Source organism: Sturnira hondurensis, unplaced genomic scaffold (assembly GCF_014824575.4).
Source record: "Sturnira hondurensis isolate 20B ecotype Veracruz unplaced genomic scaffold, ASM1482457v3 Scaffold0010803, whole genome shotgun sequence".
NCBI classification, from domain to species: Eukaryota; Metazoa; Chordata; class Mammalia; order Chiroptera; family Phyllostomidae; genus Sturnira; species Sturnira hondurensis.
Window position 1 is genome coordinate 869,869 of NW_028083434.1, and position 56,061 is coordinate 925,929.

At 48.7% G+C, this 56,061-nt stretch overlaps 1 protein-coding gene across 3 annotated transcripts; it reads right to left on the reverse strand.

Moving 5' to 3' along the window:
- Positions 1-1,396: 1,396 nt before the first annotated feature.
- On the reverse strand, positions 1,397-42,469 carry ELF4 (E74 like ETS transcription factor 4). 3 transcript variants are annotated; one of them, XM_037059317.1, is made up of 10 exons: positions 42,163-42,469; positions 41,821-41,866; positions 13,536-13,813; positions 9,762-9,933; positions 9,242-9,334; positions 7,459-7,650; positions 6,549-6,632; positions 6,274-6,466; positions 5,328-5,693; positions 1,397-4,007 (listed from the first exon to the last, which is right to left on the reverse strand). In XM_037059317.1, exons 3-10 carry the CDS (start codon positions 13,605-13,607, stop codon positions 3,203-3,205), a joined length of 1,977 nt encoding a protein of 658 aa, XP_036915212.1. In that variant the 5' UTR covers positions 13,608-13,813; positions 41,821-41,866; positions 42,163-42,469; the 3' UTR covers positions 1,397-3,202. The 3 variants fall into 3 exon arrangements, with proteins under 3 accessions (XP_036915212.1, XP_036915210.1, XP_036915211.1); XM_037059315.1 differs by lacking the exon at positions 41,821-41,866; XM_037059316.1 differs by lacking the exons at positions 41,821-41,866; positions 42,163-42,469 and adding an exon at positions 41,867-42,113.
- Between the last annotated feature and the right edge of the window lie 13,592 nt (positions 42,470-56,061).

Consider the following 56,061-nt stretch of genomic DNA (forward strand, 5'->3'; position numbering starts at 1 on the left):
CCTTGGAAAGTAACACACTAACTGGGAGAGACTAAGTAAGTCCAGGTCATTGAAGATTTAGCTAATAATTTGTGACTATAACAGAGGAGATGTCACAGGCTGTTTGTGCTCATTTGCCAAAAGTGGCGATAGCTCTAAGTTTCAATAAAGAACTCTGAGAAAGGCAGCTAGCTTCCACCAATGGAGTGTTGAAGGATGGATAGTGTTCAGTTGGTACTAGTGGGGTGGGAGGAACATTCTAGTTGAGCAGAACCAAGTAAAGCAAGAACGCAGAAGTGGGAGACTTAAACAGAGGCTTGTCCAAAGGCTAGTGAGTGCTTTGGCTGGAGCAATACATTGTGGGTGGGGAAGCAATGTGAGAGATGACTGGGGAAGTCCAGTGTGACCCGATGGCAAAGGACCTTGCTGGAAGGTCAAGGACTTGGGAACTAGTCTGAAGACAGGGCTGAGGCTAATCTCAACATACTTTTGGAACTACTGCCATGAATCCTAAAGTGGCCCCCTCACCCCTCCTGCAGGACTCCTGGACTGCCTCATGATAAATGGTTGGTGCCCAGCTGCCTGGAGATTATTTTGAGTATCATCTCTACCTAAGCAATGAGGAGCCTCTGAAGGCTTTTTAGCAGACCAAAACTGGTGCCCTGGCAGAGGGAGTAAGACAGGTCACAGGGGGCCTCTGGATGTGCGTGGGAGCAGGATAAGCTCTGGGTAGTTTGAGGCTCTGGGAATGTGGAAGGGAAGCTAGATTTGAGAGACACAGCAAACGGCACTGGGCTTCAGGAGATGGGTCAAGTGAAGACAGCCATCAGATGGTTCTGAAATATTGAGCTTAGGTCAGGAAAATGGTGGCACCATTAATAAAAATCGGCAAGTCATGACAGCTTTTTTTTTTTACCGTGGAAAGGTTGTGTGTGTGTGTGTGTGTGTACACACTTTCAAAATCAACTTTTGGAAGAGGAGGCCGTCATTGAGGGCCTGGCAGGCATCGAGGTGGAAATGTCCAGCAGACCCCTGGGCATGGGACCCTGGAGCTGAGGAGAAAACTGGGGGCTGCAGCCCTAGATGTCAGACTCATCCCCAAAGAGCTGAGCCAGACCCAAGAGGATGGATGAGACCCTTGGGTGATACCTGCACTGAACGTGGTAGATCCAGGGCCAGCATGGCACAGAGAACAGGCGACGAAAGGTGCAGTTAAGCCCAGCTAGTGCAGGAGGTGTTGGGAAGTAGTGTCACATGCTGTGAGGGTTCACAGGAGCCAAGAACTTTCAAGGCATTTGGTGTTACCATGAAGATATCAGTAACCTTCAGGCGATGAGTTATTTGGAGTTGGGGTGAGGGGGACAGGGCCACCCCTAACCCATGCAGCATCTTTATGCAAAAAAAAAAAAATCAGAGGTGGCTTTCTCAAGATGCTTTACTTTCTACTATCAGGATAATTGTCTTAATAAACTGATTTATTAGAAAAAGACACTTTAATGCCAAGTGCTGGAGACATGTAATAAATACACCTGCACAACTGTATATGCCCCCCGCCCCCCCGCAAGGGAAAAACAAGAAGAGAGTGGGAGAGGATGATAGTAGGCTCGGCAGTAACTGAAAGAAAAGAAAAGCAACCTGGGGAGGTAGATCAAGTGGATGGTTTTTCACCACGGACATAGCAAAGGTCCTGAGGCACTGATTCACATTAACCAAATTCACCAGATACCGTAACTGTTTCCAAGGCTGACATGTTTTAGCTCTTAGCTTTGCCCCCTACAGTTGGCAAGAGAGGAGCAAGCTTATTTCAAACACGGGAGAGGGGAGAAGATCCAGGCCCTAGATGGAGGAGTTGACTTTAAGAGAGAATCAGTTGGCCCTTCCTTAGAAAGAGGGAAGAGGGGAGCAAGAAGCCGTGTAGACAGAAGTGCCATGGGAGCTCTCATCTGCTGGCTCCTGTCTCCTTGGTGAAAAAGGAATCAGGGTCACGTGCGAAGGTTGAAGAGGGGTAACAGTCTACGGGAACGTCTGCTGTAGCCATGGAAGGGGCGAGTGGGTTGGCAAACTTATGAGGTAAGTAAAAGGCTGGCTGAGCGGCAGGCACACATGAGCAGTAATGGAGGCAGATCCGATTTACATTGCTAATCAACCATCCCCAGCAATTCCTGACTGCAGGAAACTATCAGGAGCAACATTAAACAAGAGAGAACCCAGGAGTCAGGGTGTAGGCCAGGCACAAACACTGGTCTCACAGCCCCAAGCCCTCAGTGCAAACATTCAACAAACTCAGCCCTGCCTGAGGACTTGGTGGCCAGGTCTACCCTTGGAGGGACACTCGGCCCCTATCTAACTCTTCAAGAACAGCCTTCTGCGGTGGTCAAGGTTCCAAACATGCTGTCCAGTGACTGGCAGGCACTGAAGCTAATACCAGAAAGGAGGCCTTAGTCTAGGCTGGAGGGCTGCTCCCTAGGGCTCAGTTCCCTCTCCTCTCTTCATGCTTTTATCCCACTTGGCTTTCTCCTGTCCCTTAGAACTGTAGTTGCTTCAACACACACACACACACACACACCAATTGAAGCTCTTCTACCCAGAACCTGCTCCAGCTCTGACATCTCTACAGATCTGGGGATCCAACCTGCACTCCAGAGTCTCAGAACAACTGAATCTTGGTTTGGAAAAGAGAACACTTTTCCTTAAAACAAATCCTCATCTCTGTGGCTGACCCACAGAGAGACACATGTTCTTAGAAACCTTACAGTGTCCCTTTGTCCTCTGCAAAGAAATGAAGATACAGACCCATGAGTACACACAAATACATACCGAAATATTCACATGTGAGATAGTTAACTTCCCTGCTGAGGGAACATATAGTGAAATACACCCAGGCAAAAATGGCTCTTCCCACAAAGCCCCTGCACCTGCCCTGGCCACCAACTTCTCAGGAGCTTATCCCTTCATCGCCACATCAGCCCATTGCCCTGACAAGAGCATACCCCCTAGTGCTCTTGAAGGCCATGGTCTGATGTCAGGGATGCTCAGACTGGGCAAGGCTTGATTGACCATGGTGATGTCAGGCAGGGGTGGGGGATGGGGGAGTTTGGTGTATTGACATTCCACTAAAATGTAAGGGCTGGTGAGCTACTTAAGTCAGACTCTGCTAGAGTCAGTCCACATGAAAATGATACTCAGCTTTGCCTGGTAGGTCACACTTCCCTGAGCCCTCTATCTATATGTTATGGGGCTCCATCTTAATGAGGGAAGTGGGGTTGAATGGAGAGAAGGAAGCTGGAGTTGAGGATCTAGTCAGTAGGCTTCCAGATGTGGTCACACTAGGTTCAGTCATAATCAGGGACCCTGAGCCTGAGGAGAGCTCAAGTTCAGCCACTGGGGTCAGCCCAACAGTGGGGCAGCTGGGAGGAGAGAGGGTCTGGTTTCCCAGAAGACTCGGGTTGTGGGAGCCCCTTGAAACCACGTGGGTTGGAAGTGGCTGAAGGTGAGCTTGATCTCTCAGAAGCTCCCTCAGGGTCTCTTCAGGAACCAGTAGCCTCTCCATGGGAGCCCCAGTCACCACACCCTGCACATAAGAGGAGGGTCTCAGTGGCCCATCCTTGACCCCAGGGGCTGCTGTAGCACCGGAAGTCCTGATGAAGGCAGCAATGACAGTCCCAGGGGGCTGAGAGCTGGGCCCCGCCGCTCCAGCCCCTGTGACGGAGGATGTGGTTGGATTGGTTGAACGGTTGGCCCCAGTCAGAAGCTGGGGGAGGCCACTGAGAATCAGTGGAGTTCCTGGTGCTGCCACCTGGCTCTCTTGGAAACTGGTATTCAGGGGGAAGGAGGCCTGCAAAGTGAAGGTGTCCTTGAAGGTCGAAGCCGGCGGAACACTCTGGAGAACGAGCTGAGTTGAAGCAGTAGTACTAGCAGGAGGGCCGTTGGTTAGCACTGTGGTCAGAGGGATTGTCTGAAGGGTCAAGGCAGAGGCTGACCCCACAGGGGCCACTCCTAGATGGATGTTGCTGGGCACTGAAGACGCACTGAGAAGAAACAGAAAACAGATTTGGTTAAGGCAGGAGGCATCTCCCAACCAGCTAGAAAGGAGGGCAAGGGAGGTAAGGAGCTGAAGGTGTTTTGTTTCTTTGTTTTTGTTTTGGCTAACATTTATTGACTTATAGGTCAGAGACACTTGAAATAATTGACATGCAGTATTTTCCTCAATCTTCAAAATAGCCAACACGAAGTTGAATAAGATTCATAATCTGGTTGTACAGCTTGAGGAAACTGAGGCATAGAGAAGTTACGTCACTTGCCCTGGATCACACAGCTAGTAGCACAGACTCACATCTAGGCTTTCTGACTCCACAGCTTATGTTCATCACTGCTCCAGCCTACTGCCTTCTCTCCTTAGAAGAGCATCTCGGTGACCCACGCCAGTATAGTGAGAGCTATACACACACAACCCAAACAAAACACAACCTTTCCAGGGAAAATTGGAAGCATTTAGCATGGACAAGAAGTATCAGAAGCCCTGGCTGGTGTGGCTCAGTGGATTGAGCGCCGGCCTGCGAATCAAATGGTTGCTGGATGGATTCCCAGTCAGGGCACATGTCTGGGTTGTGGGCCAGGTCCCCTATCCCCAGTAGGGGGCGTGCAAGGCAACCAGACATTGATGTTTCTCTCTCTCTTTTTCCCTCCCTTCCCCTCTCTCTAAAAATAAATAAATAAAATATTAAAACAGACAAAAAAGAAGTATCAAGAGCTTTCTGGGAGGGCCTGGAGGGCCTGAAGAAAGCAGGTCGGGTGTCCCTGTAACATACTCTGTTGCCTCTCTCTCTCTTTTTTTTAAATCCTCACCTGACAATATGTTTTTCTATTGATTTTAGAGAGAGAGGAATGGAGAGAGAGAAAAAGGATCAATGTAAGAGAAAAACATATATTGGTTGCCTCCCATATGTGCCCCACTGGGGATTGATCCCACAACCTAGGTATGTGCCCTGACTGAGGATTGAACCTACAACCTTTTGGCGTATAGGGACAACACTCCAACTTACTGAGCACCTGGTCCATGGCTGTTGCCTCTTTTTCAGAGTTGGGGAAGCTTAGAGAAGGAGGACCTTGGTGGCTGCTTGGGGAGCCCTCTGAGGTAAAAGGAACAGCCCCAGGACTGTTGCCTTCACTTTGGTGTGTGACCACGGGCAAGCAGCTTTTTCCCTTTTGACCAAGTGTGCTACTGGCTTCCCAGGGATTTGTGAGGATCTCATGAGACTGGACATACAGCAGAGCTTTGCAAGAAGCTGAAAACTGGCCCCCAAACCTAAGTACTATGGGAAGACTCATAATGACCCGAGTGCCCTTACCTTGCAGCTTTGGTGAGTTTGGCCTGGCCCTCCGCTGGAGAGACAAGCACAGTGGAGGTAGTGGGGATCTCCTCATCTAAAGACAGTCCCAGTTCCAGACTTGCTGATGGCTGTAGACCGACCTGCTGAACCTTTGGCTTTTCCCAGGGAGGGCTGCCCTTACTCTGGGGAGTGGCTCTGGATGAGACCCTGGAGCTGGCTCGCCGGGCAGTGCTGGAGGAGGTAGAGGCCTTAGGGGATGCCTCTGCGACTTCGCTTTTCTCATCCTCGTCTTCGATCACCACTAGGTCCTTGGGCATCTCTTTAAACTGGTATACCAGCCTCTGCCCTTCCACTTTGGCAAGGATGCCCCTTTGGTAGTAATATCTGTGGGGAAAGGGGTGAGGAGTTAGTCAGGGACACACTGCCCTCCCGTGCAGGGCGAGCATGAGGTGGAGGCTGGCCAGACACCCGCTGGGAGCTCAGGGGCAAGGGCACTGGTTAAGACCAACTGTTAAGAGTTGGAAGGCTTTTATGAAACATCTGAGACCTCCCCCAGATGACTCAAAGGGTCCGTGAGAAGGTGTTTAAAATGCCAACGCCCACCTTGCTTTGGGCTGGAAGGTAAGTAACGGATGAGAGAAGATGTATGGAGAGTGGGAGCTTCAGCCTGAGACACCATCTGTGGGTCACTCAAGCCCGTCTCCCTAGGTCTCTGGCTTGAAGAATGTGAACAAAGACCTTCTTGGGGATGGAAGGCCCCAAAATGCTCTCCTTGTGTCAAAAGAGAAAAACCTAGGACAGAGCTGCAAGAGGGAGGGAATTGTTCCTTCCAGAGAGGGCCTGGGGAGTGGGCTTAGGGCCAAGCAAATGGGAACATTAGCGGGCCCTACAGCAGGAAGGCCTCCTTGCACATAACAAAGAGCTTGGTGACTCGCCCAGGGCAGGGACCCCCAGAAGCTCCTACCTTAGCGCCCTTCCCATAGTCTCATAGTTCATGTCAGGCTTGTTTTTCTGCTTCCCCCACAGCTTGGACACAGCTTTGGAGTCCACCAGCTTGAAGATGCCTTTCTCTCGCTGGGTCCACTTGATGTACTTGGGGCAGGTGTTTCTGTCTTGCAGAAGTGCCAGGAGGAACTCCCACAGATAGATGGTGTTGCCTGAAGAGGGGCAGGTGGTGAGGGGCAGTGCAGGTACCCTGACCCTGGCTCCCTTCCCACCTCAACTGACTCCCAGCCATACCTTTCCCATCCTTAGATTTCTTCCGTATGGGGACACTGGGGTCAGTGACAGGTGAGGTACTGCGGTTGCCCTTTGTCTTCCGGACTGTGAGGAAAAGGTGAGAGAAGGATGAGGCTGAGACCATGGCAGGCGCTGCAAGCCAGGCTCCCAAGAGGGAGGGCCTGAGGCTTACAAGTTGGGTGCAACAAAGCAGACAAGCAAGACCCTAGGATCCTCCTCCTTGGCCACAGCCCTCAGGTACATACACCTGCCCAGTCAGTGGTCTGCCCTCATTTTCAGGCCCCAAAGATACCCCTGAACACCACCACCACGTGGGGCAATGTGGTGCTTGCACGTGAGTCACCCATAGGTCAGAATCTGCCTAACCTAATTTTTGAAATGAAAAGGTGTGACTGTTGTGTGGGTCAGTGGGGTTCTGCCTGCCATGCTGACAAGGCAGTATCAACCAGACATCGCCCAAGTAAATTAGTAACAGTGGGGCTTGGGAAAGCCCAAAGTCCTTTCCCATATATGGCCTCGGCTCCATGGGTTCCCAGAAGGAAGATAAGCACACATAACACAGAGCAGAGGCCCCCAGGGGGCCAGGGACTGGCCAGGGGGCCAAGCCCGGCATCTGAATACCCAGCCTAGGATTCAACCCACTGGGATCATCGACAGTTCTGGAAGAGTTTCCATCTATGCTGGGCAGATAGCAGTGACCTGGGAAATGTCGGGCTGTAGGCAAGCTAACTGACAAGACCTGGTTTTACAAAAGGGAGACTTTTTCCTCCACCTTTGCCACACCAGAAAGCTGTCCTCTTAATGTGTCTGTGAGTCTCCACCCACTCATCTCAATGGCCTCCCTTACTGCCCCTCTCCTACCACCCACCCCCTAGCAGACACACACACACACACTTTCTCTTTCTCTTACTTCTCTTCTTCGATTTTCCAGTCTTCTTGGCACTTTCCTCTCCGGGGACCTTGTCCTCCAGAGAATGCCCCTCCTGGTCACCAGTGTCATCAGCCCTGTTCAGGGCATTGGGCTCAGAGACAGGAAACAGGTAGTTGGGCAGATTGGTAGCTGAAGCAGTGTCTGCATCTGGAAGAATCTCGGAGGTGCTGACTACAAAAGAAAGGCCTGAGGTGGCTGGGGCCCAGTGCAGGGTAGGGGTGTGGTCTCCCAGTGCTCCAGAGGATGGCAAGCTCCCGGGGAGGGCAGAAGCGCTGTTCCCCCCCAGCCCCAAACACAGCATACACCTGAAAATGCCTCATGTGTCTTGCACCAAGGGAAGAGGAAACATCTGCAGAGCTGTGGGCATGAGCTGGCCCCAATAACTGCTGCCACATTTTGAGGCCACTGCTGGTAATGGGGAAGTTCCAGGTGATGCTCAAGGTAAAAGGCCACCTTGATTTAGTTATTCACTCATTGCTACAACTGGAAGGGGCCTTAGAACATTTTTAGCCCAATTCCTCTGCTATCCTGATGAGGAAACAGAAACCTAGGGATGGCCGGTAATGTGCCCATAGTCACACAGCAAGTTGGTGTTTGGCACATGGAGACACCAGTAAATATCTGTTGAACTTGAATAAATATTAGTGATGGAGTTAGGATTAGAAATGCTAGGACTCTTAACTTACAGCTTCAGGACTTTCATTCCTGCATAGCATCCCAGCACCCCTTTGGGAGGGACAATTGGGGCCAGGAGTTCTCCTGTGGAGTCAGAACAAATATCTGAGGGGCTCTAGATGAGAAGCCTGCCTTGAGGGCCTTCTGGGAAGGGAGGGGCAACCTCCAAGAACAACAAAGGGATGAGGAGGTGCCAAGCCTGGTATATTTTAAAACAAGCCACATCCTGCATAGTCCTGTTGGGAGTCCAGGACTTTCTAGGCCCTGGGAGAGAGGTCTAAAAAGTCACCCTGGCCAGTAGTATTCAACCTTAAACAGGAAGTAGATTCTGACACATGGTACAACATGGACGGACCTTGAGGGCATTATGCTCAGTGAAATAAAGTGGTCTCCAAAAGACAAGCATTGTATTATTCCACTTATATGCAGTAGTCAAATCCATAGACACAAAGTAGAATGGGGTTGCCAGGAGCTGAAGGGAGGGGGAAACAGGAACTTGGTGAGTAGAAAGTTTCAGTTTTGCAAGATGAAAAGCATTCTGGAGAGGAATGGTGGTGGCGGCTGCACAACAATACAAATGAACTTAACACCACTGAGCTGTGCACTGAAAATGGTTAAGGTGGTCAATTTTATGTGTACTTTGACACAGTTTAAAAATTGAAGCCCTGGCCAGGGAGCTCAGTTGGTTAGAGCATTGTCCCAATACTCTAAGGTTTTGAGTTCGATCCTAGTCAGGGTACATACAAGAACCAAGCAATGAATGCATTAATAAGTGGGACAAGCTGATATCTCTCTCTCTCTCTCTCTCTCTCTCTCTCTTTTTCTCCCTTCCTCCCCCTCTCTAAAATCAATTTTTTAAATTTGAAATAAAAAGTCACCCTGGCCACCTTTTCCTTGTTTTTGGGAAAGGGGCTCTCTAGCCCCTTCCCATTTCAGTCACAGCTCAAAAGCATGTTTACGTGTATGTCAGTGAGTGCGGGTAGAGATGCCTGCGTGCACAAGTGCCCGAGAATGCAATACATGGATGTGATGTTTTTAAATGGTATTTTGTGGTGCCTCGAGTTAAGGCACTGGGTTTCACACTTACAGATCTGCTTCTCATCCAGGATGTTGTTGGGAGACTCAACATTGAGCAAGACTTCAGTGGTTGACATGGTTTGTGAGGTTGCTTCATTTTCATCTGGTTCCAGTTCCATGGTAGAGGGGAGGAAAAAAGTTCTCTTAGGGTAGGCACAGCATAGGGGGTACAGCCATGACCAGGGCCAGCCCAGAGAATAGTGCTAAGGAGCCAAAGGATAGCGGGAAGGGGCCAGTGGACCTCCTACCTTCTCCATACACCCACCCAAAGTTATCTTCGCTCCTCATTGTCCCCCTCCATCTCAAAACATCATGAATCCATTTAGATGGCTTCCCACACTACCCATTTAGATGGGTAGTATGAAGCGATGCTACCTCTTGTTTGTCCCGCCCGCCGCATCTAAGTTCCAACTGTTGGGGATCTTGCCTTCGCTGCATGTGTCACTATAAGCCATTGTGTGTGGGCTACTGTTCCCAGAAGATAGACCTCTTTCTCCTCCACACCTTCCCTGCCCAGGAAGGGCACAGACCTGCCAGCATAAAACTACCCTCCAGGACCTGATCCTCTGTCATGCACAAGGTCCTGTCCGTTATGATGCCATTGTGAACGTCGTCCAGCTCCAGGCCTGAATACAGGTGCAGTAATTCAGGGTAGGGTACCTGCTCCACGATCACAGCTGGGAATACTGAGGGGTCTTCCAGCTGTGAAGAGAGGGATCTGATTGAAGACCCACCTGCTTCTTCCAGAAAGCCCTCCCTACTACAATCTGGCCCTTCTTGCAATTCCTCATTATTAGAACCCTCAGAAGCTGTCCTTTGTATAAGATGACATTGCTCTGGTTCCCACCTCATTAGGTGATTCTTTGAGTGAATTTTTAATTCATAGAGATGGCACCCAGTCACTTGCCTGGATGGGAAAGAGTGATCCATTCCAATTTCCAGTTTGATTCAATGGGTACATGGGGACACTATTCATGTTAAGGGGGAATCCAAGAGGAGGAGGAGAAACAAGTTTTTGGAGAAAGGTAAGAGGAACAGTGTCTGGATATGGTGAGTTTCAGGTACCATAAAGATACTTAAGATGAATATACCTCTCAGGAAGTCAAAAATTGTGTCTAAGAGCTCAACAAGGTGGTCGCTAAATCCCTTGGAGTGGAAAAAATGATCAGGATAAGAAATGACCCCTGGAGGACATGGTTGCTCTAAAACCAAGCAAAGCTACATAAAAAAGGAGAGCGATCACAACTGTTTTTGTTTTTAAATTATGTATAGCCCTGACACCAGTGTCACTCAGTTAGCTGGGTGTCATCCCATAAACCAAAAGGTCACCAGTTTGATTTCTGGTCAGAGCAATTGCCTAGGTTTCAGGTTCGGTCCCCTGTCAGGGCACATTCTCACATCAGTGTTTCTCTTCCTCTGCTTCTCCCTCCCTTCCACCCTCTCTAAAAATAAATAAATAAAACTTAAAAACAAATATTGTGTCTAGAAGGAAATACACTGGAATGTTCATAATGATTTTATTTAAGTTATGGGACTTTGGGAGACTTTTCCACTCTCTTTCTAGTTTTCTGTGTTTTTCAAATTTTCTTTCATGGGACTGTTGGTTCTTTCTTCGTGGAAAAAGAATGAGAATGCTCAGTTCTGCCTAATATTCCTGAAGGATCCAGAAGAGTAAATATTAATAAAATGCCTTTGGGTTTGGCCAGTGGGCAGTCACCCTGACTAGACCAGTTTCAGCGGAGTGCCAGAGTCCTGAGGTGCATTGAAATGGACTGCAGATGGGATGGACTGAGGCAGCCTGTTGGGTGTAGTGATGAAGGCCATCAAGTTAAGAGCTGCCTGTCCACTATGGTAGTCACTAGCCATAGGTGACTATTTAAATACAAATATATTTTGTTTTAAGATTAAAAATCAGTTCTTCATTTGTGCTAGCCATAGTGCAAGCGCTCCACAGCCACATGAGACTGGCAGCCCCATACCGGATAAGACGAATATAGAACACTTCCGGCATCTCAGGATGCTCCACCGGACTGTGCTGCTATAGAACCAGAGTGCCTGGGTTTGCAACCAAGCTCTGGTACTTACTGGCAGTGTGACCCTGGGCAAGTTACCTAGCCTTTTTATACACTGGTTTCTTCACTTATAAAATTGGGGTGGTCATATTACTGTTCCTACAGGGTTGTTTAATTGGATCAATATGTATAAAGCAATTAGAACGGGGCCTGGCACAGGGTAGGTTCTTGTTGTTTTAGGTTTCATGGTCTTCTAGGGAGCCTGGTAACATTTTGTTTGTTAAGCTGGGTGGTGAGCTCATGAGTGTTCTTTTTTTTTTTCAATCCTCACCCAAGGACATTTTTTTTTCATTGCTTTTAGAGAGAGAGGGAGACAGAGAGAGAGAGAGAGAAACATCGGTGAGAGAGAGAGAAGCATTGATTGGTTGCCGCTCATATGCACTGGGACTGGGAATCTAACCTACCTGGACTGGGCATCATATGCACCTGGAAAGAGGATCAAACCCACAACTGGCTGGGACCATGGGTGTTCATTTTATAGTTATTCTTTAAATAGATATCTATACACATATATGTGTGATTTATGCACTCTTTTGTATTCATGATACAATTTTTTTGCAAGAAAAACTGTTTCTTAAAAAGAATGAGAGAATGGAGGTGAGAAAGTAAAGAGAGAGTGGAGCCTAGGCTAGAGAGAAGAAAGGCACTAAGAAGGTGGTAGTTTGAAGGAGGTGGGCGGAATAGAGGGAAGGTTTTCTTTTATGGTTGTCTGGGAGGTCTGAAAGATACAAAAGAAAGAGAAGAGGTGATTCATGGTTTGAGGTCTTCAAGTAGGCAGAAGAGAAGAGATTAGGTACAGGGGCAGGAGTCACCCTTGGAAGGAACAGGGATACTTCGTTTTCCCAGGCAGCGGGAAGAAAATAAGAACAGTCATGTTATCAATAAGAGGGAGGAGGGAGAGAAACTGAGGGTGTCCTTGGCTTTGAGCTTCTCTGTGGATTGGAGGAGAGGCTGTCTGCTGAGGGTGAAGGGGCAGGTGTGGGTTTGGAAGGCATGGGGGTTGGGAGCTTCTATGAACAGCCTCTATGAAGAACAGAAACAATTGCTGAGCAGACTAGAAACAAGTAGAAAATGACTAGTAGCATTTAGAACCCAGGTAAGTTTAGATTTTTCTTGCTTTGTCCTCCCATAATGCTTTCCATAAAGTTAGGCACCCCAGAGGTGTTCAATAAAACTGAATAACTTTAAGTAAGACCCAGCTGCACGGAAAGCACATGTGCTCAAAGTCCACTAGGGGGCAGCCTTTCGTAGTCCACTATGGATTGGACAAAGTTTTCCATCTTCACAAAGATTTAAGATAGACAGCATCAAAATTAGACTGAGGTACCCTTACAGATAATCCAGCTGGATCTCCTCTTGGTGAAGATGGGGAGATGGTAGCCAGATGGGGTAGGGGGCAGAACTTGCCTAGGTGACACAGTGGCCAAACTGGGATCACACCCCAGGACTGTTGACTCTTAAATCTTCCATTCCTTCTACTGTACCTGGCTGCCTCTTTTTCATTTTGTGGAAAGAAGGGAGTGGAGGGTGATGATACCTGTGCCAGGATACTATCCTAAGATAGTGCGTGAAAAAACGTTCTCTCTTAGCCCCAGTGCAGGGCAAGGTATGGAGTGGTGGGGACCCGAGGGCCAGAAGTCTGTCCTATTTTCCAACTTCCTCCCACTAGACTACATTTCCAGTTTACCCTGAATTTCAGATCAAGGTGGTTTTGGAGGGGCTCATCAACCACGCTAGGGACATGAGTCTGAAGATGCCAGGGGTTAGACTCTGCCCTGTGGTTCCAATTGGCAGTGTGCACTATTGCTACATGGTTGGCCCAGCAACTTTCTCACGGTGACACAAAGGGGTGAAGGGAAGTGGCTGAAAACGCATAGGAAGGTCAGTGCACAACTGTGTATTCAGCCCACATTGCTGCCTGGCCAACAGCTCAGCTGGTCTATTTAGCAGCTGCTTGGCTGACTTAGTGACTGCACGTGCCCTGTAATTGCACGTGGGCGACTGGCTCACTAAATGACCGCCTGATGATTACTGACTGGCTGCATGAGTGACTAGTTGGCACACAGTCTGGCTGGCAAGCAAGCCCAGTGCCCTGAACCTAGTAGGTGCTTGATCAATATTTGCTGACTGGCTAGCCAGCCAGCCGGCTGGCTTACTGGCTGTCTGCCTGACTGTCTGTGTCTATCTGGTCGTCTGCGCTGGCTGACTGGGCTCTGTTCTGTGGGGCTGTACCTGGTGTATATCATCCATCCCGTTGCTTGCGAACTCAAAGATCAGGTCACTGGGCTGGAGGGTAATAGCCATGCTGTCCTCTCGGAGCTGACAGCAGGATTCACAGGGCCCTCCGGAGCTGTGGGGTTTTCTTGATGAAGAGATGCTGTTCAGGAACCTCGAAGATAGAGCCTACGCCCCCAGCCACAGGAGAATAGGGGATGTAGAGAGCTGGAGTAGGTGGTGGTCTAAGCCAGGTTCAAGGCTGCATGCTGAGCTGGGCCAACCGCAGGAATGACCTAGAAAGAAGGGAGAGGTGGGGGCAGTGAGTAAATTACTTTCTTTGAGCTCCCTTCCCAGGACAGCTGGTGAACCAAAGGGACCCTGCCACAGCAGGGCAGACTGCCAGGAGAGGGATGGCTAAAAGCGGAGAGCAGTGAGAGAAGAACGGGGAAGAAGAAAGGAGCCAGGTAAAGAAAGAGGGGTAAAGGATGTTAACTGAGTCATCTCCAGTGCAAAGGGGCCAAGCCTCAGTGCCAGTCTAAGTCACCAGCATTTGCACCTGAGCTGGCCCTGAAGATATGTGACTCTCTACCTTCCCCTCCCCCACTCCTCTGGAGAAGGTGACAGAGAGACTTTGGTCTCTCTCCACCCAGAACATTAGTCTTCAGGGTGTGGCCACAGGGAAAATCAGGGCCTCATGGATGGGGCAATAGCATGAAAAAGCCCTAAAATTCCCCTGGCTTGAGGAAGAATCTTGTTGAGGGGTGTGGGTAGGGGACACATTGGTGTAAAGGGTGCTCTTTTAGACTCTGCTTGGCTCCGTCGACCTTGGGAGTGGGAGCCACTTAGCTCTGAAGGGCAGAGTTACAGAGGAAGAAATGTCTTGCTGTGAGGCTTGTGTTGTTAGCCTGACCCTGCTCGTGGGGATGGGACTCTCAGACGCGGCCACGCCTTCAAAGAGCCTGGAGACAGGGCCAGGTGGGTCACAAGCTGTGTGCACTCATCACCACCCTGCCACCACGGCCGCTGGCTGGAGAGGATGGCCTCCCTGCCGGTTGTGGGTTTGTGTTGTTGGTTCAGCTTTGCTTTCGGTTTCAAGACTGAACTGTCACCCTGGGAACTCATGAGGAGAGCCCCAACTGGGGGAGGGGCCCAAGGAACCTTGCCCATCCTCCAGGGCTGGTTCAGGGGCCCTCCTTTTCCAGGAAATCTGTCTGCTCTAACCCACATGTCTCTCCTCTCCCTGAATGTCTCTCATGCTCATAGTCTGTACGTCAGGCATTCACATGGCACCCGGGCCTCCAATTGTTTCCTGTGCTTGCTATGCTTGTACGTGATGTCTGCGGTCCCACCCATGCCTGCCTCCCCAAACCCTAACTCCTGCTCCCTCATCCCTACAGCCGATCTACTCTGCTCCTCCAGCCCTGACAGTTGGGCTTCTCCACTTCCACGTGCCACGTCTTAGTGTTCTGTTTTTAGTTATATATTGTGTGTGTGTGCTGGGTCTACAGACAGCCTGCTTCAGCCATCAGCATCTGAAGAACTAGGGCCAAGCACCGTAGGGGGAACAACACAATTGACCCCTACCTCCTTGGCACTCCTTTGACAGTGCCAAGGGTGGCAAAACCTTCTCCTGGCCAGAAAGAAATGAGGAACTTCAGAGAGGGGCAAAGGGGAGGAAAGGGAGGGGGACCATGGGTGACCTCTCTGATGACCGCTCTCCCCCACAGGAGACACCCAGGCCTCTCCTACTTCCTTTCCGTTAGCCCACAGGGCTGGCTCCACCCTCTCCCCACCCCCATTCTCATCCCCACGCTTTTCCACCCCCCCCAAAAAAAACTTTGAGAAGTCACTCAACTCATCCTCTGAGGTTTGAGTGTCCCTTCGGGTGAATGGGAGACTGATACCTGCTGGGACAGAGAGGAAGCACTGGCAAAACTGTGGTCCTCGCTTGAGCTCCACCGCACCCCACCCCCACCTTACCCTGCAAGTGACCTGGTCTCCTGTGGCCTGAGATTCCTCCAAAGGCCATTTATTCTTGGAAGGTCTGTCTCCCCCAGCCAAAGTGCCCAAGGCCCACATTCCACAGCTCCAGCCCTCCCACAGGCCCACAGGCAGGCTGTCTGCCCCCAGGAAGCATTCTCTAACTAATCAAACAAAAGGCTATCACTTTCACCTAAATCCCACTTTGTCTAAACATGAAACTTCTGATACTCCTGTGTCTGCTACCTCCCCCACCCAAGGCCCTCAGGCCTTCCTGCCCTGTGCCTTCCCTTCAGGTTTGCTCATCTCTTTGGCTTCCCTTCACAGATCAGTATGTCATGATTGTGAGTTCACTGCCCATGATCTCAGCCTGTGGAACTTTTCACCTTCCTTATCTTCTCCATCAGACAGTGGCTTCCTTGAGGACAGGGATGGCTGTGATGGTCATTGATGAAACTTTAGCACTTTGCACAATGCTTGGCATGTAGCAGACAGTCAGTTTGTGTTTGCGGAATGAACGAATGAACGAACGAACGAATGAATGAATGATACTAGTCATTCAGTAAAAGTGAGGTGTTTTCCAGGCACTAAGTATATTCATATGTACAGTGGGTGTGGGGTGGGTGTCCTGTACTCTGCCTTATACGAGAATGAGAGGAATGTGTGCACTCTATGTGTGTTACATCTGTATATTTGTGTAATGTCACAGTCGGAATTTGCGGGGTGTGTACAAAGACATTGCAGATATATATGTGTGCAGGGCATGCCAATGTACCGCAAGGGTGGGAACGTGTGTGTGAAAGCCTCTGCGGATCAAAGAGCTGCCCTGGTCTGGCCATCGGGCCAGCAAGCTCAGTCACAAGTCTCCCCCCAACTGCTGCCAGCTCAAAGAAGCTGTGGTGAAGATGGGAGTGGGGCTGCCACCATCACTGCCCCCCTCACAAATTCAAAGATCTATGCTCCCCAGGGAGAGAATGCCTGCAGCATATGTATGTGGCCCATAGGTCTTTGAGGCGAACCCCTCAAGGTCCACTGTGCTAGGGAGGTGGTGGGAGAGGGAGGAAGAAGGCACTACATTGACTGGAAGAGTTGGCTATCAACACAAGGAGGAGAGGTTTGAAATAAAAGAAAAAGACTAATCTAATTGCATTCTTAAGTGTCTACATGTCTAAGTCTGTAAATTAAGGACTTGGTTGGTACAAGCCTCACTGGTCCAGCATGGAGTACTGGGAGGCTGTACCCAGCAGCCACAGCTGATCCTGGTGTCTTATTCTGCCTGAGTTTGAGCCTGAAGCTGAGGTGAAGGGGTACGAGGAGCAAGTAGATGTCCCATTTGTCCTATCCTGTTGGCTGAGGCTAAGATAACTCTCCCCCAACCATACCATGGAAACTTCCAGCCCAGAAAAGTTGCGTCCCTCCCCCATCAGATGTTTGAGGATTTGAAAGTGAGAGGTGGAGAAGAGGCTCATTTGCATGCTAACCCACTCTCCCCAGCAGAGGAGTGAACAACCTCCCCAAGTCCCTCAAAATAACCTCCCTCTCCAAGGAACCTGAAACCAAAGAAGCCACCACCACAGATGGCCCACCCTGCTGGAGGCCAGAGGCCTACACCAGGGGCTACCCTCCGCAGTGTCCTCAGAGATGCACTGGGGCGCAGATTCCATGGCCTAGAGCCCTGGACACCATCTTGCCAGCGAGTAGAGGTCTAGGAGGTGTATTTGGCTCAAGGAACTGAGGTGCCTGAGAACCTTTAGTAACTGGTGGTGAATTCCAGCCTCCCTTCCCTTGCCCCATCACTGCACCAGCCAAAGTCTGCCCCCTTCACTCCCTTGGAGGCCACTGAAGGATCCCTGGCTCCCAGGGCCTATCCTACTTGGGCTGAAAGCAAAGTCTCTGTGAGAGCATATGGCCCCTGGACACTGTATGTGCGCATGCATGTGCCACAGGAGGGAGCAAGCAAGTGAAGGCGCCTAAGTCTCAGGCCTGCAAATGCACACCTCCGGCTCGCTGTGGTTCTGACTGCATTTCAAAACCAAAATAGCAAAATAGAAGTGGTTTGGGCTGTTCCTGCGTCACCACAGCTGGGTGGCGGTGCAGACGTAAAGACCCTATCTAGGGCTGTCACTGGAACACGTCAAGCAGTGTTCAGCACCCACCCATCTGGGCCTCCTCTACAGGAAACAGCCCCTATGCGAAAGCCACGTCCACAGCTCTGTGGTGTGAGTTTAAATCTACACCCGTTCCGCCGAGCCAATGGCTCTCACCGAATTGCTAGTAACACACGTGGCATTTTTACGCATGCCAGGAAACATGGGGGCCAGATGGTCAGCTGGGCCACAAAGCAGAGTTCTCCAGTTCCTTGTCCCCTCTGAGCCAGCTCTTACTCCTAAAATACCCAGTCCCCCATGAAACCTTTCTGGAATTCTCTGGAAAGGAAGTGACAATTTCCTTCATGCCATTTCCCACTCCCTCAACACTCCTCCCCCATAACCACAAACAAAATGGAAACTACCCCAGGAACAGCTGTACCCTCCAGTGAAAAACAGCCCCTCCTCCAGCTAATAGTCATCCAGCAACGAATCTGCATGCTGCACCACGTGACCATTAACATGTACTTAAGAGACAGAGGGTCAGAGTTGGGGATCCAATCTCCAGCCATGGATGAAGCAGAGGTAACCCATCCGTAGGATTTCCACACAACCTTGCACTCTCCTCCTTGAGCAAATGCCCAGCAAAGGGGTCTCACTCACAGCTATTTTGTCAGCTCCTTTTCCTCTATTCCTTTCTTTCCACCACTCCCTCCATTTGACATGAAATCGGGAAAAGGGAGGGAAAAAACAAATGTTTTGCAAGCTCTGTTGGTTGGGGTTTCTCTGTGCTTATTTACAAGAAACCCAGTTTCCTTTCTTGATCCTCAGGCGCTGCCTGATTCCCTTGTAGAGCTCGTCACACCTCTGGTGGTGAGGCTGGCCCACAGCTCTTTTCCAGCTGCTCCCAGCCCTTTCTCAGCTCCAGTTTTGTCCCTGCCTTCCCAGGCCCTAAGCTGTCCCAGTGGAGATAGCACACCACAAACAGAGAGATGTCCTCTCATCTTTCTCCAGGAGACTCACCAGCCCACCCACACTGTGTGATATAGTCTGCCCAGGTTGAGAGAAGAGAGGGAAGCCCTTTCCTGGCTGCATTCCAACAAAATGTGTCACCCTGGAAAAGTCATCCATCTCCTGGGCTGTGGTATCCATCATCCTTAAAGTGGGTGAGGACTAAGGGTAACTCAGGCTTAGCAGATGCTCATTAGGAAGTCTCGGGTGAATGAAGATGAGGGTGGGAAAGCACTTTGACAATTAAAAAGCACTCATCCAGATGATAAGTTTCAGGTGACGTCCAGAGAGCAAGGGGGTTTGGGGAGCAATGACGCCCCCGAGAAGTACCCACATTGGTTTCAGAACATAGACAGGATGGGGCTGGAGATTTCTACTTATTGGCTTGAAAGGGGCTGGCTCCTCGCCTGGGTTGGGGGGGCTTCACAGGGAGGGGCAGGCTGCTATGGTTGGAGGAATGCTCCCTGTCCCCTGTCTTTACCACCTTCACCCCACCCCAGCCCTTTGGGTTGTGGTTATGTGGCAAGAAGTGTACTACAGAAGCCCAACAGGAGAGGAGGGGTGGTGGAGAGTGACTGACAAAAAGAACCCATTTCCCCAGCTTCCCTCTCAGGGGCCTTGCCTGAGCAAACCCAAAGAGCACCCCCTGGAGGTGCCTGTGGCCACCACATCCTCCTCTCCAGGGCTCCAGAGATAGAGAGGGGGTAGAGGGGCACTAGACTTTTCTCTGAAGTGAAGGACAAGCTAATGATGAGGAGAAAACACTGCAGGAAAAGAGGCAAAACCAAGTCTGGGGCAACTACTGAACCCCAGTATGGTAGGCTGCCAGCTAGATCCTAGGGGAGACCCCACAAGTCCCAGCAGAAAGTAAAGGCTTAGGGATTCTGACAAAAAGATCCAGCTTTGCCTTGCAGTTTAGACAGGCCCCCTTTCTTCTCTGTGAAATGGGGACACCTGGCGTAGCTCATGGGATAGACATGAAAGGCCAGTGAGTTAATGTAGGTAAAAACTCTGTTATGTCCCAAACATATTTTTCCATTTCCAAGTCTGATTTGTGTCTTTTTGACCATGGCCACTCATTAAGTAGCCAGCATATCTTTACCTAGATGAACAGGAAGAAAGGGAAGTGGAGACAGTGGGATGAAATGAAAACAGAGGGAAGACATAACCAACAACCATAAAAATTATGGCAGAGAGCCCTGGCTGGTGTAGCTCAGTGGATTGAGTGTGGGCCTGCGAACCACACGGTCGCGGTTCGATTCCCAGTCAGGGCACATGCCTGGGTTGCAGGCCAGTTCCCAGTAGGGGACTCACAAGAGGCAACCATACACTGATATTTCTCTCCCTCTCTCCTTCCCTTCCCCTCTCAAGATAAATACATAATTTATTTTAAAAAATTATGGCAGAGAGAGGAAACCAGCTTGACTATGGGGAGTAAGGGTTGACTATGGAAGTCAGGGAAATGAGTTGAATAAATGCATAGGCCTGAGATCCAAAGGGCAGCAGAATTTGAAAATATGAAAAGCAACTGGGAGTTACTGTGGATACCTGAGCAAGGGAGGGGCACGGGGCAAGCAGTTCTTCAGGAAGAGTGGTTTGGTCTGACATATGAGTGGAGGAGACAGAAGGTGATCAGGTGGGGCATCTGGGATCCAGGAGGTGAATCTCAGAGCCCCTCAGAAGGAGAAAGATGACAGAGTATGGGGTAATACAGTAGTTGAAGACACACCAGCTGGATAAGCTGTTTTCGCACTAAGAATGTTAAGAGATATGAAGTGATTGAGCCAGAAAATAGGGCAAGAAGATGAGTTCAGCTTGGATGTTTTGAAGTTGAGATTATCTCAAACTGAATACCCAGGATTAATGGTGGAAAAAACAGATCCGGAGAGTTATTTTATAAACACACACACCCACACACGCCAGCAACAGGGGCCTCAACAGGCCTTCAGTGGCCAAAGGAGCAGGCCTGGCCTGGTGAGGTGGACAACCTGAACACCATACTGTAGGAGAAAGGTGCATGTGCTAAATGAAAGGTGACTTTGAATGGAACACACACCAGCCCCATCCCCAGGAAGGCTGGCTTGCTTCCTTGGGAGCCTGGGTGGGGAAGGAGGGAGAGAACCCCAGAAACACTAACCAGGGACTCTAATTAAATCCATTAGTGGGTCTTTTAGAAACTGGGGTAATCTGTGACGCTGCACCAACAGAACATTGTCAGATAACTTTTTCTGAAGGGATGGTGTTCTTTGTCAAGGCCCTTGTTGGTTCATATCCTAGAAACTGAGGCGCAGGCTCCTTGGTCAGACCTGGGACTCCCCCAGGCATGAGGGGCCCTTCTGGATTCACTGCTGGGCTCTGGGGCCCATCCACATTTCTCCTCTACACCTGGCCACATCCAGGGGAGAGTCCAAAAGGATGAGATGGAAAGATGGCCTATTTCACAGGGAAGGGTGACATGGAAGGGCATACTCAGATCTGATCTCACCATGAACTCCTAGGGAGTCTCCTTATCCCTCACCCACGCTGCCAAAAGCCTCTTCTTGACTCAGAGTCCCACGCTATGAAAGTTACAAGAGACCTGAAAGATCATGGTGTCCATCCCTCCTATCATTTGGCTGCAGACACCATGTTCTTGAGGGAGAAGTGACTTGCTCAAGGTCACACAGCTAGTTCCTGTGACTTCCTTCCTCTCCTCCTCATTGTCTCTTGGCATACTCAACCAAACCAACCATTTCCTCTGGTGAGAACGAAGAGCAGCCAGTGACCCAGAGCTGGCAAATAACAATGAGGCCACACATGTGCTGAACACACTGAACTTTCACAGTGACTTCCCTGCCCCCGTGCCTTTGTTCACATTGTCCCCAAGGCCTGATAAGTCCTTCCCCAATTTCTGTGGCTCCAACCCCCACGTGGTGTTCAACATCTGAAGAAAATGCCTTCCTTCCTTCCTCCCCCTCCTGGTATATTCTCTCCCACTCCCTCTCCTCCTAACACCTTAGCTTGATTTCTTAGACAAAAGCAGGGATCAAAAACTACAGTCCACCTGCCAAACCCAGGGTGCTGTCTGTTTTTGTATGGCCCATTAGCTAAGAGTGATTTTTCACAGTTTTTAACATTGGGGAGAAAATCAAAAGAATAATACTTCATGCCACATGGGAATCATACAAAGTTCAAATTCCAGTGTCCGTAAATAAAGTTTTATTGGAACACAGCTATGCTCATTTATTTACCCATTGTCTGTGGCTGCTTTTGCATTATAAGTTGATTTGTTGTGACAGAGCTCATCATCGGCTGCAAAGCCTAAAATGTTTACTATCTGGTCCTTTGCAGGAAAAGTTTGCTGACTCCTGGACTAAAGGTTTCACTCCCTTTCAGTGTGAACAGATTAATCTTCCAAGTTCACTTCTGAGAAGAATGTCATAGAGCACTCAGAAGTGCCTAGAGGGAGGTGTGGAAGACCAAATACAAACTTGGCAGCTTCTCATCAGAAAGAAAAGCACTAGCCCTAGCTCTGCCCATGGTGTGACCTTGAGCAAGTCACTTCTGTTTTTGGGTCTCTTGTTTCCTCAGCTGCACAATTAGGGGATTGGACTGGATGGTCTAAAGTCCTTGCTAGCCCTATCATTTAGAGAGCCCTATCATTTAGGGAGTTGGCAATATGTTGCATTTCCAACTCACACAGTTTCGAGCAGGCACAGTCCTGATCATTTTCTCTCCCAAGAGCTTACAGAAGGTTCCCCTGCCCAACTGTGGTTTTCCGCTGACACTGTGGGCCCCCTGGCTCCATACTCACCTGCCCTGCCCCACCCTTCCTTTCTGCTGACCTGTCTGCCCTTCTCTCAGAATTCCTTTCCCTGCAAAATGAATATGGCCTCCTCTGAGGGAGTACCCTTCCAATCTGATGGGCCAAGAGCCTCCATTTTTTGTAGGGGTGGAGGCAGGAAAAGAAGGGCTTTCAGCTCTCCCCAGCCTCCCAGGGCCTACAGCCTACAGGCAGGAGGTAAGGCCAGCTTTCACCGCACCCCTGCTCTGCCGGAGGAAACAGCCCCTCTGCCACTTCCTGTCCCAGGGGTTTCAGCAGTTTCCCCTTCAGGGCCTTCAGGGCCTGCTGGCCCTCCCAGCCCCGCCCTTGCCCTACACAGGTCAGAAAGTACTGGGAGGGGAGGGGCCTTAGGGGCGGTGGGGAGGATCCTTCACCGCAGGGCTGAGCAGACAGCCGTCTACACTAGAGGACGCCCCAGCAGCTCCTGTGGCTGGAGAAGCAGGGACCTCTCCTGTTAGCGGGCAAGTAGAGGTCAGTTTATCACCTTATCTACCTATCACATTAATGATGGAGTGAGCCTGGCCTTAGAAGATTGGTTGAGAAACTGGACAATAACTGCTGAGGTCAACGTCCATCTGGACGGAGGACCAGCCCTGGGTGACTTCAAGTGGAAGGGCAGGTTGAAGCAAGAGTGGGGGGAAAGTGGCCAAAAATGCGGGTTAATTTGGAGGAGCAAGTGACACTGAAATCAATGTGACTTCATAAATTTGCACAATTTTGTCCCTAGCACCAACGGGCAGAGGCAACAATGGAGAACAGAGTATTATATGTGGGTCAAGACCAGTGGCATTTTCTGGGTGATGGAACAGGAAGCTGTCATGTTCCATAGCTAAGGCTGATTTGGTGTGGCTACTTCCACTTATAAATCCCTCCTAGATGCCCTTGTAAGGTGGGGCTCCTACCAGCGGGGCTGCATGCCTATGAGGTGAGCAGGTCTGCCAGGCCTTCCTAAGGTAAAGGAGCACAGTAGGAGCTCGAGGCCCTGGATCTCTGCCGAGTCCTCCTGAGGACAGGTTCGAAATTCATGACGATGGCTCTAGAAGACCACATGCCTGGCAGAGGGCCTAGTTAGCGGGTAGACACCATCCCCTTGGTCTCCCTGTGGCAATACTGTTCCATGAGGTTCAAGTGATAATAGTGAAAGAAGCTTCCTAGAATGGTTCTGGGTGGGTCAACAAAAAAGAAATGGATCTTTTTCTCCTGTGCCTTTAGCCAAGACCCCTGCCCAGCCAGGCCTCCTGTCAAAAGAACAGAACCCCACTTTCCCTCTCCCTAATCCCTCCACACACCCCCAGGGCAAATAAAATCCAGTGCCCCAGTAATAGGGCCTTATCGGCCCTAAGGGGAGTGCCTGCTCCACACAAGCCTGTTTCTCCACCCCTGCAAGTTATAGTATGCGGGGTGCCAAGGAAGCCTTGGAGACAACATCTGGATGTGCGCCTTCGCTCCTGCCAGCCCATCTCAGCATCTTCAAGGCAAACCAAAGGCCACAGTTTGGTTACAAGCCCAACTCAAAGTTGGTGGCACGTGTTTGGAGAGCATATCTAGATGAGGAGGAGTGGGTGGAAGCGCATGAGATCAGTGCCAGCTGAGGGCAAGTGCTTTCGGGATTGGCACACATCTGAGCTAGAGCTGGGCCAAGGATGGCAGGTGTGGTCACTGTGGCTTCAGTCATGGGCCTGTTAGGGAAGGGACAGAGGGGTGTGAGTACTTTTCTAAACGTGAACAAGAGTTTCTTCTGCACCCTGTGGTATCACTTCAAGTTGTTCCCTCTGCTTCTGGGGAAGGGGGCCAAATAGTAGAAATTACGGGGTGACAGGGTGGAGCACAGGGAAGGCTGTAGGGACTTACATTTACTGGGGCTGTGGGGCTGGTGTTGCACCAGGCACTTTACTAAGGGCTTTCTCCTTCAATTCTTACAACAAAGTAGTTGGTCAGTGGCAGAGCCGGGGTTTGAACCCCGGTTTATTTCCAAATATTTTGCTCTTTGAACTTTGTTTTCAATGAAATCTCCTTTGGTAATAATCCTGCCTTAATAGTTCCACTTCAGAAACAGAAGTGAGGCTCAGAATAAATTAGGTAACATGATCAAGGTCGCACTGTTTGTCAAGAATGGTGGCAGAACTCAAGCCCAGGGCTGTGTGAACTTGATCTCAAACTTCACGCTTTTCCCATGGCCCTTTGCTGGTAAGCATCTGCTCAGATCCCAAGTTCAAGGCTTTGCTCACAACACCCAACTTTGAAGGCTCAGAACCTCTATGATGCCCCTTCAACAAAAGTTTCCCAAGCCGGTGTCCCACCCCCTTGGGGCCTCAACCTCAAGCAAAGCTCCATATTATAAGTGAACTCTAACTTCCTGGGCCAAGTCTGTAACAAAATTGTGACAAGTTGAGCCCCTGTGGCCATCTGTGGAGGAGGGGTATTGTGGAGCAAGAGGCTTCCAGCTCTGGTATGAAGGAGGCTGATGCTATTCCTGCGCCCGAGGGCCTACTGTTCCAGAGAGTTCCTGGCTCCAGACCTGGAGTGGTCATGGCATGGTCCCTGCCCCATATATATACACTTGCTCTCAGCTTACACATATGTAAGTCTGAGTTCTTATCTTGGGGTGTTGATTCACATGTTTATTCAAATATTTATGGAAAGTCAGCCCTGAGCACCTCAAGGGCTTTCTGCCAGGTCCACCCTATTCTTCTCTGTGGTAGGGTCTCTTCGTATCTAAGTTCTCAGTAACCTGGGTTAGCCCACTTGCCTGAACAATATTGCTTCATTCCCACGCACCCCCCTCCGCAAAAAAAAATACACAACACTTCTGTAGAAAATGTCTTTTCAAAACTGAGGCCCAGAGGTTGCAGGGGAATGGGGAGTGAGTGCTAGTGGGCATGGAGTTGCTTTATGGGTTGATGAAAATATTCTAAAATGGATTGTGGTGATGAATATACAACTGTGAGTACACTAAAAGCCACTAAATTGTGTACTTTAATTGGGTGAACTATATGCTATTGAATTGTATCCAATAAACCTATAATTTTAAAAAAAAACAAGACTCAGAAAGGGGTAGCAGCTCACTCAAGACCACACACAAGTTCATGGAGACACTCAGGCCAGACTCCAGGTCTTGTGCTTGTAACTCTAGGGCTCTCTCCCCCTATCAGCCTCCTCATAACCCTAAGCAAGGATAACTAACAAGGTTCAGCGATTGTGCAAGAAAGGGCCAGCCCTATGCGTGAAGGTTGGCAGCTGGACCTAAAGCAACAGGTTAGGCAGTGGAAAGCGCTCTAGGGCAGAGGCTTTAACTAAGGTACCATGAGTATAGCCAAGCCCCTTTCTGAATTGCAGTGTCCCCATGTGTAAAGTAAGGCTGATGAGTTTGGTGATTGCTTGCAAAAGGCCCCACCAGTTCTGAGATTCTAATTACAAAGCACTGCAAGATGGAACAGAATGGCATGTCAGCTGTACACTTCTCCCAGCGCTGCAGGAGGCCTTGGACACAATTAGGTGTTCTCACTGATGCTCTTCACTGCTAGTGATGACCAGGACTTTCCCATGAGAGTCAAATTCTCTCAGACAATTCTACTGCTGCTTTTCTCCATGGGGCAGGTAACTTGGTCCTGATTTCCCGGCCAGCAGTGCTAAGTGGGAGAATAACCTATAATAGAGACCCATTGATTACGTCCTTTAGAGACCTTAGGAACCAAGTTCTTGGCCTGGCGCCCAGGCAGCTCCACCTTGTGCTGAGCTTGTCTCTGCGGTGGAGGGAGTGATTGCTGATGGCCACTGGTCTAAGCCCCCACTGGACAGGATGTTTCCACATCAAGGCCCACTTCCTGCAGCTACGCCTGGCCTCCGGTTCCCCCCTTCTCCTACCATCTGGTCGCTTGCCCTCTGCCCCCTCCCCTTGCTGGGTGTTTACAGGCTGCCTTATCAGCCTGGGGATCTGGGCCTCACCCAGCCGGCTGCCCCGCCCCGCCAGCTTGCCCAGGGCCCTACCTGCTGTGGTTTCGTCACTACAGGCACTCATACTCTGGAGAGGCCCCCTCCTGTGCAGGTGAGGGGTGGGGCGGTATGGATGAAGGCTCACTGGCGAAACCTATCATAGCTTTATCCACTTTGCCCAAGGTGGGGGACAACATTCTGTTATTTCTACATAGTCGTGTCTCTGTCTGCAGGCTATTGGGACAGTGGCTCTTTGGCCTAGAATGCCCCCTGGGCTCTTCTGTTCTCAGCCACTAAGAGATGATTACAGCAGCACTAGGCTGGAAGGCTCTGAGAGGACAGGCAGGCTTTTTTTTTTTTTTAACAGCAGAGTACTGTAGCCACTCCAGGCTAAAGGTGGGGTGGAATGAGGGGCTGCAGGCTGAGTGTGCTAGCGGAAGGAAAGCTGGGTTATCCATGAGCCTGGCCTCAACCACCTCATGCCCAGACTTCAGAATCTCATGGGCCCCATGCTGTTTGCATCCCAGCCTGGGATCTGCTCATCCACCCAAAGACTGAGGCCAGAGCTAAGTAAGCACTGAGCAAGTCTGACAACTCTCTGCCAGAATACAGTACAAGGCTTAGATTTGAACCAAGGAGGAGGAGGGGGGATGCAGACAGTAGACAAATGAACAAGCTGTGGGTGGTGGATCTCCCTTCCAGCATTTGGGCTTAGATTCTGAAATTTCAAGTTCTGGCCGGTCCATAGGCACGTCCCACAAGGACTGGGCCTGCTTGCTGAAGCTGACAAAGCCCCAGAGCAGAAATCAAAGCCACTGTCCAAACCTCATCTTCCAGGGGCTTCCGTTTTGTTCACTGATAAATCAATTAAATGTATTTAGGCAGTAGATTACAACATTCGCACTTAAGATAAAATGCCATACTCCAGAGAACTTTTACGCGACTATGCCCTTCTGGGTATAGAGCATACATTTCAACAGTTTGGGACACTTGGATGGGAAAGTTTGGAAAATCTGCTCAGACAATTTTGCCATTAATGGGCTATGTAACCACAGGCATGCCATGTCACATGGCTCTCACAGCCTTTTGCCTTCCCTCCCCACTTTCCACTATAGATCTCATGCTATCCAGAGCTCCTCTCAAGCTTATTGACCCTAGTAGCAGTAAGGGCTTCCCCAGCACAGACCGCCATCCCATCTCCCCATGAATGACTTTCTCACCATTCAAATACGTAAACCACTTAATGTTCATGTGTTAATGGATGACATTGGGTTAATGCATCACCTCTGTGCTTAATACATTTTCCTCTTAAAAGGTCATCTAGAGCTGCCTTGCTTTAGCCTAAGGAGTGGCCCTGGGGCAACAGTGCATCAGAGCTGTGTGTAGGTCAAGGGTGTTTCTCAGTGGCTCTGCCTCCCATTACACCATTAGCCAAGGAGCAAGCTGCCCTTCACCATCTACTCTGCAGGGCTGTGGTCGGTGTTAGGCAGCTGTACAGAGCAGATGTGAAAGCCTTTGAAAAAGGTAACAACTAGGCTTAGGGTATCAGAAAGCCCACCTGACTCGGTGTGAGGAAGATGAAGTTCCAGTCGTGGCCCTGCCTCTCCCTAGATCCTCCCTCAGCCTTTGAGCTAGTACCAACTCCTACTCCAGGGCACACATTTAGATCTATGGCTACGGCCACACCAGTCGTACTAGACAAAACTTCGGGGTCCAAACTCATCTGCTTGGTTTCCAAAGGTCCTTTACAGTCTGACTCCACCCTACCTACTCAGCCTTGTTTCCCATGATTTCCCAACTCAAGCCTGGGCTTCAAGCCCAGTGGTCTCCTCATGGTCCCCTGAGGGAACATTCCAGGCTCATTCACAGGGTTTCTCAGGCCTGCCATGCCCTTGCTTCTTTGTCTCCGTTAATCAAATAGTGCCCCATCAAGCAAGGTACCAACCAAGATCCCTAAACCCATGGAGCTGGTTACACCCTGATAACTACAGTCCATATCCATGAAGCCCCCCCTTCTTTGAACTCCCATAGCTCTTAAATTCCACCACAACATCTCTTAATCCCACAGGTCTTGAATTGCTCTTTAATTACTTCATGTGTATGTCTTCTTTCCCCAACAGGCAGTAAAATCTGTGGGATTAAAGCCTATCTCATCTTCTCCTGACTGTAACACAAGTCTGGGCATTCATGAATTAAGTCCATGTAAATTCTCAGCTTGAGTAAGATCTCTGGAAAAGAGACTCCAGGTCCTGATAGATATAGTCAAGGGATAGGGTTAGAATTAGGGGGCAAAGGTCTCCAGGCTCACACATTACTTGTCCCTTTTTGCTCCAAGCCTCTGTTAGGGGAAACACATACCAGCTAGAATCATTTATTCCAAGCAGCATCAAGAAGGGAGTTGATGATCAATCGGGTGATCACTAAAGCATTATCTTTACGTACAAAATCAGTCTTTTGACCCCAGGGGTGCCACGGTCTGATCACTGAACCCTCGGGATAGACTTCACAGTACTGGATCAGTTTTAAGAGCTAAAATGATTCAAAAGAATGGAGTGTGAGGACAACTATATGAAGACAAACTTTTTTTAAAGAAGCCTTTTGTTGTCTAGACAGATAAGGTTGATTTATTTGCTCTGAAGAGAAACCAGAGTATATAGACAGATAAAGTTGAAAAGGAATATGACTGGCATCTATAAAATGATGTATGGAGCAGATAATCATGGACCCATTCACCAAAAATGGGTTGCTCTTATACACTGCTGGTGGGATTGTAAAGTACTGCATCCATTATGGAAAAGAGCACGAAGATTCCTCAAAAAATTAAAAATAGAGCTGCCGTATGATCCAGCAATTCCACTGCTGGGTATTTATAAAAAGAAAACAAAAAAAATCCACTAATTCAATGTATATGCACCCCTATGTTCATTGCAGTATTACTAGTAATACCCAAGATATGGAAGGAACCTACTTGTCCATCAATAGGTGAAGGGATATATGTATATGTATGCATACATGTATGTGTATGTGTATATGTACATATAATTTCAGCAGTAAAAAAAGAATGAAATCTTGCCATTTGCAATAAAAAACACGCACCCAGAAGATATTATGCTAAGTGAAATAAGACAGAGAAAGACAAATAATGTATAATTTCATTTATATGTGGAATCTAAAACAAAACAAAACAAATGAATAAATAAAACAAAACAGAAACAGACCCAAAGATATAGATAACAAGTTGATGGCAAAGGGGAAGGGAGTAGAGGAATGGAAATAAAAGAAAAAAAAATTTTAAAATGAAAATAAAAAGATGTGAGGAGCAAGATATATAACTATAATTTGGAGCAGATCCAATCAGTTCTTTACAGGTATACTATTCAGATATTTACAAAAAGCCATATATTAGTTTCATGCATTACAAAAATGGGTTATAAATAAAAGGGAAATAAATAGCCTTATATTGCAAATGCATAGTAAAGATAAGGAACTTTTTAGCTGAAGAATAACAGTGAAAAGATTAAGCATATTCTAAAATGACAGATGTATCTCTCACACATCAATGTTTCTCTCACTCTTTCTCCCTCCCTTCACCTCTCTCGAAAAATAAATTATTAAAAAGAAGAATCATTATAAATCTACAGTAATCAACATAATTGGTATTGGAATAAAGATAAACAATTAGGTCAATCAGTGAAACAGAATATAGAGCACAGAAATAAGTCCACATATATAAGGACAACTGCAATAGAATAATGATAGCTTTTTCAACAAATGGTACCAGAATAATAGTATATCTATATGTATTATTTAAAAAATGAATTGGGGGCCATACTTCTTACCATACCAAAAAAAATTTCTTCTTATCAAGAAAAATTTAACTTGAAATGGACCAAAAACCAAAATGTAAAGCCTAAAACTATAAAACTTCTGAAAGAAAACATAAGACAAAATATTTTTCCACCCGAAACTACTGAAACTGGCAAATAAATTCAGTAAAGTAGCAGGATACAAAATTAACATCCAGAAATTAGTTGCAGTTTTATATACCAATAAAAAAAACATCAAAAAGAGAAATTAAGAGAACAATCTTTTAAAATCTTATTAAAAAATAAACTACCTAGGAAAAAATTTAACCAAGGAAGTAAAAAAGACCTGTACTTGGAAAATCATAAGACACTGAAGAAAGTGATTGAAGAAGATACAAATAAATGGAACCATATACCGTGTTCATGGGTAGGAAGATTTAACATCATTAAAATGTCCATGCTATGCAAGGCAATCTATAGGTTCAGTGCAATTCGTATCAAAATGCCGATAGCATTTTTCACAGAAGTAGAACAAATTATCCTAAAATTTTTATGGAACCACAAAAGACCCTGAATAGCCACAACAATTTTGAGAAAAAAGAACAAAATTAGAGTATCATGCTACCTGATATCAAACTATACTACCAAGCTATAGTAACCAAAAGAGCATGGTACTGGCATAAAAACAGACACACAGATCAATAAAACAGAACAGAAAGCCCAGAAATAAACGCATACCTATGTGGTCAATTAATATATGACAAAACAAGGCAAGAGTACAGTGAATGTTCTTACAATGAGGTAAATATACAATGAGGTAAAGATGGTCTAGTCAATAAATGTTGTTGGGAAAACTGAACCAACACATGCAAAAAATGAAACTAGACCACCTTCTTACACCAAGTACAAGAATAAACTCAAAATGGATTAAAGGCTTAAATGTAAGATTTGAAACCATAAAATTCCTAGAAGAAAACATAGGCAGTAAAGTCTCTGACATTGCTCTCCGTAATATTTTTCTGATATATCTCTTCAGGCAATGAAAACAAAAGGAAAAAAAGCAGGACTACATCAAATTACTGTAAAAAGCTTTGCACACTGCCCTGAAGATCATGACTCAGTTGGTTGAGCAACCTCTCACAAATCAAAAGGTCGCAGGTTTGATTCCAGGTCAGGGCATATGCTTGGGTTGCAGGCCCAATCTCCAGTTGGGGTGTGTATGAGAGCCAACAGATTGATGTTTCTGTCACACATTGATGATTCCCTTTCTTTCTCCCTCCTTCCCCTCTCTCTAAAAAAATAAATATGTAAAATCTTAAAAAAATTTTTAAAGATTTTTATTTATTTATGTTTAGAGGGGAAGGGAAGGAGAGAGGGAGAGAAACATCAATGTACGGTTGCCTCTCTTGTGTCCCCTGCTGGGAACTGGCCTGCAACCCAGGCATGTGCCCTGACTGGGAATCGAACCACGATCCTCTGGTTCACAAGCCCGTGCTCAATCCACTGAGCTACACCAGCCAGGGTTTGTAAAATCTTTTTAAAAAAAGTTTTGCACAGCAAAAGAACCATCAACAAAATGGAAAGACAACCCACTGAATGGGAGAACATCTGATAAAAGGGTTAATAACAAGGGCTTAATATCTAGAATTCATAAAGAAATTATAAAACTCAGCACTAGCCCTGGCTGGTGTAGCTCAGTGGATTGAGCGCAGGCCTGTGAAGCAAAGGGTCGCCGGTTCGATTCCCAGCCAGGGCACATGCCTGGGTTGCAGGCCAGTTCCCAGAAGGGGATACATGGAAGGCAACCACACATTGATGTTTCTCTCCCACTTTTTCTCCTTCCCTTCCCCTCCCTCTAAAAAGAAATAAATAAAATATTTTAAAAAACAACTCAGCACTAAAAATCAAACTCAAATAATCCAATTTAAAAATGGGCAAGATACCTGAACAGACACTTCTCCAAGGGGGACTTACAGATGGCCAATAGACATATGAAAAGATGCTCAATGTCACTTATCATCATAGAGATGCAAATTAAAACCACAGTGATATATCACCTCACACCTCTCAGATTGGCTACCGTAATAAATCAACAAACAAGTATTGACAAGGATGTGGAGAAAAGGGAACCCTACTGCACTGTTGGTGGGACTGCAGATTGGTACAGCCACTATAAAAAACAGTATGAAGTTTCCTCAAAAAAATAAAAATAGAACTACCTTATGACCCAGCAATTCCATTCCTGGGTATTTATCCATAGAAATACAAAACAGTAATTCAAAATGATATATGCACTTCTATGTTCATTGCAGTGTTATTTACAATAGCCAAGCTATGGAAGCAACGCCAGTGCCCATCAATAGAGAAATGGATAAAAAGTGCTGATACATATATACAATGGAATATTACTCGGCCATGAAAAAAGAATGAAATCTTACCATTTGGAACAACATGGATGGACCCAGATGGCATTATACTAAAGTGAAATAAGTCAGACGGAGAAAGACAAATACCATATCATTTTACCTATATGTGGAATCTAAAAAACAAATGAACAAACAAAACAAAAACGGACTCATAGATACAGAGAACAAACCAATGGTTGCCAGAGGAGAGATGGGTTGGAGGGCTGGGTGAAAAAAGTAAAAGGATTAAAAAGTACAAATTAGTAGCTCCAAAATGGTCACAGGGATATAAAGTACAGCATAGGGAAGATAGTCAATAATACTATAATAACTACGTATGGTGTCAGGTGGGTACTAGACTTATGGGGTGATGACTTTGTAAAAATATATACATAATCTTCACCATGCTCTACAACTAAAACTAATAGAAAATAATATTGCATGTCAACTGTAATTTTTTAAAAAATTAAAGATTTTATTTCTTTTCAGAGAGGGGGGAGGGAGAGAGAAAGAGAGGGAGGGAAACATCAATGCGAGAAAGAAACATCAATTGGTTGCCTCACATACATGCCCTGACCAAGGACCAAACCCAAAACCTAGGCATGTGCCCTGACCCAAAATCAAACTGGTGACCTTTCACTTCAAGGCACGATGCCCAACCAAACCACACCCATCAGGGCTAGTTAATTTATTTTTAAGTAAAAGAAAAAATGTGACCTAGAGCTAGATGAAGAATTCTTAGATATAACACCAAAAGCATGATCCATAAAAGTAAAAATTGGCCCTAACTGGTGTGGCTCAGTGGATTGGGTGCTGGCTTGCAAACCAAAGGTCACTGGTTTGATTCCCAGTCAGGGCACATGCCTGGGTTGAGAGGCCAGGTCATCAGTTTGGGGCATGCCAGACGGAGCCAATTATATATCTCTCACATATTGATGTTTCTCTCCCTCTCTGTACCCCTCCCTTCCCCTCTCTAAAAGTAAAATAAATCAATACAGTCTTAAAAAAGTAAAAATTGATTAGTTGGATTTTTATCAAATTTAAAACCTTGCACTCTTCAAAAGACACCATGCAGAGAATGAAAATACAAGTTCCTGTCTTGAAGCAAATCTTTGTAAAGTACGTATCTGATAAAGGTCTTGTATCTAGAATCTATAAATAACTCTCAAAACTCAAGTACAGGGAAAAAAAATACAAGCCAATGTCAAAATGGACAAGAGATTTGAACAGACACCTCGCCAAAGAAGATATATGGATGACAGATAAGTACCTGAAGGAATGCTCAGCATCATCAGTCATCAGGGAAATACAAATGAAAACCACAATGAGATGCCACCGCATACCTGTTAGAATGGCTAACATTAACAACACTGCCCACACTAAGTTTTGGAGAGGATGTGGAGCAATTGAAACTCTCATATGCTGCTGGTGGAAATGTAAAATGGTACATCTACTTTGTAAAGCATGTTCACAGTTTCTTAAAAAGTTGAACTTACAACTACTGTATGATCCAGCCATTAAACTCCTAGCTATGTAACCAAGAGAAAAGGACATATACCCACACAAAGATTTGTACACGAATGTCTATAGTAATGTTGTAAATAGTCAAAATGTGGGGGAATAAACACCAAATGTTCATCAGCTGATGAATAAATAAACAGTGTATACTACATCCATACAATGGAATGCTACTTAGCAGTGAAAAGGGATGAAATACTGAGCCTTGGCTGGTGTAGCTCAGTGGATTGAGTACGGGCCTGCGAACCACATGATCATGGTTCGATTCCCAGTCAGGGCACATGCCTGGGTTGCAGGCCAGTTTCCAGGAGGGGACTCACGAGAGGCAACCATACATTGATATTTCTCTCCTTCTCTCCTTCTCTCCTTCCCTTTAAGGATAAATAAATAAAATCTTTAAAAAAAGAAAAAAGAAAAAGAAATACTGATGAATATAACAGCATGGATGAATCTTAAAATAAATATGCTAGATGAAAGAAGCCATACAAAATGAGAGCACATGCTATATGATTCCATTTACATAAAACTCTAGGAAATACAAACTATTACAATGAGTACTAAATAAGCCCTAGGGTTGTAGTGCACAGGACGGTTAATACAGGCAATGATAATGTGTTATAATCAACAGATTTGCTAAGAGACTAGATCTTAATTATTTCAATCACTAAAAAGAAAGGACAAGGCCCTAGCTGGTGTAGCTCAGTGGATTGAGTGCGGGCCTGCAAACCAGACAATCACGGTTTGATTCCCAGTCAGGGCACATGCCTGGGTTGCAGGCCAGTTCCCAGCAGGAGACTCATGAGAGGCAACCATACACTGATGTTTCTCTCCCTTTCTCTTTCCCTTCCCCTCTAAAGATAAATAAATAAAATCTTTTTAAAAAAAGAAAGGACAGTTATGTAGTGATAGAAGTGCTAAAACCACAACTGGAGCCATATGACAATATATAAATGAATCAAATTAGTGTGTTGTACATCTTAAATTTACACAATATTATATCCCAAGTATATTTCAATTAAAAGAAGAAAATGCACCCTGGCTGGTGTGGCTCAGTGGATTGCGTGCTGGCCTGTGAACCAAAGGGTTGCCAGTTTGATTCTTAGTCAGGGCACATGCCTGTGTAGCAGGCCAGGCCCCCAGCAGGGGACACTCGAGAGGCAACCACACATTGATATTTCTCTCCCTCTCTTTTTCCCTCCCTTCTCTCCTCTCTAAAAATAAATAAATATTTTTTTAAAAAGAAGAAAGTGCACAATAAGCAATAGTGACAGAAAGAAGATAAGTGGTCTCTCAGGCTACGAACAAGGGATCACAAAGGTGCACATGGAAACTTTCAGGGGTGACGGTTTCATGAGTATCTATCTACACGTGTCCAATATTATCAAATTGCACACTTTAAGTATGTGTAGTTTCTTGTACGTCAATACTACCTCACTAAAGCTGTTAAATAAAGAGAGACTTCCCCAGATGGATACTACAACAATACTCTATAATTTTACTATGTCACATTACTATGTGACATGGTTAAATTACTGTGTAAATTAAACTATGTGCAATTTTATTCTTTAATAGCAATAAAGACAAAAGAAGCAAGAACACTCATGCTCTCCTAGAAAACACATTCCTTGGCGCCACCGGTAGAGACAAATTCTGAACCTTGGCACTTACTGTGTGTACTGATTCTAGCGGGTTCGTGTTGTTTTATCTTTTGTTCACTCTCATGCCAATGTTATTATCCCACCTATCCTGGAATGTCCCTATAGCACAGCCAAAGCTCTCTCTTATTTTGAAAAGTAGTCTGCACATTCACCACCAGGAAGCCTTCCCGGTGAAGCTCAAGATGGAGAATGACCTTCCTGTAGATAAGGTCATTCTTATCCACGGACCCCCATTATCAACCGATCTACAAATCTTAAGTGCCATAGGCTTGTTGGCACTTCAGCTCCTGCCTGCTGGGGAGCTAAGTGCATATGTATTGTTACAGCTCTAGATTTAGGTTTAGATCTTCAGAGCAAGGGGGCTGGGCCTGGTGTGTGTGTGTGTGTGTGTGTGTGTGTGTTTAAGATTACAGTGACGCCAAGAAAGCGGTCACCTAATGAGACAGGTGTTTTCTGTGCATGGATTCTAAGAAAATCAGTAGAGCTGAACTAACCTATTATCTTCTGAGGGAATTATGGGGAAAAGGCACATTATCTCTTAAATGTATGCCTAAGTACCTTCTTTTTTATCAGGTCATCAGGAATTTGGGGAGGTTAAGACTAATTGCCCATTCTCCAACCCCCTGAGGCCTAGCAGTTCTAACCTGGGAGGCTGGAACCAAGGGATTGAGTGAAGTAGTTCTGGGGTGGTCCAAGGGCAATCCCGTTTATCCTTGGCTTCCTGGCTCTGCTGGTGACAGGCTCCTCAAGCAAACACAATCCATTTGATAGCAGATGGAACCTTCAAGTTAGTTTCTGGGAGGACTTTGGAATGGAAATGGCCCAGCCCCCTCGGAACTCTTCTGGGCAAAGGCAGTGCCCCAGTTCTAACCCCAGGCCTCCGGGCATTGGTCCAGAATTATCCTATCATCTACTCTAGCAAAAGGAAGGAGAAAGTGAGCAGTGTTGACCAGTCGGCTCCCAGAATTCTGTAGCGTTAAGAACAACAAACTGACGATTGCTAAATACTAGCCAGGGATGGAATGTGAGGTCTGTTCTCAAAGAAATTTACTCTGATTCCTACTGAAAATGATAAGATAAAAGTAGTGAAAAGACAGATGGCAATGTTAATAAAAATATTAAAGATAAGTTTCACTCTACATGCACGCACACACAACTTTCTTCCACGTCGCTTCCTCATCCTGTGTGGTGAAAGTGTCAACACGAAGTTAGCAGAAAGATCTAGAAAATCTTCCTCGTGGTCTTAGGAATGGATACAGCATACCCTGCCAGCAGTGCCAGAGAAGCAGCTGATCCCTGGCAGCTGACAAAGTCAAGGGTATGTGAAAGGGAAATGATAACAACAACAACAACAAACAGCTACAGAAATAATGAGAGCTAGCACTTATTGGGTAGTTACTATATGCCAGACACCATGCTGAGTGCATTACAAGCATTATCTCCTTTAATCTTGACTCCAACCCTGTGAGGTGGGCACTGAGACCCAGAATGGTTAAGCGAGGAGCCCAGTCACACCGTAGGTAAGTGGTAGCTCTGGGATATGAAGGCAGAGAGCCTGTGCTCTTCCCCACCTTGAGACAATATGCTCTTGAGAATTCAGGTTAGACTAGAAGAGAAAGTGCCAGCACTGGAACAAGAAAATGATCCACCAAGAAGGTGGGAACCTGCCCTGGCTGGCGTAGCTCAGTGGATTGAGTGCAGGCCTGCGAACCAGAGGATCGCAGTTCGATTCCCAGTCAGGGCACATGCCTGAGTTGCAGGCCAGTTCCCAGCAGGGGATAAATGAAAGGCAACCATACATTGATGTTTCTCTTCCTCTCTCCTTCCCTTCCCCTCTGAAGATAAATAAATAAAATCTTTATAAAAAAAAAAGAAAGTGGGAACCTAAGAAAAAGTTTGTTCAACCTCGGAAAGCTGCTTAGCCTCTTGCTTCTTTTTCACCTGTCTGAGAAATGTTGTGGCACTTTCCCTTGCAGATCCACAGCACCCCCCCCCACCCCAGCATGAAATACCTTTCCTTTCCTTCCTGCCTGACCCTCTTTCTTACCCTGGGAGCAGGCTGCAGTTTCTTTGCAAAGAAACTCAACTTAGGACACAATCTCCTATCCAAGAAGTCAGGACAGTCTGGTATCTCCTATGGTGTTGCAATGTGCTCAGGAGGGGGCAGAAAAATAGGGCAGTGAGAGAGGAAAAGTGATGCGTGGGGGGCGTGCAAGTGTCCCGGTATTTATATACAGTTAAACCCAACAAGGACAAAGTTCCCTTCAGCCAAGGGAGACACAAAAGCAGCAGAACAAACACATGACTAGTACTTGCCGTGGCCAGGTGGTCTGGGTAGAGATATGTGGGAATCTCTGGACCCTTTGGTTCCCAGATGAACAATAAAATGAAAATCTCTGCCCTCCACCTGAACTGGGCTTCCAGAGAACTCCCTGAAGCCTAGAGAAGGTGGGACCCAACCAGCCTGTTCCTGCCATAAACACCTGTGGCATGTCACTTTTCCTGTTCCTTTGGTGCCCCCATCTCTCTTTTCCTCTTTCTTCTCAACCAGGGCCTCTGTGTGTTGGAGTGGGGGGGTGTCAAAATGAAATCCTCTCAGCTTGGGTGGCAGGGAAGCCTGGCCATCTTTTGTGTCTCATCAATACAGGCTGGGCTCCTGATCTGGGCCCGCCACTTTATACCTCATAGAATGGAGATTGGGGACTGCACTGAGCCACCCACTCTTGCTGACCTAGTCTTTTATGTGACACACATTTGCCAATGACCCAGGCTTCCAAGGTCAGTCTTTGGCCAGGGAAGAAAGAAGAAGGTGTCTTTTCTCCCCTTTCTGCCTAGTCGAATCGCCCTTGTGCTGCCCCACCCCTCCTTGGAAGTGTAGCCTGAGGCCCATCCCTCACAAAGCCTTCCCTCCCTCCTCCAGCTGCTGCTGACCTCAGAGCTCTGGCTGCCTCTGCAGCACCCCCCCTCCAAGGAGCACAATTAGCACCTGACCAGCCACAGGCCTGGCTATTTTTCCTAGCCTCTGATTGTTTAGGTGTCTTAGTCATCTCTCCCCCACTGCCTCCTTCACACACCTCCCCCATAGCACCTAGCACAGGTTGGGCACACAGTAGGTGTTAATAAATGTCTGTTGAATCGAAACTCAGCAGCCCCTATGAGGTCAGAGCCCTCATAAGCTCCCCGACAAGCAGTTCCTTGGCAACCAGCGCTGGGGCCCTGGCTATAGGACATTAGCGGCAAGGCCAAGATTATAGGACACTTGAGGCTCAGCGGCTAGAGATCTGCAAGCGGGTTGGTGTTGATGAGAAAAGCCCCTGACCCCTAGGAAAATGCCCATGGGATTCTGGGTACCACAGATGAGTTTCTTTTCTCCCCTGCAGAACTAGTTTTCAGTCTGTGAACCACAAAGGGAATAAATTGGCAGTAAAGCCAGAAACCTCTTTGCAGTTTAGAAATCCCAGAGAGATAACCAAGCCTGGTTTGGGGTCAGGCCCAAGTCTGAGGCAAGGAGGCTGCCCAAGACCCTTCCCACTTTATTGGGGGACCTCCCAGAGGTGCAAGGGACATGGCAAGCATCGGCCCTGCCACTCCTAGGGCTAGAGGGCTCTTTGTGGGTAACCCTCCAAGCCTGCCTTGGAACCCAACAAATAATGCCACTGAATGCTTGTCACAACCTTCAGCCAGCCCCCGCAAGAACCAGGTCTCTCTTTCCCTGTTAGTCACCCAAATCCCAGGACAGGCCACTCTGTGTAGGCAGGGGAAGGGAGGCATCCAGAGCAGAACCCAGCCAGGGTTCCCAGGCAAGAGGGTACCTAGCTCCATGCACTGGCTCAAGGATTCCAGTCTGGTTTTGACTTATGGTTATTTATATATAGATGACCCAGCCACTCTTCCCACCCCTCCCACATCCCCTACACCAATGGTGGACTATTCACCACCTTTTCCTCACTGCCATTGGTGCCTGGTCCTGGGGCTGGATCTCAGCAAATGCTTGCTGAGTTGAATCTGAGCTTTTGGCACTGTGTCAGGCAGTATACTATGTTAATCTGCGCTTACTGTGGGTCACAGACTGTTCTGATAATCAGCACAACCTTATGAGGTGGATCCCATTAAACAGATGAGGAAACTGAGGCATACAACTGACTGTGATCACATGGCTAGTAAATAAGAAAGCTAGAGTTAGACCCAGACAGCTTAGTTTTAGGAATTGGAAGGGAAATGAAAAAGTTGGGGGGAGGGGGAGAGGGCCAAGGCCAAGCTTAGGAGAGAGGATTTCCCTGTGAAAACAGTCCCCTTGGCCTGAATCTAGCTGGAACTTTTGGGGACAAAAGCACTAAATTTTGCAAGTGGGGGCATTTTCCACATCATTTTAATTAGGTCCATAACTGACAGACCACGCAGCACCCCAACTTTTAGATTCCAGTACAGGAGAGAGGAGATAGAGGCCACTGTCCACCTCTTAGCCCTGGGCAGGAGGAGGGTGGGTTTTGGGCCTCCAGCTTGTCCAGGGGTGGGCACCAGTTCCTGAGCAACCACGAGCAAATAGTGTAGCAGTGGGAGGAATGCCAGACATAGTTGCAAATTGCAAACAAGCCACTCCTTAGGCTCACAGTGGAGGCTGGGTGAGGGTGGCAACGTGGAGCCTGCTCAATGCACACCCCCCACCAGAAATCCCAGCCTTTGAACTCAGGCTCAGGGACGACCACAAGCAAGGCAGCTTCTTCCCCAAACCACCCTGTACGAAGTCTTCAGAATAGCTCAATCCTTCACTTAACTCAGCATAACTCCCCAAGAGGCTATTTATGCTGTGGGCCCACTGAATTAATGGTAGAAAGCACCTTATAACCGACCAAACCCTGTGTAAGTAGCTGTGAGGAGAGATTTGCATTTTTGCCCGGCATGGTGTTCCGGGGGCATTTTCACTGGGAGAGCTAGATCTGTTCCCTTCATCCCCCTCCCACCTGGCACTCTGGCCTGGGGTCATCTCTACGGGGGTGAGTCCCCGATGGGCGTTCCCGCCAGCTGTTGGGGCCCAGCAGTGGTGGCTCAGGCCCTGGGGTGGTGACCTCACTTCCGCTCCTGCCTCCCCACCTCCCCAGCACTCCTCCCATTTGAGGCCCCACCAGGCAAAAAATCGAGAAGTCCAAGGTTAACTGTTCCTCCCCATTTTAAGAGCTAATTAAAATGATTAGCCACAATGAACTGTCAAACATTAACCAGAAGAAGCTGCAGGACCAGACAGGGCTCAATCTTGGGCAGAGGGATGGGGGCTAAGAATCAAAATGCCATCAAACCCCACGGCTGGGGTGTGGTGGTGGTGAAAGCAGCCAGAGAAAACTTGGTTGAGCCAGGTGCCAAGGGTTCAGGAGGTGATTCTGGTCAGAACGGCACTGTCCCTGCACACAGTCGTGAGGTAAGCGCGGCAGAGTTAGGGTGCGGTAGAGAGACCAGGAATTCATAACGCCACTACCGCCTGAGCAGTGTCCAAAAGCACGGCGTTGTGGGCAAGGGATCCCGCGCTGTGTGGCTACGGACTCCCCTTGCCGGCAGCAGAAGAAGGAACAGAGAGGCGGGAGAACTCAGGAGAGCGGGAACGCGGGAGAGGGAAGGCTGCCGGCTGGCTCACACGCAAACTCCAGCGCCGCCACCCCACCCCCCGCCTCCGCCCCGCCAAGAGGTCTCTATTTTGGCGACCCGATTATTCAAGTGTGTATGTGGGTTTTACTCTGAGGCGCCCGGCCCCAGAAGCCCTGCGGGCCGCTGGATGAATCTAACAGCCCCTCCACGGACCAGCCCAACCCCCTGCCCTCAGGAACCCAGCTTTTGCGGGACCGTTGTTGCGACCGTTCTAGTCTTGGAATGCGGGCTGCCCGGGGCGCGGGAAAAATGACCCCCCACCCGGACTCAGAAAACCGATTCCGCTTCTAACCCGGGATCAAGGAGTCCGGGATCCACAGCACACACGCGGTGGGGCGAGGCAAGGGCGGGACTCAACACGCCACAGTCTACTCCCCTTCCCTGGGCCCCCAACCCCTACACTCTGGGGCCCCGAGGCTCCCAATCCCGCCCTCGGACAAACTTTTCGAGGTCTCCGAAGGCTCGAAGAACCGGCGCCATCGACGTACCTGTGGAGAAATGGGCTCGGTCGCCAAGCTGGGATCGATCGATGGCCTCGCAATCCCCTTCCCGCTCTGGGGGCCGAGCCGCGCGGGTCCCCAGCCCTTCCAGCCCGCCTTCTCCCTTGAGAAGCCGGACCCGGCAAGTGGCGCCGGGATCTCGGCGCCGGCAAAAGGAGAAGTGGAAGTTGAGCGCAGCGCCCGGTCGGTCCCCGCGGCCGCTGGGGCCAGCGTCCGCCTCCCTCCTTCCTCCCGTCCTCTCCTCCCTGCCCGCCTGCCCCCGCGGCCCTGCGCCCGTGACTCACCTCAGCGCGGGGGCAGGCCGGTCCGGGCGGGCGAGGCGTAGGGCTCTCCCACACGTCGCGCCGCCAATGGCAAGTTAGAGGGCGAGATGCAAATACCAGGTGAACCCGCGGCGCCCCTGAAAAAACGACTCCGCGGGGCGGGGTGGAAGCAGAAGGGCCCAAGCGGGGGGCCGGAGCAGTGGGGGCGACCGGGGCGGTGGGGGCGCCCGGGGTCGGGGCGCGAGCCAGCGGAGACCTGCGCTAAGACGACCGAGCGAAAGGGGAAATTGCACCAGAGCCACACACGTCCCCTCAGGCGGCGGCTGGGGCGGGCGCGAAGGAGGCTGGGTGGGAGGGAGGGAAGAGCCGGAGGGAGGGACCGACGGGAGGGACCGCGGCGGGCGGGGTGAGGGAGGGAGGAGGCGTCAGGGTGGAAACAGCGCCCCTCCACCCCCAGCCCGCCGCCGTCGCCAGCAAGGCAGAGGGAGCCGCGCCAGGGGCCCGCGCGGCCTCTCCTTACCCTAACCGTTCTCTTGCCCCCAGGGTACGACGAGGACGGGGCTCCCACAGGGGGCAGAGCTCGCGCTCCGCCATGGCCCCAGCGGGAAGCCCCCACTTAAGAGAACTCCATTCTCAGGGGAATCTGGATGGCTCTATCCAGCCTCTTGGCCTGTATAGTCCGCTTTCTCGACGCCTTTGGCCCGAGCCCTGAACTCTAGATTATTTGAACGCCTGCTGTGTGCGAACCTGGCGGGAGCGTGGGCTGCACGGGTGTGTGAGGCCAGAAGATGCCCAGAGAACACTATTGAGGAACAAATCCCAAACACTGCAGGATCCCTAGCCAAACGCATGATATGCTTGGGGTGACTGGAGAGTTTGGGGGATTCCTGGGGGAAATCGAGTCTAGGGCTCTGGGTGGAAGAGGTCCGAAGGATATGAATTGGGGAAAGGCTGTGGAGAGAGAGGCTGGGCTGCCATAGCAGATACAAGACTGCCAGAGTTGGGGGGCTGGGAGAAAGCTCATGCCTCCTTCTGTCCAAAGCCAGGCTGCTCTGCTTAAAGCATCCACTTGAATTATATTTTCTTCTCTTTCCCCCTTATCCTCTTCTTTGATCTGCTTCAGTCTCCACACAAGCCTTCCCACCTAGTCTTACAGCTAGGATGCTCAGAGGGGGAGGCTCCGGGAACTGTCCCTTCTTATGGCTGGCTCTACATGGTCTGGAAGAGGGTGCCAACAGAGCCCCAGCCCTGGCATCTCCTTGTCAGAAAGCAGCAAGGCTGAAAGGCCTCCAGAGGTAGGAGAGCCCTCTTAGGGACAGGGGTGGTCAAAGGGCCTGAGATTGAAGGGCCTGCTCAGCCATCAGCATCTGCCTTTCCCTCCAGGCTTGGGAAAAGATGGTCTTTGGCACAGGACTGAGGGACAGGAGTGGTGGTGGGTGAAGCCTGAGAAGGCAGCTGCAGATTACAGGTTTCCGGGAAAGCCCTAGGGGCTGCAATGACACACTGGCCCTTGAGACAGACCTCATGGCTACCTAGGGCCAAGTCCTTGAAATGATCAGTAAGAGCAAATTTCCACTTTTTTCTTTCCCCAGAGAATTCTGAATCCTGGAGACACGCAGTCTTCTGCTAGTCTCTTGTCCATGAGGTTCTGCTATCAAAATTGTGGTAGGTACCAGCTGTCTCCTAAGTCCCCTTTATCTTGACCTTGAGACTCACTAATGGACACACACACACACACACACACACTTTTCCCATTTTGCTAAGAATTCAGTGGTCTTTAACAACAGACAGACCTGGGCTCCTCTTCCAGCTATGTGTCTTTGGGCAAGTTGTTTAAATTCTCTAACCCTCACTTTCCTTATTTTTAAAAGATTTTATTTATTTATTTTTAGAGAGGGGACGAGAGGGGGAAAGAGAGGGAGAGAAACATCAATGTGTGGTTGCCTCTTGAGCAACCCTAACTGGGGACCTGGCTGGCAACCCAGGCATGTGCCCTGACTGGGAATCAAACTGGCGACCCTTTGGTTCTCAGTCTTAGCTCGATTCACTGAGCCACACCAACCAGGGCACTTGCCTTATTTTTAAGTTGGCAATAATAAGATACTTCACAAGGCTGTAGTGAGGACTGAATGAAGTAACCTTTGTCTATGGCAGTGTCCAGTGCCTAGTAAGCCTTCAATAAATGATAGCTATCTTCAGTGTCACCTTCATTGTCATTTTGATTTTCTCTATGCAGTTCCCAGGCAGGAGGGGTGGGAGGTCTGACAAAGCCAGGCCAGAAGCTTTGGAGGATCAGTGGTGGATCCTGCCTGTGAGTGCAGTTAAACCAAGGCTGAAATTTCAAGACACAGAAGAGCCAGAGTAGAGATCTTCCTGAGAAGGATGGGAGAGAGGGAGGACAGCACTGCCCCGACCAACTTATAGTGACTTGCCCTAATGCCTGCCAGTGACCTGGAGTCCCAAACTTGTGGGAATCCCATAAGTTCCCACCTTCCTGAGACACTCAGAACTAACCACAGCCCCATGATCTGGGAGTTGCAGCCAAAGTGAACCCTATCCCTTTGATGAAAATTTTGTGCCAACCTCACCTTGGGGAGCCATGGGCTACCTGAATGACCTTCCTGACTCTGTGGCTCCAGGTCAGCCAGGCTGCCCTCCCTGATGACCTTGCTGCTCTGCAGTCTGCCAGCCCTTCCCCACCTGGATCCCTGCTCTTCCACTTACCCATCGGGTGAGGCCCAGCCAGGTGGGGCCAGCCGGCTGAGATCACTGTTCCTGATGACAGCCATGCTGTCTCTGCCAATGGCTCATTCCCTGACTTGGCAGGAATTCCCCTTCTCGAGTTGCCCATGGATGCCCAGGCTACTCCATCCAGTGTGCATTCTCAGCCCGTCTCGTTCCAGCCCTGTTTTTCCCTCATTCTCCAACCCCTACTGGGTCCTCTCAGGCCTCAGAACCTGGATCATTCCAGGAGTGGAGGAACCTCCTGGCTGCCCATAGCCTGTGTAGGGAAACCTCCCCACTTCTCTGCTCAACTTACCATTCCACCTTGGCAACTTTCTCAGCCCCTCTTTGTCCCCTCTTTAAGTAGTGCCTGACGGCCCCTGTTCTTCTACAGATCACCCCAGATTCCTTGGAGACAAGGTTGCTTCCTCCTTCTTGAACCTTTTGGCCTCAACAAAGTCTATTCAAACCAATGGCCAGAACAAAATACCACACTGCCACAGCTTCTGTGGTCATGGCCCTTACTTTCTGCCATAGACACATGTTAGAAAAGTTGCCTATCAATCAGACTTTCAGAATGAGAAGCATATTAAAAAAACAGGAGAAAAATTTAAAAGGAACCTTCCCACCTGTAAAGTTGAAAAGCCCCCTATAATCGTGTCTATCCAGCCACCAATTAGTCCTCTGTTAATATGTTCAATAACCCCTGGTTTGCCTCTATGGCGTTTATATGACAAGGCCCTAGCTAGGTCCAGCGATAGAAAGCTCTAAGGCCCAGGTTGTGGCTGGGCATCATGCAGAGTGTTTGAAAAAGATTGTTGAGTAGCTGCAAAATAAGAGAATTTCTTGGGCCCTGACTAGTGTGGCTCAGTGGTTTCATTGCCGGCCTGTGAATCAAAAGGTCACTGGTTCAATTCCCAGTCAGGGCATATGCCTGGGTTGTGGACCAGGTCCCCAGCTGGGGGTGTGCGAGAGGCAACCAATTGATGTGTCTCTCAAATATTGATGTTTCCCTCTCTTTCTCTCTCCTTTCCCCTCTCTCTAAAAATAAATAAATAAAATCTTTTAAAAAAGAGAATTCCTTGGGATAACTTATACCAAAGTGTTCCCTCCTGGGATGATGATCTGTTGCCTTGGCCCATATGAGAGGGTAATGGGGGTGGGCATATGCCTAGGCCAAAGTACAGGCATACAGATGGAAGGATGAGGTTGGGAACAACTTACCAGACCATAACTTTCGTCTGGCAGGCCACCTTCCTTGGCTGGGGCTCTTAGAAAACCACTATGTTTCCCAGCTGAACCCTGCTCTCATTTAAATGTAGAGTTATACCTTTGGTCTCCAGGGCTTTTCAGGAACTGGACCTGCCACCATGAGAGCCCCTATAAAACTTCAGAGGACTGATGGGCTTCACTTCTTGGAGGGCTGAACAGCAGATAAGGGGAGACGTAAAGCTGCAGAATCAGTGTCCCTCAGATCCCCTCTGAGTTGGTGGAAGATTTGGGAGGGTGGGGAGGAGGAGGAGGAGGGACCTGATCCTGTGGTTCATTTGGGAAAAAAATAAGGCAGAAGTGGCTTTGGGCACAGTTCAGCAAATAAGGGCAATCCCCTGGTATCTCTAATCCCACCGGTCCCTAGTCCGTGTCTGGAAGTCAGGACTCAGCCTGGAAAAGTCCCTGGGACCAGGGCAGAAGTTACCCGTCTGCTTTGGTAACCCGTTGGAGGCATCAAAGCATCCGGAGCTTTTGGGGGCACTCTCCAGTGGAGCCAGAGTTAACCCACCAACCCCTGACATCTGCTGGTCCAACACCCATGTTGCGAGGCTGGCAGCTTCACTGTGCCCCCAGGCCCTGCAGAGATGCCAAAGACGTTCCAAAGGTGCTTTCCCTCGTGGCACACAGGAAAAAACGAGTGGGCCTAAAGAAGCCTTGGCTCAAGAAGCTGCTGCTGGGCCAGTGGGTTGGGATGGGGAGCAGAAGGGTGGCAATACGTGGAGGGCTTCTGTGGGCCCTTGGGTGGGCTGGGGGACAGGGATGGACAAGCAGCCATCAAGCTGGGTGTTTCCTCCTCAGATGGAGAGGAGGCTCAGGGGAGTGGGTGGGACTCCAGTGACATTGCATTGGGGCATTATATATTATATGTGGCAAATAGTGCCCCCTGGAGTTGTGCAGGGCAGTGTCAGTAAGAACAGACAAGAGAGTTGGGAAGAGGTGTTTGAATGAAGGGAGAAATCAGGAAGGACTCAGGCTGGGATTCCATGGTGGGGGCACTGTGCTCGACTCCAGATCTTTAGGACTGAGGATGAGGTGGGGTAGTGGGGAGAGGCTGTGAGGGGGGGCTCATCAGCTCCTAATTTTACCCACTTCACATCCTGCCAAGGGGCAGCTCCAGGCTGAGGTTTGTACCAGGAGGTAGGATGATCCTGCTCTTTCAGGATAGCCCCATCCCACAGGGAGCAAGGACAAGCCTGAGACATGTGCTAGATAGAGGTCCAATGGGAATGCAGCCACTCCTCAGCTTCCCCACCCCATCCCCATGACAGGGGTCCAGGGCTGTTGTTGTTGTTTAACCCAGAAGAATACAATATTTAATGTCTAAAAAGGTGCAGTATGAGTCATTTCACGGAATGTCTAGGCCCCTTCACTGGCAGCAAACAAACTTTCCAGCCCTCTTTTGAGGAAACCATCCAACTCGGCTGCTGCTGCTAGTTTGTGTGTGAGCGGGTGTGTGTGGGTCCGTGTGTGGGATGGGTCTCTGTAGGGCCTTGCCTGCCTTTGTGTGTGTCCCTGCAGGTCCCTCAGATGTGAGTGAGGGCACAACCCTGGCCTGGAGTGTGTCTGTGTGTGCCCACATGCAGGCAAGGGCCAACTCTTGGATGTGAGTGTTGCGTCCCCTCATGTGTGTGTCTGCAAGGCAGTATGGTATGTGAGCCTCTGTGTCTGAGGGTGTCTACGTGTACATTTTTTCCTCATTGCTGCCAAATTATCTTCCCATCTCCCCCCTCACAAAGTGAAGGGCTGGCTGAGGGAGGCCAGCAGTCCAAAGGGGGGCAGCTGGGGAGGGGAGAGGGGCTGGAGGGAAACCAAAGCAATTCCACTGGTCGGAGGAAAGTGTCAGCCAAGGATGAAACTGAAACCGAGGCAGCAGCTCAAAGGCACCAGCACCCTGGGATCGTCCGGGGCTTCAGTTCCTCCCATTCCCCCGCCCCCTGCAACCCGCTGTGGAGATTAGTCAGCCTGAAATTCCCAGCCCTGCAGCCTAGACTTGGGGCTGAGGCCCGGAGGCTGGGTTAGAAATTGGCCCGTGGTTAGCACGTGACCCTGTTAGCACCCATTATCACATTAACACAAATTAGTGTATCAGATCCTCTCCTAGTCACCTAGTGGGGCTCTGGGCCAAGCTGAAGGGAGAGACCGAAGCTCAGGCTCTACTCTGGGAGAAGAAGCCAGCACCCCCCCCCCACCACCACCACCAGGGCATCAAAGGAAGGGGCAGGTTGAGGACTGCAACAAATGAGGTTGGGGACAGACAGGGAACAGGGGACATCAAGCACCAACAATATGATCCTTTTCCTAGGACACGCTCTGGGAGGAGACACCTTGGGGAAGGGGTTAGTAGAAAGGAGGGGGTTTCCAGGAATAGCTGGGCACCGCCCTGTAGGAAGGAGGCCCGGGCTCTGAGGTCTGGGCGGGAGACAGACGGTATTTCTCCTGGCACACACTGAAACCTGGGAACGTTTAGGATCCTTCGGGTTTTTTTCTTTTTTCTTTTTTTTTTTTTTACCCCTTTCCTCTTCTTTATGGAAAATCCTTAGATAACTTTCTCAGATGGCTTTGGACACCCTGAAAAGGAGACAAGGCACCCAGAACACTAGTATGAGGTAAAGCTTTTATATCTTGACACAGAAAAAAGAGACACACTTTGTACATATGTAAAGTTTTATCATGGGAATAGCCCCTGGAGCCTCTGAAAAGGGGAGAGAGGAGCTCCAACAATTTGTTTTTCAGCTTAAAGGTGTCTGGCCACAGGTTATTTTTGTGCCCCCATACTCTCAATATTTTAACTGAACAACCACTACATAATCATGAACCAATACGAGGTCAACAGCATCATGACTTCTAGATCTCAGGCCCTACCTGCAAGGAAGTAGGACACAAAGTTCTGTCTACCCAGGTCAGGGTCATAAGTTTGAGCCCCAGGTGGGCCTCTTAGCTTTTTTTCTTTATGGCTGCTGACTACTGGATTCACAAGTATGGAATCTTTAACCATCGCCTTACATCCAGCGGAAGGCTGAGTCTCAACCCCTCATCTAGGCTAAGCCCTGGTCCCAGGCTGCACAGCACCAGCCACAGTCTATCTCAGTGCAGGAGATGGCATTCTGGGTCTCAAGGGTGCCAGGCTAGAGTGGCTGTTCAGGAAAACCCACCCCCAACGCCCATGACTTGACTCAAAGTTTCCATTCTACTGCCCGCGGGTCAAGAGAGCCGTCCACGGAGAGGAAAGACATTTTGAAACTGCAATCCTTTTGCTGAAGGTGAGCTGCCTCGAGCTCCACCGGGCCAGGAGGGTGGCCAGAAGGACTTTAGAAGCACTCCTGAGCTAGCCCCAAGCCTGTGCGCTAGCACAGCAGATAGGGTCTCCAGATCTCCCACTTCGTGGGGGTAGCACCGGACCTTGGGGCAGAGGGGGTTCTGGCGGCCCCTCTCGCCTTTGCCTGGCCACCCCCTTTCTCCGCTAGCTGTCTTTCAAAGCTCAGATCCCCACGGGCTGAGCTCCACCTCCGCCCTCCAGACGAGAGCCCAGGGCGCCTCCGCAGCGCCATCTGCAGGTGGGATGCTCGTCGTGCTGTGTCTGGGGCCCTGGGAGGTGTCCGGGAGGGGCGGGGGAGAGGTCAGCTCCCTCGCCCACAGCCTTCCCGGTTCGTGCGTGCCTTCCCCACGCTACCCCTGCCCCAGAAAGCCTGGCTAGCCGCGAGCCAGTCTAGAACCAGCACGGCATAGGCAGCCGGCGCTTCTGCTGCTGCACTCCCAGCAGCTTCATGCCTTGGGCGCCTCTTCTTGGGAAGCAGTGAAGTCACACTGAGCCCAATCCGCTGACTCATGAAAATTTCCCCCACTCCCGGCACACCCCTTGAAACTTCCCCACGATCCCTTCTTTCTCGCCCCCGCCAGCCCCTCCCCCTTCCACCCGTCCAGTCAGGCGTGCAAGGGCAGCTCTGGACTCCCGGGAAAAGACTTAAGTGGGGCAGCTGAGATAGAAGTGGCTGGCTTCTCTCACAGCCCGGCCAGGCCACTCCGCGCTGTTCTGGGCTGCACAGGAAATGCCAGGGAGGGAACTGAATATCCCTAACTCTGAGCAAAACTCCCACTAAGGTATCTTTTTGCAATTAACCACCTCCCACTGGGAGCACCTTCTGAGAGAAGGGCGTCTGGGGATTTCCTTCCCTCCCAAGTGCTAAAGAACTGGCTGGGAAGGTCACTTGGAAGCTGAGGTCTCTTCTTTGGAACCTACTGTTCCAGTGAACAGGCCAGCACAGAGGGCTTGATCTTACCACCATAAGATCAAGTGTGAAGGCCTCTGAGCCTTGAGCTGCCCTCGACTTTTGCATTAAGTCAAGCTGAGTACCTGAGAGGTCACTATGGCCCTTCCTCCTAGAACTTGGTACTGGCCTGGTCTAGGTTGAGCTGGAGGTGAAGTGGAAGCCAAGGATTCTCTGTTTTCAACACCTTCCATCCTACTGTGCCCCTACTGGATTCCCACTGGAGTGGGAGATCATACTGGTTCCTTGGGATATTAGTCTCAACAACATCACTAGGGGCCCTCAGGCCAGGGCCAGGGAAGGCTTGGAGCTGGAGGAGCTCTGCTGGCCTCCTCTGAAATGCCAAAAACTCCCCTTTCCCCCCAGATGGCAGTGATCCCTAAGCATCTTTTCCCACCCAGCAAATCACAGTATTGGATGCAGTTTTCTTTTGTCTCCATGGCAAGAGCAAAGAGCCAAGATGCTGCAGCAGCTTGCAAACTTCCCGGCTCACTTGTCACTGCACTTTTGGGCACAGTTCTGCCAAGGCCATGGCCAATGTTGAAATGGCCATGGACTAAAAGCAAAGGAGGTGAACATGGTGGTCTTGAGGCTTTTATGGCATGAGGGGGTAGGGGTTTTGAGCTCTTCTCTCAGTGTGAAGTTGAGAGCTGCCTTGGGTTACGGTGGCTGTCCAACCACCAGCTCTGCAGGATGTGTTTGTCAGGGATTGGAGCCATTAAATGGTTGGGTGGGAATGCATGTGCTAGGGTCATGGCTGAGAATAGTCCAACCATAAAGCCTCACTGAGGAAATTCTGAGCTCGAAGCCAACCATTTTAGGGGCTGAAGGATACCACCTTTCATGGAGCCAGTTCTGAGGCTGTCATACTCTCCATGGATGGCGAATAAGGCAGTGGTGCTATTTCTAGGGTTCCTTGGTCTAGATGTAAGTTGTTAGGTCAAAGAAGAATTATAAGCTACAAACACAAAACTAAACCTGTAGATCTAGTAGAGCCAAAAGGACAGCAGAGGCAATGTGGGGAGTTGCTTGCCAAGGGCTTTGGGTCCCATTAGCATCTGTGCTCAACCTTAGAGATCAAAGGCAACTGAGTCCATGGAAAGATGAGGAAAGTTCTGTGCAAGCACCCAAGAGACTTTGCCATACACAGGAGGTTAGAGCTGATGGTGGAGAGATGATCTAATATGTTTCCCTCACTTCACGGATGAAGCTGCTGGGACTTAGGAAAGTGGCTGTCCAGGTCCTCCAGGAGTGCATAGTAGAATCGAGACTCAAATTCAGAAGTGTTCCTCTTTGGGGAAAAAAACACGTGGGCAGGGAGCATTTACTGGAACCTGAGGAAGAAACTCAGGGAGAGGGCAAACAGGGAGGGAGACCTGCAGAGATTCTGAGAAGAGGAGAAAATGAAGGGATTTAAGAAAATTGAAGAGAAAGAGGTATAATCTCTTCAAATGTCAGCTCTGTATTAAGCATATTAACATTCATTTAAGCATCGTGAACATATTCATGTTCAATTCCTAGAAATGGAAGACAAGATACAACCGCAGAATGGAAGAAGAGCCATAGTTTGGTTGGTGAGTGAAAAGCCTAGAGTAGATAGACGCAGAGCCATAAGCAATCTGAGGAGTGAAGAAGTCCCAATCTGAACTCACACAGCATACTCCCAGCACTTATGTTGCATGATAGGTCCTCTGACCTGTGTCCATGAATAGGTCATAAAGCTACTGAGAGCAGCGACTATATGACTCATCTTCTTATCTCTAGGGACTATTGTGCAGTGGTATGTAGTAGCTGCACAGTAAATGTTTGCTAACTGTCCATCAAATACAGTTATTAATGTATGTATGCTTTCATAAATTCAACACCCATATTAGGTGCTCCTCCAGATTCATCTGCGTTGTATTGCAAATGACAAGACATCGTAGGTAGGAACCTGCCTGGGAAGCCAGGCATCTCTGTCCTAGACATGACTCTTGTATTTTCCCCAACTAAGACACAGACCTTGGAGATTCCACTGAGACTAGATAAAATCTTCAGGAAGGTACAGAACTAGGCAAGATTCACAGGGGTCTCTGCCTGGAACTGGGCCTCCAGAAGATATTTTGGCTCTTTGTCCCCAGATTGTCAAAGCCCATTAGCCAGAGACTACTACTAGGATGCTCCTATGGTTGCAAAAGTTGGGTTTATGCTCACTGCAGTGAGGGGGACTGTACCCCATGGGGAACCATGGGGTATCTCAGGAAGAGGGTGCTAGACAGGACTTAATAGGATTTGAGCTGACCTGGGTGATTTCAGGAGGGTTTAAGGAAGCTGGGCTTTGCTCTGGATTGGATGCTGTCAGGAAGCACGGAAATCCAATGATTGAGTATCTTATTAAACAAATCTTATCCATTAGGAGGACAGACTAGAGTGAAGTTAATGCTGTCCCTGGTAAAGAAGCATGCAGTCTCTCAGATTAGCCAGGAAAGGGGAGCGTGCATTTGATCATTTCTGTGGTTTGGGCAATGTTCATGTTTTCGTCTGTGTTTACACATGATTATGGAGTACTCTTGTTTTTGTCTAGGTCCACTATGGTCAGAGCAGCCTTGTATGATGGTAATGTCATGAATCTGTTTATGTTCAGCAGAACACCCAGGCCTAGCAGTGAGTGCCAGGCCAGTTTGTAGCAACACCAAGGCCTAGCTGACAGTCCCAGGTCAGCTTCTGGATGTCAGGGGCTGTGCTTCTCTTTTGCAAAATGTTCATTTTGAGATGATCTCTGTTTTCCTACCACGGCCTGGCAGTTCGGTATCTAAATATTTAGACCCTCCCTGTACTCTGACCTAGTCACACACATCTGTAGAACCAGCCAGGCAGGGGAACGTCATAACTGGCTTGGGCTGTGTGTCTCTGTGTGTGGTTTTGTGTACATGTGCCTGTGCCTGCCAGAAATTCCCCGATAAGATGGGAAAGAGGCCAGAGGCAGTCCTGCTTCACCTCCCGGGCCCAGCACAACTTCCCCTCTCCTCAGAGAGCAAGGCACTGGGATTGAGTCCTAATGATCTCTAGGGCAACAAGGGTGCCCAGCTTTAGGTGGAGTCAGGGAAGGACAGGGGATATCGCCATAGCCAAACTTCAGAGAAGCGGGAAAGGGAAGGGGTAGTGGTGGAAGGGAGGGGAGGGTTCCTTTGTATAAATGGGTCTCTAGAGGGGCTGATTTTCCTTCAAGGAAGCAGCCTGCAGTAGGTCACTGTGGATTCTCCACCCCCATCCTTTTCTGCTTTAGTTTCTTGTCTCCAAAACAGGCCCTGTTAATTAAAACAACAACAAACTCACATATGTTGACCTCATCCTCCACTAAGAGGCTTACTCTGACCTCTTTCCAATCAAACACACTTCCTTCCCTCAGGTCCCTCTCTCAAGCTAAAGTATGAGAACATCTCCTGCTGTGCCTTACAGGTGGCCAGGCAAAGGCCAGTACCATCACGAAGGGGTGCTGTGGTGCCATAGGAGAGCATTTGTAGAGCGGGAAAGAAACGTGAGGTGGAAGTGAAGTAGGTGGGTTCCAAATGCTTGATATTTTGGCAGAGCCCCAACTCTTCTTTGCAGGGTGTGACTAGCCCTGTTCGGCACTGTGCTGTGGCCCAGCTAATTACAGGCTGGCTATCAAGGGCCAAACCTCAACTGGAACTGCTCATCTGCAGTCAGAAATCGGTCCCTGTGATCCTTGGTTTAAGTGGCAAGTCACAGCAGTGGGTGAAGTGATGGGGGTCTCATAACCTGGATTATAGAGAACAGAGGCTGCAAGGCAGAGGCTCATTTTGACAGTAAGCCCTGTTATCTAGCATCATCCAACCAAACAACCAAGCACTTGCTCAGCATTTTGCCAGTGTCTTGGGGGTGGGGCACATTGTCCCCCGTCCTGAGACAAAAGGTCTCTGCTCTAGGATAGCTTACAATCAATTTAGGCAATGAGCACTAATAATTCAGAGAATGACTTAAAGAACAATTAAGTTCAAAGGCAGTAAGTGCAATTGGAGTTCAGAGATGAAATCATTCACAGGCACTAGTCCAACTGGTACCACGTCACCAAGGTGGGATTTCATCTGGGCCTTGAAAATGAGCAGGATTTGGATAGGTAAAAGGGAATAGGGCCCTGGCTGATGTGGCTCAGTGGGCTGAGTGCTGACCTGTGGCCCAAAAGGTTGCCAGTTTAATTCCCAGGCAGGGCACATGCCTGGGTTGTTGGTCAGGTCCCCAGTTGAGGACATGACAGGCAACTGATCAGTGTCACTTTCCCTCTCCCTTCCTCCTTTCCCCTCGCTCTAAAAATAAATAAGTAATCTTAAAAAAAAAGGGATTAGGGATGGTGTTCAGATGTGAAGAGCATGAACAAAAGTTTAAAAGTGGCAATAAACCAGATGCATACACTTGCATTTGTATGGAGTCATGGGAAAGGAGACTGGGTACGGCAGAGCGGGCTGAGATCAGGAGCACTGTGGAGGACTTTGGACTCGATGTGATTGGTGACAGGGAGTCACTATGTTCTTCAACAAGGGGGGTGGGGTCAGGTGTGGGGGGCGTAGACTGATTGATGCTTTAGGAAGTGATCTAGCAGTAGTGGTTGATCTCTATTTTTGGTGTGAACATGTACTTGTGTGTCTTTCTAGGGACACATCTCACTATATCACACTTCTGCATGCACACGTTTGCCTTCCTCACTGACACTAGGAGATTCTTAAGACAAGCGGCCATGTTTTCTCTCTCTTCCTTTTCTGACATCCGCCTGGTTCATAATAGGCACTCAATGAATACTGATTAGATAAATAGATCATTTCATTTTAATTAACTGAATTACAATGACATTCCATACAAGCAAGGATCACAGCCGTCAAAGAATTAAACTAAATCACACATAATGCTAAAACGAGATAAATTACAATTTGATCTTTTGTGAAATGATTTGTGAAACACTTCAGTATCTTACCACCACCTTTGAAAGCAACAATCATGACTGTATAATGAATCCTATCTCACAGGATACTAGATGAGTTTTCTACTCATGAATTTGGATATGTCATGTGTCGGGTTATATTTCACCAAAACTGTGTGTGTGTGTACACACACACACACAATATCAATTGTTCTGGTACAATTCATTTGTAAAGTGGACATTGGTCCGTTCTAGTGTTCAAAAGGGATTTCATTGTAGCCATAACTCTCTTTAAACAAATTCAGTATTTAAAAAAATCTACTGGCCATAATTTTCTCTTTACAAAATGATTCATAATTGGACTTCTGAAAGTACTAAAAATTTCCTCTTAATTGAAGTAAGATTTGATTTTTCGAAGTTCAAGTAGTTTGAAATGCAAAAAAACCAAGTTGTCCTAGCAAACTCTCACTTCTATTTCCAGGAAATCATCTATAAAGCGAAGAATGCCCATAAGCCTATCTCAGCTAAAAAGGGATTGGGAGAGAGCAGATTTTTAGTTTGGGAGACAGTGGGTATAAGAGTCAAGAGATCATGATCCCTCAAGGAGTCACTCTGCAGGTTTAGCCACAGAGTACCAGATCTCTGAACCCTTGTCTCTGGTTGCAGTAAATGTCCTTTACTAAGCACCTACTGTGAGCCAGACACTACGCTAAATTCTGGAGATATAACCAAGATCAAGATATTAAA

Coding starts and splice junctions, on each gene's coding strand:
- ELF4 (XM_037059315.1), bottom strand. CDS start 13,607: ATGGCTATTACCCTCCAGCCCAGTGACCTGATCTTTGAGTTCGCAAGC. Junction 9,335..9,761: donor GGGTAGTTTTATGCTGGCAG/GTCTGTGCCCTT, acceptor AACTGGAACCAG/ATGAAAATGAAGCAACCTCA. Junction 6,467..6,548: donor GAAATCTAAGGATGGGAAAG/GTATGGCTGGGA, acceptor GCCCCTCTTCAG/GCAACACCATCTATCTGTGG.